The following is a 66,155-nucleotide window of genomic DNA, read 5'->3' on the forward strand; positions in this document are numbered from 1 at the left end:
CGTGAACGTTCACCATGGCGTCATTCATAAGGACCACAAGATAGAAGCAAACCCAAATGTCTATCAGCTGATGAATGGATCAGCAACATGTGAAACAGCCAAACAATGGCATAACACAGTAACACCATGCAAAGCAATGAAGTCGTGATACCCGCGACACCATGCGTTACTGCCGGAACCTTGCAAACGCTGTGCTCGGTGAAAGAAGCCAGACACAAAAGGCCACATAGTGTGCGTGCGACTCCCATTTATATGAGATGCCTAAAATACGTAAATCCACAGAGACGAAGAGTAGGGTGGTGGTGGCCAGGGGCTGGAGGGGGCAGGGCTGAGAGGGACGGGTTTTCTTTTGGGCAGATGAAAGTGTTTTGGGACTGCATACAGGTGACGAGTGCACAGCATCATGAACGTACTCAATGTCGCTGAATTATACACTTTAAAACGGTTCATTTTATGGTATGTGAATTTCACCTCAATAAAAAAAGATAAAGAGTGAGCTACCTCGGGGCGCCTGGGTGGCTCAGTCGGTTAAGCGGCTGCCTTCGGCTCAGGTCATGATCCCAGGGTCCTGGGATTGAGTCCCACATCGGGCTCCCTGCTCGGCGGGAAGCCTGCTTCTCCCTCTCCCACTCCCCCTACTTGTGTTCCCTCTCTCCTGTCTCTCTCTCTGTCAGATAAATAAATAAAATCTTAAAAAAAAAAAAAAAAAAGAGTGAGCTACCTCTGGGGCGCCTGCGTGGCTCAGTCAGTTGAGTGTCCGGCTCTTGGTTTTGGCTTAGATCGTGATCTCAGGGTCATGATCTCAGGGTCGTGGGGGGCTCTGCGCTCAGCGGGGAGTCTGCTTGAGATTCTCTCCCTCTGCCCCTCCCCCCACTCCCTCGTGCTCTCCCTCTCTCTTTCTAAAATAAATAAATAAATCATGGGGCGCCTGGGTGGCTCAGTCGTTGGGTGTCTGCCTTCGGCTCAGGTCATGATCCCGGGGTCCTGGGATCGGGCCCCACATCGGGCTCCCTGCTCAGCCGGGGGCCTGCTTCTCCCTCTCCCGCTCCCCCTGCTTGTGTTCCCGCTCTAGCTGTCTCTCTCTCTGTGTCAAATAAATAAAATCTTTAAAAAATAAATAAATAGGGCGCCTGGGTGGCTCAGTTGGTTGGGCGACTGCCTTCGGCTCAGGTCACGATCCTGGAGTCCCTGGATCGAGTCCCACATCGGGCTCCCTGCTTGGCAGGGAGTCTGCTTCTGCCTCTGACCCTCCCGACCCTCCCCCCTCTCATGTGCTCTCTCTCTCAAATAAATAAATAAAATCTTAAAATAAATAAATAAATAAATAAATCTTAAAAAAAAGAAAAGAAAAGAAGGAGCTACCCCAGAAACTAAAAATAAAAAATTCAGTTCCTCGGTCACACTGCGTACATTTCAAGGGCTCAGTAGTCACACGGGGCCAGTGGCTACCATACTGGATGGCACAGACAGAGAACATTTCCATCATCGTGGGAAGTTCTACTGGACAGTGCTGGTCTAGGGTTTCCCGCACTCTCCATCTGGCTGATTGTTTTTTCACAGTGTTGTTTAATGTGTTCTTCTGTCCACTGTCTTTCCTATGAATGGATAATTATATCCGGAAGCTTGATCTGATTCAGGTTCAGTTACTTTGGCGGAAGTATTTCATGGGCGCTGCTGTGTCCTCCCAGCAGGAGGCACATCACGTTTGGTGGAGTCTTTGGTGTGTGTGTAAGGACAGCAGCATCCTTCCCATCTCGTTGGCCAAGCGATGGATGTCACATGACCACATGGGCCAGGGAATGTATGTGATTTACTCAGGAGGGCCTCCATGGGCGCATAGTGAAATCATGGATGTGCGGTTCTATAACAAGGAGGAAATGGAGATCGGGAGACAATAATCCACTCTACCCCGGGTGACAGTGTGGTTTTTATCAAATGCATTTTTCGGAAATGACTCTCTGAGTCGCAGAGAAGTTAAGTAACTTGCCCAAGGTCACACAGCTGGCAAGCGAGGGATCCAAGATTTGAACCCAGGCAGGCAGGCACCAGCGCCCTGGATGGTAATGCTACAGGGGAAATACCTGGTGGGGTTGTCGTGATGTTCTAGTAAGAGCAGGAATGCGAAGGGCTTAGTACGGCACTTGGCACAGGAGCGGTGCGTGATACTTCTGACCCGTGCTGTTTATTTCCATCATCTAATTCCAGGTTAGTCTTGGCTCGAGGTTGGAGGGATTTTCTGCCCCTGGCAGCATTCCAGGAATGCCAGCTGGCCTTTATAAACCCATATGATTAGGAGTCAGAGTCCGGGGAAGGGAGAGTGGAGAGAGAATCAGACCACAAGAGGTAGCCGTAAAGAGGTTAGGAGCAGGGGCGCCTGGGTGGCTCAGTCGGTTGAGCATCTGCCTTCGGCTCGGGTCATGATCTCGGGGTTCTGGGATCAAGCCCCGCATCGGGCTCCCTGCTTAGCGGGGAGCCTGCTTCTCCCTCTCCCTCTGCTGCTCCCCCCTACGTACACGCTTGCTCGCTCTCTCTGTGTCAAATAAATAAAATCTTAAAAAAAAAAAAAGAGGTTAGAAGCAACTCCCGCCTGTCTCCAGCAGCAGGGAGGGTGAACATAGGGAGGTGAACACCAGGGGTAAAATGTCTGAGCAGATGTACAGGAGAGAGTGGCCAGGGATCCTGACTTATCAGATTTGGGTGTGTGCACAGTTCTGGGGACCCTATCCCCCTGTTCCTTCTCTGGTATCTCAAAGCTCAAGACTCCACCCTCCCCCCCACCCCGGGGCTGCTTCTAGGCAGAGCTCCAAGATGGTCTTATGAGGAGTGTGGCTGATATTCCCCTCGCCAAATGGCCACAGGAATATTTTGAGTCCCACGCGCTCTTCCTTGTGCAAGCTTGCCCCTATCCATCAGGAAGTGGAGTCTCTTGCCTCCCCTGGAGGCTGGGCAGGACCTCGTGACTGACTTGAGAAAGGGGCATGGAGGTGACACTGCATGGCTTCCAGGTGTAGGTCATAAAGGAGACACGGCTCCTGCCTGTTCCCTCGATCGATCTTCCTCCCTCCCTCCCCCCCGGGGCCCCAGCTGCCATGATGTGGGAAAGCCCAAGCGACCACGTGGAAAGGTCGTGTGTGGAGGTTCCAGCCACAGCCCACAGGTGAGGTCCCAGCTGAGAGCAGCAACAACAAGCAGGTGAGTGGGGGAGCTGCAGATCATGCCAGCCCACTGCCTTTGAGCAGCCCCTGCTGATGCCAGTTGGGTGGAGGTGAGCTGTCTGCGCAGAGCCCTGCCCAAATGGCAATTCATGAGCAAAATAAATCTCTCCATGGGATGGTTTGTTTTGTAAACGAGAGAGCTTCCAATTCTTTCCCACCTGAAGGGAACGAGGACTTCATTCAAACCTAACCCAGATGTCACGTCCCTGTTCAAAAGCCTCCCATGCTCCCATCACCCTCCGAGTGAAAGCCAAGGTCCACACGTAACCTAAAAATCCATCCTACGTGATCTTCCCATACTGCTGTCCACCTCATACCCCACACCACCTTTTCTGACCTCATCTCCCACTCTCCCCATCCATCCCTCTGCTCTAGCCACACTGGTCTCCTTGCTGATCCCTGAACTTACGGGCCAGTCCAACCTCAGGACCTTTGCACTTGCTGTTTCTTCGTTTAGCACACTCTTCTCCCAGAAATCCATGGGGTTTCCCCCGTCCTCATCTTCAAGTCTTTGCTCAGATGTCACCTTCTCATTAAGCTCTTCCACAACCAAACCATTTAAAATTATAGCTCCCACTGCCAAAAATCACTACGCCCTCCATTCTCTGGGTTACATCTTTCTATAGTACTTGTTATAATGTGCTGTATATTTCACTTACGTTTCTGTGTATAGTCATTTTGCCCAAATAGAGTGTAAGTTCCATGAAGGCAGGTCAGGGATCTTAACCTGTCTTGTTCACCACCATATCCCCAGTGCCTACAACAGCTCCTCCTGTATATTTAGCACTCTGTCCCCTGAGTCCTTCGGCCTATCTATCAATATTTGTTTGCTCTTCAGATTTTTCTCTTTTGAGATAAAACTTACATATAACAAGATGCACAAATCTTAAGAGTACGATTTGCTGAGTTTTGACAAATGCATATACCTTTGTAACCCAAAATCTGTCAAGATAAGGAACCACTGTCCTGATTTTTTTTTCCCACCTGCGATCAGCCTGGCCCATTCTGGAACTTCATGTAATTGAAATCACATAGCATACTTCGTTTTGTGTCTGGCTTCTTTCATTCAGCGTAATGATCTTGAGATTCATCCATGTCGGATGTGTATCAATAGTTCATCCTTGGGGCGCCTGGGTGGCTCAGTCGTTAGGCGTCTGCCTTCGGCTCAGGTCATGGTCCCGGGGTCCTGGGATCGAGTCCCATATCGGGCTCCCTGCTCCACGGGAAGCCTGCTTCTCCCTCTCCCACTCCCCCTGCTTCTGTTCCTGCTCTCGCTATCTCTCTCTCTGTCAAATAAATAAATAAATAAAATCTTTAAAAAAAAATTATAAAAAAAAAATAGTTCATCCTTTTTCTTGCCGTACAGTGTTCACCATATGGGTATACCACAGTTTGTTATTCATATTGATATATTGATGTGTTGGTATGTGAACCTCAATATCTCTTCAATCCATCTCCTCTCCTTCACCCCCCATGGCTCCTGCCCTGGCCCCGGTCTTCTTTATACCCAGCCTCCTTCCTGTTCTCTGACCTCCTGTCTCACCCCACCATCCGCTCTCCACAGAGCAACCAGAGGAATCTTTATAAGGCACACATTGTGTTCCTGTCCTGCTCAAAACTCTGCCATGGCTCCCTAGTGCCCTCAGGAGATCGCCCAGTCTTCTTCAATGCCTTTCAGACCTGCTTCGATCTCACCTGCATGCACCACTCCAGCATCACCTCCCACCTCTTCTCTTTACGCTCCAGGTTGCAGGCAGTCTCCTTCTCAGGTCCCTCATGGTACCAAGCTCTCTTGCCTCCGCACCATTATATTCTCTTCCCTCTGTCCAGAGTACTTTTCCCTAGCCCTCTCTTTACCTTCCTAACTGCTATTCATCCTATTCATTCAGATGTCTCCTCCTTAGGAAACCTTCTTGAGAGGCTGGGTGAGACACCTCCACAGAGCTCCCATGGTCCCTGGTGGCTCAGATCACTACATTTTAATAACAAAAAGGTCTCTGCTAAACTTCCGTTCCAGGAACAAACCTTGTTTCTCAAGACAAACAAGAACACATCCATTCAGCAAAAATGGGAAACCATTTCAATGAACACATTTCCCCTATTGCCTTAGCTGCCAGGAAGCACCGAGTGAAGCTTCATGCTAACCTAGATCATAGATGCCTGGTGCATCCATACGTATTTGTAAATTCTGTTTTGATGTGTGTTTAACAAGTGCCAGTTTTCCTTGGGTCCTGTAGATCCTCACATTGGCTCTCTGCTGTGTCTTGCATAGCCCCTACTTCTTCGTGTAGGATACTGCTTCCCCTGCAGCCCTTTCTAATTTAGGCCTCTTGTTTTCTCATACTCCACATGCCTCCACACTGGAACGTGGGAGATATTTTCTCTGTTTATCAAGATTCTTTCTTTTTGGGTGAAAGCAGCTAAAATCAATTCACACAAAGTAAATGAATAAAGTAATATTTAACAACAACAGCAACAGCCAAAAAATCCCATAATGGTTCTGAGATTAAAGTGGAGTTCATGTACGGCTGGATCCAGGTACCCAAGTGCTGATGTCAGAACTGTCTTTCACAAATTTTCATTTCTGCTTTCTTCTGTATAAACTTTCATCTCATAAAGCCTCTTCTTTCCTGGTGACCGGCTCACCTCCCACCAGCTGGGCAACTCCAGTAGAAATAAAGAACCTTTTTCTTTAGTTGCAGCAAATGTCTCAGGGTTGGTTCTCACTGGCCAGGTTAGGTCACATGTCTTCCCTGAACCAATTACTGTGACCAAGGAAACAGAATAAACTGATTGGCTAGGTTTGGATCCTATGTCTCTGGAGCTGGTGAGGGGAGGGTTATGGCCAGCCCTATTCAAATTTAATAGAGTGAGAGCAGAAAGAAGTGGTTCCCCACAAGAAAGCTGAGTGAGGGCAAAGCTGGGGAGGGCAAATCCTACAAACTTTGGCTATAGTATCCTTTTCCGTGTCCAAAGCTTCATCCAGAATACCGGTCCCCTGTGGATTAGTAAACCGTCCCCTACACACACACACACACACATACACACACACACACACAATACCGGTCCCCTGTGGATTAGTAAACCGTCCCCTACACACACACACACACACACACACGTGTACACACACTTCCCTAGCCAATCCTAATGCTTTAGCCACTCCTTGGTGACCTTGTACCTCTCTCTTCTTACTTCACTAGTAGAAAGATACCATTTCTCTGCTCTTTTAAAAAGTGGGTGTGTTTGGGTTTTACATATTTACTTGACATAAACGTAATCATTCAACAGTGGGAACTTGAAAAGGGAGTGAGGGAGGCAAGGAGGTGGGGCTGGGGTACAAAGGGCGGCAGACTGGAGGAGCGGGGTGAGGTGGGGGTATGGCTGCAGGGATGGGGCAGAGGGGCTGCGGACAGAGAGGGAATGGTGGAGTACAAAGGGGGAGGGATTGTAGAGCTGCGGTGGGGGTGGCGAGAAGCGGGGGTTCTCAGTGGATAAGGAGGAGGAGATGGAAGAAGCAGAGCTGGGCGACTTGCAGGGGGTGGGACTGGTGGTCTGAGGGGCCCAACCGGGGGTGGGGGAAATGGAGGGGTGGGCCGGGGCCGAGGGTTAGAGGGTGCGGTGTCAGGTCAGAGTGAACTGGGTGGTTCGGGAGAGGGCTGGTGTCGGAACTTAGCGAGAGAGGCTGGGCCAGGAGGCGCGTCCCGCGGACCTTGCGGGTGACACTGCCGAGGAAGCCCGCGGCTAGGGGTGTGGCTAGGGGGCGGTGTACGCCGCGGTATCCCCCCACTCCGGGAGTTCCAGGTCTTCGCCTCTGGTCCCGCCTCTTTCTCGGAAGTGGCACACCCGTCGTCCAACCGGAGCCGCGGGCCGGGCGCGGCGCAGCCAACGGCGCGGCGGGGGGCGGAGCTGGGGAGGGGGTTCGCTGAGCCAGGGGAGGGGGCTAGGGGCCTCGAAGGGCTCCGGAGCGGCGACGGCGAGCCATGGCGCTGGGGCTACAGCGCGCAAGGTACTGGGGTTCGGGGCAGGAATGATGGGAAGCGGGGGGCTCTCCTTCCAGCGACCCCCCCGAGCCGGGTGGGGGATGCGCGGGTGCAAGCCGAGGACGCCCCGGGACGCGCGGTTGGAGGCACATCCCCGGCGCACCCTCCACCCTACGGGATTGCAGGCGAGGGGGATTTCCCCAAGTCCCCGGCTGCCCCGCCCCGCCCCTTTAGCCTGGAGTGACTTCAGGGTGGTGATCCCCAATTTCCTGCTGCTCCGGGTTCGCTTTCCCTCCTGGTTAGGGTCCGTACGGAATTGGGGGTGCTTGTGTTTGAGTAGTTCCCGGGCTTCTGCGGAAGGCGTTCTCCTTCCACGTATTGAACCTACTGGCCTCCGAATTCCCAGAATTGAGGTTGTTTCTTGCCACGGGACCCAGGGGATCCTAGGGTATATTGGATATCCCAAAACTAAGCCTTCCCAGATTCAGGGGGTCCCTTGAAATGGGAAGTCAGATTCTGAGTTCAAGAGCAGAGAGATCCCTTATAATTGGATGCTCCCTGACAGTCTCTCAAACCTTGGGTTCCTTAGAAATAAGCGGGGGGGGTCCCCTTTCAGCAACTACCTGGGACCATTCCCAGAGACCTTTTTGTATCCTTTTGAAAGGTAGAGTCACCCCTTTTAATAACAGAGAAACAGCCTGACCTACTTCCCAAAGTCTAGCCCCTTATCTCCCTCTCCACCCCCACTCAGTGCCTGTGACTGTGGACAGGGGCACACCATCCAAGCCTTATTTGGGGAGTCCCCCATGGAGGGTGCTGTGCCTGATTCAGTGCAAGCCTTGATGGGAGCACCCCCTGCCGAAGTGTTCAGCTGGGTCCTGCTGGCCAGAGAGTAGGTTTCTGTGATCACCTCCATCTGCTGAGTGCTCTGGGTCCAACGCCAGGGGGTCTACCTGGCGATGTTTTCTTGGGACCCTGGAAAATCTTGCAGGCCCTTGGTTTCCCTTGTCCAATCTGAGGCATCCACGAAGCCTCACCCCCTTCCCTCCTCCCTGGCTTCCCAGGTTTGATTGGATCTGTCCACACCCCCATGTTTTTTAGTCCCCCCTCCCCTGCTGTTCCCCCCTTCAGTTCTATTCCAGTCTCTGGCTCTGGGCCTGACAGGGAACTCCATCCCACCCCTTCTGGGCCAGTCTCAGCCCAGCCCCTCCCAGCGCCCCCTCCTGGCTAGGTGGGGGCCCCTCTTGGCTGAGCTGGGGCGCTCCCCCCTCCCCACCAAGGCCAGCCCTTTCCTGTGGTGTCATCCCAGTGCTGTGCACCACCCACTCATAACTCGCACCCAGATCCTGGCCACGCTCCATCCCCTCCTGCACCCCTAGGATGGCCCTTGGGGGCCTGGGTGATGGTGAGTGGGCCCCCATACCTCCTCACCCCCTTCCCTTCTTCCAGCTCAGGCTTACTGCCATCCTACCCCAGGCAGGGATGTTCTTGGGAAGTCCCTGATGGGTATAAGCGCCCGGGTGCCCCCCAGATCTGAGGGTTCCCAGAGAAGATGGACTTTGGGTACAGGTACCCCACTGGATTACCATGTCCTTGGGAATGAGCAGAGGCAGAGGCAGAGAGACTCCTCCTGACTGACCCCACCCCAAGTCCTTTCTCAAACCCAAACCCTGCTTCTGGACAACCTAAGGCCCCATAGATCCTCTATACTTTCTTCAAGAACCCCACTACCCTCTCAGTGTCAGAAGAGAGAGGGCCAAGAGCAGCCCTGAATGTGGCTCAGGGTCTTCCGACTTTCTCCTTGCCTTTGCTCTCTGGTGGCAGTTTCTTCAGAGGTGGGCTTCTCCCTCTCATGGTTGGGCGGGGCGGGGGTACTGGGCCCCAGCCCCCATTCCCAGGCCTCACTCTGGGGCCTCCAGACCCTGGCCCCGCCTTCTGTTCTCTGCTGGAACACAGAGGAAGGGTGGCAGGGTTCCAGCTGCACGTCCCAAGCTGGGCAGAGTGCCAGGGGGCTGGACCAGGGCTGGGCATGGGGCCAGCTGGGGAGGCTGGCCAGCTGGGGAAATCCGGAGGCAGCAGAGGTGGGACAAGGGGAAGGCACTGAGGCCACCGGGCAAAGGAGGGACAGGGCGGGGGCCCCTGGGTGGACGTGCCCACCCAGGCATGCATTTAAGAGCAGAGGCCCTAAAGTTAGGTTCAGATCCCCGCTCATCACCTTCTTGGGTGTGTGGCCTTGGGCCAGTGACTGCCTCTCTGAGCCTCAGTGACATATCCTGGAAAATGGGGGGTCATACCTCCCCTCTCCTGCACCACATCAAAATAAGGAGCAGTGAGGGAACCGATCTTTAGGGGCAGGATACCCTACGGGTTGCAATAAACTGTGTTCAAGTCAGACAGTGTTCTGGGTAGAAGTAGATACACCGTGGGACTCACTGAGATGGGTGGAACATAGTTGCCCTGGGGAGGGGGGGGCCCTGATTACCAGCTGGGTTACTTGGGCCAGTGATGCCATTGCTCAGAGCCTCGGGTTCAGGCCCTGTGAAAGGGAGACCACTTTTCCTGCTGCATCCGGCTGTTGAGAGGATTTAAGGGTGTCTCTAGCTCCTTGAGCGCTCAGTACAGCAAAGCGATCATGATGATTACTCTCATGATGCTTTGGTCTACTTCCAAGGCGCCTGTGTGAAGGTCGTGTACGCACACCACACCACGGGGTTACCACCAAAGCCCACGGGTCTCTCCAGTGCACAGGAGACTCCGGAGCCTTCCATCCCTGATGTGGACAAAGAGGGAATAATAAAAAGTTTAGCCTTCTCATGGCACTTATCAATTGCCAGGCCTGTTCCAAGTCCTTGACGTATATGAATTCATGTAATCTTTTAAAACAACCCTGTGGGGTCGTGTCGTTATGCTCAGGGAAGGCCTGCAATTTGTCCCAAAGTAACACAGCTCTTAAGCTGTGGAGTCGACACTGGAACCCTGCACCGGGTGAACTCATCCCTACTCAGTTTAACGAAAGAAAGGCCGGAGACCCAGGCTTCTCTGAAGCCAGGACTTCCTATCAGAAGAACATCCAGAGGTCAGACTGGGAGCTGGAAGGAGAGTCCCGTGCAGCCACCAGCTGGCTCCTTCTATGGAGGGAGAAGTCAGCCACAGAGAGGATTGCTGAGCCCAGCTGCCCAGGAGGTGGGGGCCGGCCCCACCCCATTCCCCGCTCCCACTCCCTCTTCCCTCTGTCTGGGCCCCCGGCTCGGTGAGGCCCGCCCACCCCCACCCTCTGGGCAGGAAGACAAACAGGGCTGGAACAGAACAGGACAGGACGGAATGTCCTCTGGGCAGAGTAGGACCGGAGGGAGGCCCCTGCCTCCCACCAGCCAGGAGGGAGGGGATGGGGGTGACTGCTGGCTCCCTCCACCCCTCCAACCCAGCCTGCCCCCTTCTGTGCCTCCCACGGGTTGCATGGAGTTTTTTCCGTCTGCAGCCTGACAGGACAGTCCCCTCCCCTCTCCCCATCAGGCCTGTGGGTGGGGCTGCAGGTCTCCTGCTTGGCGGCGAGGTTGATGCCATCCCCAGGAGTGGCCTCTGGTTTTTGGAAGGGACAGCCTCCCTTCCTAGAGTTCTGCTTCCCTGGGGTGGGTCACAAGGAAGGAATCAGAGAGAAGAAGGAAGGCTTTGGAACCGCACTGCCTGAGTTCAAATTCCGGCTCTGCCAGTTACTAGCTTTGTGACTTTTTGGGGAAAGGACTTTACCTTTCAGAGCCCCGGTGTCCCCTTTGTGAAGTAGAAATTTAAGGTGCGTCCTGGGATTGAATGAGTGCACATAGGCAGAGTACTTAGAACAGTGCCAGACCCATGCATGCTCAGCAAATCGTAACTGCTTATTAACGGTTTTATCAATATTATAAATATACAGAAGATTATGCATACCGTACTATATGTAATATACTCCAGTTGTTTTTTTTTTTTTTCAAAACCTATGTTGTTTGGATTCAGACATTTAAGACAGTGAGAAGCACTAACCTGGAGATAAACCCAGGGCCAAAGAACAGAGAAAACTGAAGAGTTCAGGCAGACGACTGTTCAAACCTGCCTTCACTCCTTAGGAGCAAGCACTACAACCTCTCTGTGCCTTGGTTTCCTCATCTGTTCAATGGGGATAACGTTATTACCTTCTTTCTGGGGTTGTCTGAGCTCTTAGTGGGTTAATGTAAGTTACCCACTTGGCCCAGGGCACTGACGGAAAAAAGCCGGATAAGTGGCAGGTATTTCTGACAAAACAGTCCTCATCCTTCTACCCGCCCCCCATCCCACATTTGAAGTGGATTAAAGGGTAGGGGTGAGTGGTTAGCTGTTGGCTCCAGAGAACACTAGGGTTGGTTTGCTGTATGACATCGGCAGGGCCCCTGTTGGTGGGTGGTTGGACTTTGAGATCTGTGTTCTAAGATTCTGAGGATTCAGCTCAGCTGAGGAGGGAAAGGGCAGGAGAGGGGGTTCAGGGAGGCTGGAGGGCAGGGGGCCAGGAGGCTGCTGACATCTTCATGTTCCCTCCCTTCCCTGGCTTGGGGCCAGCTCGGCCAGCCCCCTCCCAGCAGGAGGCCTCCCTGTCCCCCAGGCGTCCCAAGCCCGGGGAACAAACAGCAGATAAGTCAGGGAGGGGACAGCGGGCCCCCGGCACGCCTCAGAGAGCGAGGCGCTGGGGGCAGCCTGGGCTGGCGCAGGGACAGATAAAATCTGCGGCTAGGAGCTGCCCCGCAGTATAACCCTCGCAGGCCCAGAGAGCTCCGGGAACTCGCCCGGGCCACACAGCGAGCCCTGCACGGTCGCGGCCCTACCCTCTGTGAGCCCGGGCCCCATGTGGCAGCGCCCCACGTGCATGTCCCATCCAACTCCCTCCCTTCCGGGGGCGCCGCCAGTGAACGCTGCCGATGCCCGCAGGTCGAGCACGGAGCTGCGCAAGGAGAAGTCCCGGGATGCGGCCCGCAGCCGGCGCAGCCAGGAGACCGAGGTGCTGTACCAGCTGGCGCACACGCTGCCCTTCGCTCGCGGGGTCAGCGCCCACCTGGACAAGGCCTCCATCATGCGCCTCACCATCAGCTACCTGCGCATGCACCGCCTCTGCGCCGCAGGTGAGCCCCGCCCCCGGGAAGTCCCACCTCGACAAGGCCCCGCCCCCTAACGTATTCCCGCCCCTTGGGAAGCCCCACCTCCTTCGAGTTGGAATTCTAAGGGAGGCCAGCTAACTCCCTTGGGTGCTTCAACCCTTAGGATTTGGTCCCCAGGGAGACCTTCTTGCAATAAATATCCCTGCGAGGCTTAGCTGCCCAATTTTTAATGACCACTTGAGAGAGTCCCCTCCCTAGCTCCCTAGGTCTGTCTCCCCTCCCCTCAGTGCCATCCTCTTGAATTCCCAGCCAGTTAGAATTCTACCCTGCAGGGGGCTTTCATACACACACACCCCTTGGAATCCCCGAGACCCTGAAAAGATTTTATTTACGAGGTCACCTGGGAGTCCCTGCTTCTTTAGAATTCTGCCCATCCCCCCTCTACAAGGTCCTGCCCCAAGAATTCTGAAATTCTGAACTCCTGGGAGGCTTGCCCCCCGCTTAGAATTCTGACTCCCTCTAGCTCCTGGCCCCTTAAATTTTGACCCCTGGGAATCCCATCCTTTTAGAAGTCTGTCCCCCTAGGAGGCCCACCCCCTTAGAATTTGATTCTCGTGGGAGACCCCCACCTCCTTAGAATTCTGTGCCCTTGGGAAGCCCTGCCCCCTGAGGATTATAATCATTGGTGGCCCTGCCCCCTTCCTTGGGACTCCCAAACCACTGGCATATGTTCTTGCTCACCTGGGGGCACCTGTAAGTTCTTCTGAGTGAGGGAAGGCAGAGGGAGGCTAGCCAGGGTGGCTCCGTGGCTGACTAGAGACACTCCATCCACCCTGATGCGGACACCAGGGGAGTGGAACCAGGTGGGAGCAGGGGGCGAAGCTCTGGATGCCTGCTACCTGAAGGCCCTGGAGGGCTTCGTCATGGTGCTCACTGCCGAGGGAGACATGGCTTACCTGTCGGAGAATGTCAGCAAACACCTGGGCCTCAGTCAGGTGAGAGGGGCTGTCTGCTTTGTGCCTGGCCCTGTGCAGGTGATGCCAGGATACAGAGGTGACTGAGACTGCCCTAGCCCTGCCTTTACAGGGCTCACGGCACAGAGGGGAGACAGATGTGTCACCAGCCAGGAAGATGCAGAAGGGTCAGGGCTGGGATGGGGCAGCCTAGGGGGCCCTGTGAGCCAGGGGAAGGGGGTTACCTGAGCCAGCCTCAGGGGGAGTCGAGGGCTTCCTGGAAAAGAAGACATCTGAGCCAAAACCTGAAGGACTTAGCCCGTCAGAAGTTATGGGGAACGGATGGGAACAGCGAAGACTGGGAATGTGCATGGCTGAGGGAGCAGAATATGCAAAGACCCAGAGGTGAGAGAAAACAGAGCATTGGCAGGGAATAAAGATGTTTATCCTGGCTAAGTGCAGAGTGCAGTGGGAAAGGTGAGAGAAAAAAATCTAGAGAGGTCAACAGAGCTAGATAATTTAGGGCCAAATTAGGTTTATTGCCAGGGCACTGGGGAACCGTGGATGGATTTTCATCAGGGGAGAGGCTGTGAGAGAGGCAGAATCAGATTTACCATTTGAAAAGCTCCCTCTTGGTGCCCACAGAGGTAGAGTTGGAGGGATAGGACTAGAGGCTGAGGGTCCATCCACAGGGAGGGGTACAGGGCCCTGGGTGGGAGAAGAGGAGTATGAGCAGCGGTCTGGCGACGGGAAGGCAGGAGACACAGGGGAGAACTGATTTCAGCGAATCCATACAGCATGCCCCACAGGAGAGTTATTGTTCTTTTTCCTATTTCACACAAATGGGCTCCATAGTTGGCATCTATTCCGTTCTCCTTCCTTGTTATCCCACTCCTGGTACCAGTTTCTCTGTTAGCTTGAGCTCTTCTTGGGTTCAGACAGGTGAATGTCCCAAGGCCCCAAAGCTAGGAAGTGGCAGAGCCAGGATTTGAATCCAGCTATAGGAGGTGCTGTCAGAGGGGAGAGATCCCTCTCCACTGGACTGTGAGCTGTAAGGGTCCCCTCCTGCCAGCACCATGCCCATTTCCTGAATTGAAACAACCTGCCGAATCTTTGGCTTGGCGAAGATTGGGATCTGAATGGGGTCTCACCTCAGGGCCTTTGCACTTGCTGTTCCCTCTTTCCAGAACACTCCAGAGAGCCACATGACCACCTCCCTGGCTTGGTTCAGCAATTTGTTTAAATATCACCTCAAGACACAGACTCTGACTACGGCCTCTAAGATAGCATGCCATCATTTCATGGCCTTATGCTAGTTTTCTTCCTAATACTTACCATTTTGTTTTATATCTGTGTTGTTTTGTTTTATTTGCTTCCTTATTGACCATCTGCCCTGCAAGCCAGTAAGCTCTGAGAGGCAGGGATTTTGTCTGTGTGGTCACAGCTCTGCCTACCCATCTGGAAGGGGGCCTGGCTATAGCAGGTGCTAAAGCGATGGTTGCTCAGTGAGCGTGTGAGTGAGTGAATGAATGAATGAATGAATGAACAAATGAATGAATGGACTAGTGAAGTACTCCAGGCTCGTGAATCAGGGCAGGGATGGTGAGGATGGGAAGGAGGACGCTGGTAAAAGTGCTCTTCCTCCCAGACACCCCCTGCTTCCCTCCCTGGCAGCTTGAGCTCATCGGACACAGTATCTTTGATTTCATCCATCCCTGTGACCAAGAGGAGCTCCAGGATGCCCTGACCCCCCAGCAGAGTGAGTTCCTCAGAGGCCTCTGACCCTGGTTATAGAAGCCGAGGCTCCACCCTCCTCTCAGCATATCCCCTCCTCCTCTGGACGACTGGACTGAGGAAGATGGAAGAGGGGACATGGCCCTGCCCTGGGGTATCTGAAGGAGCATTCCCTCCCCGTGGGGGCCCCTCCCCGGTTCCAGGTCTCAACCCTGGGGAATGAGGCTGGCGGGGCACTGGAGGGAACTGGGCCCTGTCCAGAGCCTCCTGGTGACCTGCTCACCCCCCTCCCCGTGGCCCTCCCCAGGCCTGTCCAAAAAGAAGCCGGAGGCCCCCACCGAGCGGTGCTTCTCCTTGCGCATGAAGAGCACCCTCACCAGCCGCGGGCGCACCCTCAACCTCAAGGCGGCCACCTGGAAGGTGGGCAGGGCCTGGCCTGGAGGAGGGTAGAGGTTTCTCCTTCTCAGCTCCCAGTGGGGCCCCCAGAGACATACCTCCCAGCCCCATGGGAGCCCCAGGCCCACGTGCATCCCCGCCTTGCCCCCCTCACCCCAACCAGGTGCTGCACTGCTCTGGACACATGAGGGCCTACAAGCCCCCTACACAGACTTCCCCAGCAGGGAGCCCCAACTCGGAGCCCCCCCTGCAATGCCTGGTGCTCATCTGTGAAGCCATCCCCCACCCGGGCAGCCTGGAGCCCCCACTAGGCCGGGGGGCCTTCCTCAGCCGCCACAGCCTGGACATGAAGTTCACCTACTGTGATGAGAGGTGGGCAGGAGCCCCGCTGCCCCCCCCACCCCTCCACTGACCCAGCTCCTCTTCCTTTCTGCCCAGGGTCCCTCACTGGTTCTTCTCCCACCCCCCGGTTCTCCCTCTGGTCCAGCTCCGTCTCTCTCTGATGCCATCTATCTCTGTCTCTGTGGCTGTCCATCTTGGCATTCTCTGTGGGTCTTTTTACCTTGGGTTCTCTCCCTGTCCCCTTTGAGTCTTCATTACTCCCTCCCTGTCCTTCTGTTGCTTTCCTTAAATGAGTCGGTGCGCCTCAAGCAGTTAGCGCAGTGCCCAACACGGAAGGCAGCACTCAGCACACTGTCCTTACTCATCGCTCCCCATCCTTCCCTTTCTCTCTCCTTCTCTTCCTCCCTCTCCCCCTCTCTCCCTTCAGCCCGTCGTGTTCCTGCATCTTCCCTCCTTCCCTCGGCCTGGAGTCATGCTTGGGAATGGCAAGCCTGGGCTCCGTCAGCTCGGGTTTAAAGCCTGGCTGTGTACCCTTGGCCAGACGTGGGCACCTCTCTGCACCGTGCTCTCCTGGTCTGTCCTGTGGAGTGAAACCAGAACCTCCTTAGAGCAGTTGTTCTGAGCACCCAGCGTGTTGCCTGGTGCAGAACACTACAGAGGTGTGTTTTGGAAAAAAAAATTTTTTTTTTATTCAGTGGGGTTCGAACTCATGACCCCGAGATCAAGAGTCACATGCTCCACCGACTGAGCCAGCCAGGTGCCCCCCAGAAGTGTATATTTTTTTCTTTTTTTAATGTTTTATTTATTTATTCATGAAAGTCAGAGAGAGAGAGAGAGAGAGGCAGAGGCAGAGGGAGAAGCAGGCTCCCTGTCTATCAGGGAGCCCGATGTGGGACTCGATCCCAGGACCCTGGGATCATGACCTGAGCTGAAGGCAGACGCTTAACCATCTGAGCCACCCAGGCGCCCTAGAAGTGTATATTTTTAATCATTATCATCATTATTACGTCTTATTTTATTCATTGCTTCCTGTCTTTCTTTTTCTGGTTTTCTTTCTTCCTTTCTCTTCCCTGCTCCTTTCCGCTCTTTCTTTTCTTTACTCTCCCCATCCCCGTCACCCCTGTCCCTTTCTTGCTGTGGCGGTAACAATCACCACAAGCCAAGGGGCTCAGCACAACACACGTTCACCATCTCACAGCTCTGGAGGCTCCTTGCCTTAAACACTTCTGGAATCTTCCTACATTCCTTGGTTTGGAGCCCCTTCCTCCATCTTCAAAGCCCATGGCCCTGCCATCTGCCTCCAACAGAACAGAACAGAACCTGTGGTGTTCTCCGAATCCCTCTGTAAGGGCCCCTGTCGCCACATGGGGCCCATCTGGCTTGTCCAGGTGAAGCTCCACATCTCAAGACCCTTCCCTTCATCAGCCCCGCAGAGTGCCCTTTGCCCTGTGAGGTCACGGTAGTCACAGGTCCCCAGGATTAGGAGGCGGACCTCTCCGAGGGCCATTGTTCAGCCTATCACAGTCCCTTTTCTCTTTCTGACTCTCCCTTTCTCTCTGTTACAACCCTGTCCATCTCTGCCTTGCTGGCTTCATCCCCGTGTCCCCCAGCCCCACCCTCCACCTTAGCCAGTTGAACTGACCAGGCCCCACTGCACCCACCCCAGGATCGCGGAGGTCGCTGGCTACAGCCCCGATGACCTGATCGGCTGCTCTGCCTACGAGTACATTCACGCTCTGGACTCGGACGCTGTTGGCCAGAGCATCCACACCCGTACGTGAGACCTTCTGGCACTCTGAAAGCAGCTCCCCAGCCCCCCATGCTCCAGGGAGCCTCCCTCCACACCCCGACACCAGCTCCCTGCTCCCCACGCCCCAAGGAACCTTCTCTTCCCTGGTCCCTCGTACCCAAGCCCCTGCCCCCAGCGCCTTCTCTCCCCATCTGCCCCTTCTATGGCCCTGACCCCTCCCCGTCCCCCTCCCCAGTGCTGAGCAAGGGCCAGGCAGTAACGGGGCAGTATCGCTTCCTGGCCCGGAGTGGTGGCTATCTGTGGACCCAGACTCAGGCCACAGTGGTGTCAGGGGGCCGGGGTCCCCAGTCTGAGAGTATCGTCTGCGTCCACTTCCTGATCAGGTAAGTGGGAGGGGGTGTGCGTGGGTCTGGTCTGCATGAGTGTGGTTAGGTGTGTGTGTGCGCACATGACTGTGAGAGGGAGTGCTCACATGTCTGTGTATGCAGACCATGTGTGATTGGATGCACACGGGTGTGTCTGCATGTACACACATGTGCGTGGGTGTGTGCACACCCACGCATGTGTGCGTACTGTTCACTGAAATTGAAAAGTACTCTATATCCAAATTAAAGTAAGAAATCTAGCAGAATCATGGGGGCTTTTTTGCTTTTTAAAAATTGAAGTGTAATTTACATAAAATAAATTCACTTCTTGCTCTACGGTACTATGAGTTTTGACAAAGGCGTGGGATTGTGTAATCACTTCCACAATCAAGCTATAGAGAATCATCCAAAAATATTTTGTCATAGTGAATCCCACCTCCCCTAACCACCCCCAACCCCACCCCGAGTCCCTGGCAACCACCGAGCTGTTCTCTGACCCCTAGCATTTTGCCTTTTCCAGAATGTCATGTTCATAGAATCCTGCAGGATGGAGCATTTTGAGTCTGGCTTCTTTCCCTTAGCATAATATATTTAAAATGGATCTCTGCTGTGTGTATCAGTCGCACCTTTTTAATGTTGAGTGGTGTTCTATGGTATGAATATGAACAGACCAGAGTTTGTTTATCCATTCGCCAGTTGGAGGACATTTGGGCTGGTTTCTATTTCGGGTGATTACGAAAAAAGCTACTGTAAACATTCTCATAGAAGATTTTGTGAGGTCATGTTTTTGTTTCCCTTGGGTAAACACCTAGGCATGGTCAGTGTATATTTAACTTCATAAGAAACTACCAGGTCATTTTCCCAAAAGGCTGCACCATTTTGCCTTCCCACCAGCAATGTGAGGGTTCCCGTTCTCCTGCATGGCTGCCAGCATTTTGTGTTGTCTGTTTTTGTCTTCTTTGCTTTTAATTTTAACCATTCTAATGGATGTGCAGTGGTAAATCACAGGCTGTCCTCCACTGCATTCAGCATATTAGAAGTTTTTCACCACGACAACATTGTGACAAGGGGCAGCAAATTAGCACAGAAAACAGAGAATTACAGCTTTTCTTTGAAAATTATCTTCCAGGACATGGTATCAATTTCTAAAGCCTTAGGTGTTTCCCTACGTCTTTTTGATCAAGGACAGGTTCTATTCGAAAACGGAAGTGGGGAGGGGAGCCTGGGTGGCTCCAGTCAGTTAAGCATCTGGCTCTTCATCTCAGCTCAGGTCTCGAGATCTCACAGTCGTCAGCGTTGGGCTCCATGCTGGGTGTGGAACCTACTTAAAAAAAAAAAAAAAAAAAAGCGGGTAGCAGGAATATCCATAGTCTTTGTATTGCACAAGAAAACAAGACTGATCATCTGTGGAATGTTCTCATTTTAACACTCTTCCAAATCAGGGTCTGAATAACTTGTCCACGTAGCAAGAGGGGCCTCGCCATTGTCACTGTGAAGGAGAGGGGACCTGCCCCCGCATCTTCTGGAAACTCCTTTTATTAATTGTGAAGATTTGCCTTTCTATGGCCAGGCCCTGTGGTTTCAGTCTTCTGTACTCTAAGCAAAGAGCAGGCCGGAGAGTTCATTTTTATTGGCAGACATGGGTGAAGAAGGAATAGCTTACTTAATTACAGTGAAATAAGGAGCATATGGTATTAATTGTCCTTGTTCTGTGTACGTTGTGTGGTGTGCAGTTGTGTGGCTATTTGTGTGTGCTCGGGTGCTTATACTTTGTAGTATAAAAACTCCTCCCCTTCCAGACCTGAGCCTCCCTCCATTGCAGTGAGCAATCGCTTTATAAGAATAAAACTCGGGGCGCCTGGGTGGCTCAGTCGTTGGGCGTCTGCCTTCGGCTTAGGTCATGATCCCAGGGTCCTGGGATCGAGCCCCGTGTCGGGCTCCCTGCTCCGCGGGAAGCCTGCTTCTCCCTCTCCCACTGCCCCTGCTTGTGTTCCTGCTCTCGCTGTCTCTCTCTCTGTCAAATAAATAAAAAAATCTTAAAAAAAAAAAAAGCATAAAACTCATTTACACAGGGCACTGCTGAATCTTCAGCACCTAGAACAGCGCCTGGCACCTAGTAGTTATTCAATAAACAAAAATCACAAATACTTACATAGAGCTCACCATTTGCCAGGCACAGTTCTATGCGTTTTATGTGTTTTAGCCCACTTAGGCCTCCTAATAACCTGGGGAGGAGGTTTTTTTTTTTTTTTAGATTTTATTTACTTATTTATTTGAGAGAGAGAGCATGATCAGGGAGGAGGATTAGAGGGGGAGTAGTAGACTCTCTGATGAGCAGGGAGCCCGATGCAGGACTCGATCCCAGGACCCTGGGATCATGACCTGAGCTGAGGGCAGACGCTTAAACAACTGAGCCACCCAGGCGCCTGGGAGGAGGTATTATTTTATTCCTCCTCTTTACAGAGGAGGAAGCTGGGGCGCAGAAAGGTTCAGCCACAGGCTCGAGGTCACACAGCTTCTAAGTGGCACGACTGGGATTTGACCCCAGGCTGATGGCTGAAGGTCCATTGCTCTTAGCCACCAGACAGTACTAGTTGTCTAGGACATGTTTATGGAATGAACGAATGAATGAACGAATGAGTGAACTTCATGTGCCGAATATGTGTGAGTGTGGGAATAGGGATTATGAGTGCACGTCTGTCTGTGTATACACTTGGATGTATATGAGTGCTCCTGTTTGTGCTCGCATGAACCGTGCGTATACATGTGGGCCAGGTGCGTGCTTGCGTTTTTCAAAGGGAAAGGTGTGGCTTTGGTCCAGCCTAAACTGGGAGGTGTCCAGCCCAGAAGGGGTTTGGTGAGGGTGGGGAAGGGGCATAGCTTCTCAAAGAGCCAGTGGGAGGACCACCCAGGTGCCAGCCTGGGTATGGTTATGCAAATGAGATGCAAACGAGGGCCTGGTTTTCAGCCCCCTGGCCAATTCTCCAAAAGCTGATTGGGCTCAGAACATTTGGGTTGTCTCAGCAGCTAGAGACTGGGGAGAAGGTAGGCGCGGGGGCATAAGAAGGATATATTTATAAATCCATTCCCTTGAATATGAAAAATGTCTATGAATAGAAACTTCATAAATAAAATCTTATTCATTAAAATATATCCCTCTGAATTCTTCATATTTGGTAATGTAAGAATGTTAAATATATATACTTCATCAATCATTTATAAGAGTATGTTTATAAGTAAATATAAAGAGAATATTTCGTTCTTACGCCTTTTGACTCTCCCCTTCTCTGTGCCCCATTCCCCCCACCCGTCTCCCCTCTCTATCCAAGCTGTGTTAAATGCCAACTTTTTTTTTTTTCTCCCCGTCTCCTTCCACAGAGAGAGCTTGGGAAGACACACATAACTTTATTTTAAATGCTATTATAATAAAAAGCATCCAACCAAAATTAAATCCGTAAAAGAAACAAGTAAATGTGGCAAATTATTTCCTGCACAATGCCCTCCTGCCCCTGAACAAGATCACCTCCTGTGATGGGACATCATCTAAGGGGGCTGCCTGGGCCGGGGCCCGAGGACGCTCCCTGACTTCCGCTCCCCTTTTTGCCCTATACCCCAGCCGGGTGGAAGAGACCGGAGTGGTGCTGTCCCTGGAGCAAACGGAGAGACACTCTCGCAGACCCATTCAGAGGGGCACCCCCTCCCAGAAGGATGCCCCTAATTCCAGGGACAGCTTTGGTATGGGGCAGGGCTGGGACTGGGAGGGGTTGTGGCCCCAGGACGCTTGAGGGAAAGCCCAGACACCTTAAGAATGGGGCTCACCAGGCCCTGTGTGACCTGACTCCCGCCTTCCTCCCCTTCTCACTCACTCTCTGAGCTCCCAGCTTCCTTAGTGCTGTCAGAATGCTAGTCTCTCATGCCTCCAGGCCTATGCACTGCCAGCTTCCTCTGCCCAGAATGCTCTTCTCTCTTCTGTCCTTCCACTTATCCTCTGTCCCTGGGATGATTGCTTCAGTCTTGTTGCTCCTCTGCTCGGAATCCTGCTATGGCTCCTCATTGCCCCCACCCTTCAGCTGGTTCCCTGCTCCCACCTCACTGCTCACTGGCATCCAATAATCCTGATCCTCCTGAGTCTGGCTCCTTTCTCCCTCTTCCTTCTCTCCCACCTGACCCCCCCCCCCAATCCCGGAGGAGTTTCTCTTCCAGTTGGTTCTTCAAGGCCATCACCTTCTTCGAGCTGTTGCTGGCAGCCCATGCTCCTGGGTGTGGTGTGGGGTCACTGATATCCTTTCCTTTTCTGGCTCAAAACTCACCTCCAGGGACCTTAGAACCTCCTTGAGGGCCTGGGGCCAGTCTTTTCTCCTAATATGCAAGCCCCCCAGAGCGGAGTGGCTGATTGCTGCTCTGTGCCATTGGAGAATTGGGTCAGTCGTGTGCCTTGGTCTGGCCATGCTGATTTTAAATACTAAAACGTTTCCCCATCATTGGGCAGTTGCTACTCTCCCCAGCCTACTGTGTGCCCCCGACCCCACACTGGCCCCTCTAGGACCCTCCAGGGTCTCACCACAGTCTGGCAACTGGAGGGATAGAACCTGGTCCCACAAGGGTTGTCCAGAACTCAGCTCCCCAGCACTGTGAACAGCCTCCACCCTGACTGGTTATAGAAAATGTCAACGAGGCTCCCTGGGGTTGGTGGGGAGGGCTCTGCCTCTCAGCCCTGGATGACCATCCTGTGTCCTCCCCATCTGTGTGTCCCGTAGATGCCTCTGGTCCCCGGATCCTGGCCTTCCTGCACCCCCCCGCCCTGAGCGAGGCCACCCTGGCCGCTGACCCTCGCCGCTTCTGCAGCCCTGACCTGCGTCGCCTCCTGGCACCTATCCTGGATGGGACTTCAGGAGCTGCCACCCCCAACGCACCCCCAGCCACACGGCGCTCCCAAAGTCCTCGTCCAGTAAGCCGTCCCTCCCAAGTAAACCCTCAGCATCCAGGCTGCTTTGGCCTTCGGCTTGAATCTTGCTATTCTCCGGGCCTCAGTTTCTCCCTCTGTGCAGTGGGAAGGTTGGGGTGAGATGGGGTTCCTTTAAGACCTAGATCCCAGATTCTTCAACTGTTATCTGGACCAAAACCTAGGTTATTTGGGACTGGCATGGGTGACCCCTCCCTCCTCCTCGCTTGTGACCCATCATCCAGGCTCTCAAAGAGTCAAGAATGTCTAATATTAGTCTTAAATGACACAGACCAGGATTCAAATCCTGAATCTGCCACTTACCAGCTGTGTTACCCTGGACACATGGGCCCTCAGTGTCTTCATCTGTAAAATTAGGATCATAGCAAGTAGCCATCTCATTGGTGTAAGTGAGGGTTCATTGTGATCATTCATGGGAAACACTTAGTAGACACCTGATACCTAGTAGGTGCTCAATATACCATAGCAGTTACTTTTTTTTTCACTTGAGTTCAGATAGTGTGACTTGACTTGGGGGCCCATATTATCTGGTATTGACTCTCCTCATCCTTCTCCAGCCCCCCACACACCTCCAAGATCTTCTCTCCACCAGAGAAATAAGACTGTGGCCTTTGACCTCACCTGTACACCTGGGAGAGTGGACTCTGCATCATTTTACCCAGACTCCAGACACCAAGAGGGCCTGAATATCTTGGCCTCAGGCTTTGGTCTTTGAATCTTCGAGTTTTCCCTGTCAATCTATCCCTGGCCACTTCCACCTTCTGAATACCCAGGTCCAGAATTCACTGGCTTTTGCTGTTTGACCCCCTTGGTGTCCCAGCTATCTGACATTTAACCCTCATTTCTGCCCCTGAGCTCAGATGTCCACACTATCTTACTGTTAACATTTCCTAGACTCCAGATTTCCTTAAGTGTCTACTCTCTCCCCACAGGCCGATCTCCCAGATGAACCACTCGTGAACGTGGAGAATACACACAAACTCTTGGCCTCGGGGAAAGACCTTGAGGCTGTGGAGACGGATCTAGATATAGCTCAGGTAAGGGCTGGCCTGGAAGGAACAGTCTTTATGTCTGTGCTCTGGGGGCTGACATATCTGAGCTTTAGAGAGGGTGGTAGCATGGTTGAGGGGACGAGTGGATGGATGGATAGAAAGGCCATGGTATTCTTTAGGTGGATGATGGTGGATAGATGGATGGGTGATAGTTAGACAGATAGATGGAGGGATGGATGGATGGACAACTGTATTCATTAGGTGATGATGGGGGATAGATGGATGGGTGATGGTTAGATATATGGATGGACGGGTGGCTTGATGGACCACTATATTCATTAGGTGGAGGGTGGGGGATAGATGGATGGGTGACGGTTAGACGGATGGATGGATGGATGAATAATGGATGTTTGGATGGGTAGTTAGACAGGCCACTGGTTCATTGGATAGATGATAGATGGATGGATAATGTTTGGATGATTGAGCGGCTAGATGAATGACAGTAACGTGATGTAGTAGTTATCTATTGCTCCATAACAAATCACCCCCAAACCAAGCACCTTGAAACAACTAACATTTATCATGTCACACCATTTCTGAGATTCAGGAATCTGGGAGCAGTTCAGCTGGATGGTTTTTGCTGAGTCTCTTGTGAGGCTGAAGTCAAGCTCTCCATCAGGGGTACAGTCATGTGGGGCTAGAGGATCCATGTCCAAGCTCACATACATGGTTGTTGGCAGGCATCAGTCCCTCATTGGCTCTGGCTGGAGGCCTCAGTTCCTTACCACGTAGGCTCTCTGGCTTCCCTGAAGGCAAGGAACCCAAGAGATAATGAGAGTGAGCCCAGGACAGAAAATGCAGTCTTGTACAACCTAATCTCAGAAGCAACATACCATCACTTCACTGTATTGTATTGGTCATAGAGACCAACCCTGGTACAATGCAGAAGGCATCTGCATACACCAGAAGGCAAGGGTCATTGGGGCCCCCAATAATTCATGTCTCTGCCTCATGCAAAACACACTCACCCCCTCCCAAGTGCCCCCAAATTCTCTTCCCATGACAGTATCAGCCTAATGTCTGGAACCTCATCACCTACATCGGGTCTGGGCGTGAAGCGCTCACTCTGTTGGCCTGTGAAACTAAAGAGACAAGTGATGTGCCACCAGCCACATGCCCCGCATACAGTGGTGGGACAGGCACAGAGTAAGGCCATGCATTCCCCTACTCAACTAGAGGGAGAGGACTGGCATGCCTACAGGTGTCACTGGTCCACAGCAGTTTTGAAATCCGGTTGGGCAACCATGGGAAGTTCCTTGATCAGAACTCATTCCTACTACTTCCTGGGGCCTCTCTCCATGGTTCTTGTCTCCACTGTCGAGACGCTGGGCTCCTCACTTGGAGTCCTCCTTGCTTTTTCATAAAGGGTAACGTGTATTTGCAGCTGAGAGGGTTTTCATGACCACCTTTCTCGTTAGGGAACTTTGGTGGCCCAAAGGTCTCTTTTCATTTAGTACCATCTCTGTCCCTTCCAGTCCAAGCTGACAACATTTCTGTTTATATAATAATCTTAAAAAAAAAAAAAGTGTGGGTCTTATGTGAATCCCTTCGGAGGTTACTCCTTTAGATAAAAGTCATGCCCACGATCTCTTTGAGATAAGCCCTTCTCTACTTTGGGCTTTTACTGAGATGCTGAGTGACAGTCCTCAGAAATTTAACAGAAGCCCCATTGTCTGATTGAGAGGATGTGTGAGGCACATCCTTAAACTCCAAAGTGCCGTTGTCTGACTGAGGGATATTCTAGGCAACATCTTTGTTCTTCCTTAACAAAGAATTTTATAGTCATACCCTGGGCTTCATCTTTAGACCATGCCCTCCCAAGAGTGCTCTTCTCTGCTCAGTTTTCGCATCCTTTGGCACCTGGGGAGTTCCCAGGGTCAGCCAAACCCAAGGTGAGGGCCGCAGTCCTCCTGTCTGCCAAGTCTGTCCAGGACTTCTAACATCAGCTGCAAGCTCGGGGTGAGAGGGGGGTGCCCAGGGCCACCCTCACTATAGACCAGCTGCCTACAAATTCAGAGATCCCCACTGACTCCCCCAGTCTCAATAATTTGCTAGAAGTAGCTCTAGAACTTAGAACAGCACTGGACTTATGATGATAGTTTTATTACTTCAAAAGAATATTATAGCCAAACGAAGAGATGTATAGGATGGAATCTGGGACTGGGAGGGTCCCAAATGCAAAACTTTCATGACCCTGGGGACATGTCATGCTCCCAGCAGCACACATGGCGTATTGCCACACCAGGAAGCTCACCCAAGTTGTGGTGTCCAGAGTTTTTTTTTTTTAAGATGTATTATTTATTTGAGAGAGAGAGAGAACATGAGCAGGGGGAGAGGCAGAGGGAGAGAATATCCAGGCAGACTCCTGCTGAACTCAGAGCCTGAAGTGGAGCTCAATCCCTGAGATCATAACCTGAGCCGAAACCAAGAGGCAGACACAACCCACTGAGCCAACCAGATGCCCCAGGTGTCCAGAGTTTTCACTGAAGGGTCATTATGTAGGCATGGCTGAATTATTGCCCATGCAGTTGGCCTTGATCTTCATCTCTACCTCCTCAACACACACGCTTCCCCTGGAGGTCAGGCTGATCTCACATGGCCCCAATCCTCTCGTCACATGGTTGGCTCTTAGGGCACGGCCAGCCCCCAGCCTGAGTCATCTTGTTGGCATACACTGTCAGATGTGGCCCCAGAGGCTCACCATGAGGAGCAAAGACACGCCTGTCACTCAGGAAGTCCCAAGGAGCCGGGGCAAAGGCCGTACCTCGTTTTGGGTAAAGTTAATTCTTCATTTGAATGGCGAGGTTGAGAATCTTCCAGACCTTCAAGTCCCCAGCTCCTTCGTGTTCCACATTTCTCCTTCAGCTCCTCTCTCCACTTGCCTTTACTCCAAGTGGCAAGAAGAAATCAGGCAGCCGTTCAGCACTCGGGCTGGGAATCTCGTAGCTGGATTGCCCGGCTCACTAGTTACCTGTTCCGAGTTCCACAAAACTGCATGCGACACTAAAACTTTAGCCACCACACAACAAAAACGACCTTTCCTCAGACTTCTGGTCACGTGTTCCTCACCTCCCTTTATGCCCTCACGGGCCGGCTCCTCATGCTGCACGTTCCACTAATAGTTTGTTCAAGGCAGTCTAGGCTCCGACAGGCTCTCCAGAGCCCTTCTGGCCCCCACCCCCTGCCCAGTGCCAAAGCCCAGTGCCAAAGCCCAGTGCCAAAGCCCAGTGCCAAAGAGTGCAGCACCCCACCCTTGGGATCAAAATCCTACCTGTCATTTGTTTGTGGGTAACAAATTCCCGTAAAACTGAAAATAACAAGCATGTACAACCTCACATAATTTCTGGGGATCAGGGGCCTGGGAGCCACTTAGCGGGGTGGCATTTGCTCTGGGTCTCTCTCTCGAGGTTGCAATCAAGATGTCATCACCCAGGGCTGCCATCACTTGAAGGCTTGCAAGGGGCTAGAGGATGCGCTTCTAAGATCACTCGCTCGTCCGTTGGCAGGACGTCTCAGTTTCTTGCCATTTGAGCCTGTCTGTAGGGCTTCCCCCAGAGCACGTGACCCGAGAGAGTTTGCAGCAAAAACAGAAGCCATGGTATCTTTATAACCTAATGTTGGGAGTCCCACACTATCATCCCCTCAATATCCTATTGTTCCCAGCTCAACCCCAGTCACTGTAGTGGGGGATTACACTAGGGCTCAAACACCAAGAGATGAGGATCCTTGGGGGCCATCTTGGTGACTGGCTACCACAGAGTCCTTCCACCCATTTTACAGATGAGGAAAGTGAAGCTCAGACTCTTGACCTCGGGCACACAACTCAGAAGTGGTGGAGCTGGGAGTCCAGCTCAGGCCCACCTGAGGCTGAGGCCCTTGCTCTTAACCTCCTCCTGCCTCCCGCAGGACGTCGATGCTCTGGATCTGGAGATGCTGGCCCCCTACATCTCCATGGATGATGACTTCCAGCTCAACTCCAGCGAGCAGCTACCCAGGGCCTTCCACAGACCTCCAGGCGCTGTCCCCCGGCCCCGTGCTCGGAGCTTCCATGGCCTGTCGCCCCCAACCCCTGAGCCCTCCCTGCTGCCCCGCTGGGGGAGTGACCCCCGGCTGAGCTGCTCCAGCCCTTCCAGAGGGGACCCCTTGGCACCCTCCCCCATGGCTGGGGCTCGGAAGAGGTGAGCCACAGTAGAGGGAGGATATAAAGGGAGTGACCCCCCGTCTTGCTCTTGCCTCCTGCTCTAGCCCCATCCCTCATCATTCCTCCTGCTGACCTGCTGATCTCTGTTCCAGCCAGGCCACGTCCCCAGCCCATGCCATGTTTGTTCCAGCCTCCGGCTCTGCCTTGGCTGTGCCCCCTGGAGTGCCCTCCACTCTTCTCCTCGTTTATCCAAATCCCACCAGTCCACTAGGGCCCTCTCCTTTACGACATATTTATATCTGGCCTCGTCAGGATTTTTGTCACAGTTAAGAGAACATTGCAACAGTGTCAAAGAAACTGTCTAGAACCAAGTTTCCTAACACCTTTGAGAATCTGTTGAAAGCTATGGACTCTTTCCCAAGAACATTTACACATACATACACATGCACAATTTTGCATATAATTTCAGAGGGTCCACGTCCTCCTTCCAGAGACATTAAATTACTAATACTCAAGCTTTTGCTCTCCATGTTGCAGGCATGGGCCCATTTAGTGTCCAGAACGGTTCCTTTACTATCCGTATGAGGTTTTATAGATACATCTCATTATTTCCCAAAGCTCTCAGCTTTGTGCTGGATATACAGTGGGTGCCTAATAAAGACTTACTGAATGAGGGAGGGAGGGAATTAATGAATATAGTAGGTGGATGGATGGATGGTGAGTGGGTGGGTGGTAGATGGATCACTGGATAGATGAATGGGAAGAAGGATTGGTGGGTGGATGGAAGGATGGATGGATGGGTAGATGGGTAGATGGACGGATGGGTGGGTGGATGGGTGGATAGATGGATGGATGGACAGATGGGTGGGTGGATGGACGGATGGATGGATGGATGGATGGATGGATGGACGGGTGGACGGGTGGATGGACGATTGGTAGCTGGCTGGATGGGTGGGTGGATAGATGGGTGGATGAATGGAGGATGGATAGAAGGATGGGTAGATGTATGAGTAAAGGAATAAATAGGCACTTGGGAGAGTGAATGAGTGCTCATCACCTGCTCAGGTTTGTTGTGTTCTGAGATTCTGACCTGTTTCCCTCCAGGACCCTGGCTCAGAGCTCAGAGGACGAAGCCGAGGGGGTGGAGCTGCTGGGAGTGAGACCCCCAAAACGGTCCCCCAGCCCAGAGCCCGAAAACTTCCTGCTGCCTCCCCTCAGCCTGGTATGTTGGGGGATTTGTGGGATTCTCTGGCCCTCAGAACCTAGTGGGCTTAAACCTACTGTTTTACGGGTGGGAAAATCAGAGGGGCAGGGGCTGGCTGAAGGTCAAATGGAAGGTCAGTCATCCAGGTGAGGCTATGACTCTGATTTGCTAGTTCAGGTCATGGGTATGAAAAGGCTCTGCAAATTTATGTAAGTTGGTGGTAAGTTCTAAGAAGAAAAATTAAGCAGGGTAAAGGGGGGAAATGACAAAGGTTAGTATGTATAGGAACTTCTCCTGTGGGCCTCCCTCCCAAACCTAGAACAGTTCTTGGCCTTGGATTATTAGTGTAGCATTAAGAGTATAGACACTGAAGTCAGACTGACCTGGGTTCAAGTCCCAGGTCTGCCACCTAGTAACTGCGAGACCTTGGGCAGGTGATGGGACCACCATGAACCTCAGTTTCCTCATCTGGGAAGTGGGATGGTTACATCTCACAGGACTCATGAGAAGCAAATGAAAATAGGCCGATCCTTAGTGGCTATCGATAAATAGTATAAAAACAACCAAGCAAAGGCAACATCCCCCGTCCCCCTCCTTGCCCCACCTCCCTGCTTCCATCTTGCCCCTGCTGTCCTTTCAGCACAATGGCAACCAGGACGCCCTTTCCAAAACCTGGCCTAGGCTGCGCCCCTGCCACCAGGCCTCCCTCCAGGACCTTCCATGGCTCTCTGGCTCCTCACTCGGAGCAGGGCTGTTTGAACGCGAGAGGTGTGTGACGGTATCCACAGCTGATGGTTACTGAGTGCCTACCTTGCGGCAGACGCTGCACGAAATGCCTTGTGTGATTAAACTGTTTCATCCCCACGACCACTCTTCAGATACTGTCGCCGTGATCGTTATTCTTCGCGGTCACATTTGCACACGAGAGGACAAGCAACTGCATGGGTTAGAGTCTGGGCAGGAAACAGCACGCTCACATGGGGGCATTGAGGAGCATTTAAAGGCAGGACCACTGGGGTGCCTGGGTGGCTCGGTCGTTAAGGTCGTGATCCCAGGGTCCCGGGATCGAGCCCCGCGTCGGGCTCCCTGCTCGGCGGGAAGCCCGCTTCTCCCTCTCCCACTCCCCCTGCTTGTGTTCCCTCTCTCGCTGTCTCTCTCTCTGTCAAATAAATTTAAAAAATCTTTAAAAATAAATAAATAAAAGCAGGACTGGCAAAGGTATGGGCAGCACACTGGGAATCAGCAAGAGGTGGCTCATCGCAGAGAAGCAGCTGGATCCAATAGCCCCGCTTCCTCCTCCCTCCTGCTGGCATCTCCTGTTTGGTGGACCCAGCAGGAGCACATGCAGCAAGGACTCCGTGATTCTGGAGCCCACATGCACGGTCCACCTGCTGGGGCACAGACGAAGGGCAGGACGAGGCTCCGGCGGGGACACACGGAGGAGATCTAGGACGCTCGCTTCACCCACAGTCAGATAGCCCGTAAGCGGCCGCTGGGCCCCGCCGGGCTCTGAACCACAACCGCCCCATTGTACCTCCTGGGAGACTGACAGTGACGATGGTTGTGGTGGCAGCTTTGTCTTTCTCCTGCAGAGCTTCCTTCTGACAGGAGGGCCAGCCCCAGGGAGCCAGCAGAATGCCAGCACCCACCTCCTGGAACTGAATGAGCCCCTGCGTGAGTAGCACGGCCCTGCGTCCCTCTCTCCCCGAGCAGGTGCCCCAGATGGCTGAGAGAGGGGAGGGGTGGGGCAATCCAGAAGGTGGGAGGGGGCGCTGTCAGTGGCCGGACGTGACCTTGGTAAAGACAGACAGCCCTACCCTGCTCTCAGCGGCACTGAGGGGGGAGAGAGAGGCCCCCCAGGGAGGCAGGGGCTTGCCAAAGCTGCCCCTTGGGGTGGAAGCTGAGTCCAGGCCCAGGCTAGGCCTCCGGAAGCCCGTGTCTGATTACCATTTGGGCTTGCCCTTCCTTGGTCGTTCCCAGCTGTGTGGCTTTGGGAAAGACTCAGGACCTGTTACAGTAGTTCTAACCTTAAGGAGATGTTTTCAGGATCTGTGGAGGGGCAGCACAGGAAAAGCTTATTAGCACAAGACCTGATTGGTAGTAAACGCTCGAGAAACGTCTGCCCTCACGCGACGTTGGTGCTGCAGACCCTCCACGGAGCGAGACAACTGCTAGGCTTCTTTAGGTTACCGATCTCCTCTTCCAGCACAATTGTCGGTCACCAGAGCTCCACCCCAAACCTCCACGCATCAGCTAGGGGATCTTCCCAAAGCACAAATCTGACCCTGGCCTCCCTCTGCTCCCAACTCATCCATGGCTCCCTAGTGCCCTTCTGAGAAAGAGCAACCTCCTCACCTTGTGCTCCAGTCTCTGCGGGGTCTGACCGCTGCCTCATCTCAGACCACACTTGGCTTCACATCCTCTGTTCCAGCCACGGTTACGGTCTTTTGGTTCATTCTGTCCTTTATACACGTAACAAAGATTTACTGAACGCAGAGTCAATACCGGGCACTGTCCTAGGAGCTGGAGACACAACTGTGAACGAAAACAGAAATCCCTGCTGTCACAGTGCTGATGTTCTAGCGGGGGACACGGTCCAGAATAAAGACACAAATACAAGAAGGGGCACTAGAGAGGAAGATAAGTGCTTCTGGGAAAAAATAATGCATGCAAAGGGAAAGGGAACTCGGGGGTGGGGGGATTTCAGTTTTAAGTAGTACGATTAATAAGAGTGGTCTTATTGAGAAGGTGACATTTGAGCAAAGACCTGAAGGAAGTGAGGGAGTGAGCCGTGACAATTTCTGGGGGAGGAGCATTCCAGGCAGAGGGGACAACAAATGCAAAGGTCCTGAGGTGGGAGTATATCTTAGTTGAGGAAAACAAGGCCAGGATAGCTGTAGCAGAGAGAAGGGGAGAAGGGTGGGGGGGCTAATTGCGTGGGGACTCTGTAGGGCATTGTGCTGACCTTGAAGTAATCTCACTTGAGGAGACAGCCTCAGGACCTTTGCATATGCTGATCCTTCTGCCTGAATGCTTTTCCTTCTATTCTTCGCCTAATTACTGCATCCTTTAGATCTCACATCAAAAATTACACCTTCCATGAAGCCCTCCCTAACTTCCTAAGCTCATGGCTCATAACATCGTAGACCATATTTATGTGGGTGTTTATGTCATTATTTGATTTTTGGCTGTCCTTTCCCTGTGGGTGTGAGCCGTGTGAGGGCAGGGGCCAGGCTTGTCTTGTCACGGCCCTACTCTACTGTCTGTGAGGCAGGGCAGTGGCTGGACACAGAGCAGGGCCTCCGTACATATTTGTAAAGGAAGAGCTAATATTTATCTAGCACTCACTCTGTGCCAAGTTTTGTGCAAAACCTATCGTGTACATGACCGACGGACACCCCTCCCTGGCACTCAGGGCAGGGAGTTTCGTCTGTCCTGTTAACTGCTGGGTCCCGGGTGCCTGGCACAGAGCAGGTGCTCAGTAAATATTTTCTGACTGGGTAAATTCTCACGAGTGGGGTAGGTCTAAGTCTCCCTGTTTCCTGGGTAATAGCAGGAGCTCACTTACTGAGCGCTCACCAGTACTAATTATTGTTCAAAGCACTTTACATGGATTCACTCATTTCCTTCCCACACACAGTAGCCCTGGAAAGGAAGCACTGTTGGCTCGTTTTACATATCAGGTAGCCCAGGCACAGACAGGTGAAGTCACCTGCCTCAGGTCACACAGCAAGTAAAGAGCAGAGCCGGGGATTCAAACTCAGGCCGCATGTGGCTCCAGCCTTCTTAACTACTGCCTTACACATCCTGAGCACCTTGAGGTTCAGAGAATAGAACTTGCCCAAGATTTTACCACGATTTGAATCCAGGCACGCCTGCCTCACCACCCACGCTTTTAACTGTCAAGAGGCGAAGACGGGTTTGGGGAGTAATCCCCCACCTTCCATCTTCCCCCCACAGGCCTGGGCCCCTCGCTGCTCTCTCTCTACCCGGATGAGGACACCGCTGAGCCCAGGAGCCACTTCCAGCCAGCAGCAGGCTTGGCCCAGGCCAACTGAGCCAGCCCCCCTTCCCTTCTACTCCCCAGAAAGGACCTCAACCACACTCCACGCCGGCAGCCAACGCACAGGATGGGGGTACCAGGAGAGGGGTTCCCTCTCTCCTCTCAGCGGCGCCCCCCCCGCCCACGTTGGGCCTACCTCAGCCCTCACCCCTCTGCCCCCCACGTCTGGGGGCTCTTTGGGGTGGTCTCAGCTCAGTGACCTCTGGGAGGGGGCCCCTGGAGCCCTCTTCCTCCTCCTCTCAGGACTTCCCTTGGGGTTCTCAATACTGGTGACCTCATCCCTCTCTCCAACTCTCCTGGCTTGATTTTGGGTGACCAGGGGTGGGGAAGGTTGGGGTTCAGATCTGTGTTTCTGGGCTCTGGGGAGTATCGATAACCATAATCACATTTCTTTTCCATCCATCTTTTATTATTATTTCTTTTTGTCATTTTCGTGATAGGTTTTGAATTGCTATGAATGGCCTGGGGTCCATAGGAATGCAGGACTCTGATCCCCCCTCCTCCCTCAGGTGTTAATGGGGGGGGGGTCTCGGGCAGACCTCACCCCTAGCAACTTGATTAGCCCCTTAGCCTTCCAAGTGGCCACCCCGCTCTGCCTGCCCCTCCACTGGGGACTTCCACTGCCCCCAGCCTCGCCTGGACACTGGTTTCATTTCCAGGGGTAGCCTCCAGCTTCCTCTGCTCCCAGACCAGGCAACCTCCGGCTCTCTATGGTTCTAGACCACACAACTTCTGACCTGCTCTTCTAGACTGCCCCGCCCCCAACACATCCTCTAAACCCCTCTGACTCCAGACCTCGCAAAGTCCAGCTTTCTCGTTCTGGACCTCCCCGGCTCCAGCACTGTCTCTTTTCATACCTCCACGGCCTCCCAAGTTATCTGGTTCTAGGTCTCCACGGCCTCCAAGTCCCTCAAGCTCCAGAGCCTACACCCACCAGAGTCCTCTTGTTCTAGAACTCACTCTGACGTCCTCTGGTTCTAGACCTTTCCTTGTAAATAAGTCTCCCTTGTAACAGATGTCACATGCTCCGATTCCTGCTGATTCCAGCTCTTACAACCAACAGCTGCCTCCGATTCTGGACCCCATGACCCAAGCTTCGTATTGGTTCTAGTCTTCCTGATCTGGAATACACCTGGCTCCAAATCCAGACTTCCTAATTTCTGAATCATTTTGGTGGTACGCTTCATGATGCCCAGCTCCTTCCTTTTCAACTTTCTACCCTCAAGACTTACTTTTCCCATCAAAAAGAAGTAAAATGAGTTTTAAGTCGATCTTATAACCATTATAGTACTTCCGGGGCAGATTCCATGCTCTAGGTCTCTCCTGCTCTAGACCTTGTGACCTCCACCATCCACTGGTTCGAGACCACCCAACCTTTAGAACTTGCAGTTCCCAGGAGCCTTTGATTCCGTATCTGCTGATCTCACTTTTCTCTGATTCTTGAATTTGGCTTCAAAGGTCTTCGGGTTCCAGACCGCACCCTATCGATTCCCTTGGTTCTAGGCCTCACAATCTCCAGTTTGCTCTCCAGATCTTATGACCCCAAATTACTCTAGATCTAGAACTTAGCCTTCAGACTTCTGATTATAGACCTTGCCTTTACCAGTTTTTCTGGTTCTCGACCCTACAATGCCCAGCTCCTGATTTTAGATCTTATGACTCCAAAATCCCTCTGGTTCTAGAACTCAGACCTCAAGAGTTTTTTGAATTCTATTCTTACTCTATAGATTCCTCTGGTTCTAGGCCTCACAGCCTCCAACTGTCTCTGATATCAGATCCAAATTCTTTTGGTTCAAGAACTCAGCCTCCAGGTGCTTCTGATTCTAGAATCTGGACGTCACCCTGTGGATTCCTCTGGTTCAGAATCTTAAGACCTCTGACTCTCTGATTCCAGACCCCACCCTCCTAATTCTATTCTGGGCTTCCTGCCCTACTCAGCTTGCCCCAATTCCTGCTCTGTCTGAAGTCTTCCCATTCCAGGTCCCTCCACTAGTGGACCTCATGCTCAAGCCTCGCCATCCTTGAGCTCATATCCCTACAGTTTCCCTGTCGTGGAACCCTCAGCTCTCCAGGGATGCACTTACCTTTACTTTACCCCAGGTACCTGGGGGGCCTGGGGCTCCCTTACAATCCAGGAGACTTCCCCAGCCGTGCAGACACACGCACAGCCCTATCTGCGTATCACGGGGTGGGGAGAGAGGCCAGGACTCCTTAATACTCCTGCCATCACCTGTGTGTCGCTCTTACCCTCCAACCCTGTTTCTACGATGGTGCTACTTTTGGGTCTCCCACACGAAAAGGTCCCCCCTCTCTCAGCCCAATTCACCCCCTTTTTGGAAGGCACTTCTCACTCTTGTTTTGTCATGGGATGGCCTGTCCAGATTGGTGCTATGGGGAAGAAGGGTCGGGTCCCTCCTTCCCTCAGGGGGTAACCTGGGCCCTCAATGGAGGGAACTGGGCTGGGTTGGGGAAGGGAAGGGACTGGCCCAGACACTCTGGCTCTGAAACCCACTAATCTCTACGCCACCATAAAGACCTCGCCTTGGTAGGCACCAGAGCTCTGTGTGTTGACTCATCTTTGGGGTCGCCTCAGGGTGTGTGGGTACACTGGTTGTCCCCGTGTGGCTGTGATTCTGTGTGTACGTGTGACTCTGTGTTCCCGCATGGGTCTATGTAACATTGTGGGTCTGCTGATGTTGTAATTCTACATATGTGTCTTTGTGACGTAATTCTGTGACTCTGTGGGGGTGGGGAGTTGTAATTCCATCTACCTGTGCGTTAGTATTCGAGTGCAATGATCCTGCTTTATGTGTGTTTCTGGTGACTCCGGGTTTCTGTGTTCCTGAGTGTGGGAGGTTTTGTGGTGTTGAAATTGTGCTTACGGGCGCCTGGGTGGCTCAGATGGTTAAGCGTCTGCCTTCGGCTCAGGTCATGATCTCAGGGTCCTGGGATCGAGTCCCACATCGGGCTCCCTGCTCCTTGGGAGCCTGCTTCTCCCTCTGCCTCTCTCTCTCTCTGTCTCTCATGAATAAATAAATAAAATCTTTAAAAAAAAAATTGTGCTTACACATATAGGAGTGTTTGACACCATCATTCTGTATACTGATATCTATGTGACATGGTTTTCTGTACTTGAGTGTATGTGTGAGAGAGATTGTGTGTCTACAGATTCATGGGCAGATGGGTGTGCCTGTTGTGTCCCATCTCTGTATATCATTCTTGTAACCCCTCTCCTATGTTCCATGTAGGGATCTTTTTTTTTGGTCATGTTTTCTTTTTTTTTAAAGATTTTTATTTTATTTATTTATTTGACAGAAAGAGACACAGTGAGAGAGGGAACACAAGCAGGGGGAGTGGGAGAGGGAGAAGCAGGCTCCCGCAGAGCAGGGAGCCCGATGCGGGGCTCGATCCCAGGACCCTGGGATCATGACCTGAGCCGAAGGCAGACGCTTAACGACTGAGCCACCCAGGCGCCCCTCTTTTTTTTTTTTTTTTTTTAAGATTTTATTTACAGAGAGAGAGACAGCGAGAGAGGGAACACAAGCAGGGGGAGAAGGAGAGGGAGAAGCAGGCTTCCCGCCGAGCAGGGAGCCCGATGTGGGACTCGATCCCAGGACCCTGGGATCATGACCTGAGCTGAAGGCAGACGCTTAACGACTGAGCCACCTAGGCGCCCATGTTTTCTTATTTTTAAGTAATCTCTATGCCCAACGGGGGCTTGAACTCATGACCCCAAGGTCAAGAGCCACATGCTCTACAGGGCCAGCCATGTGCCCCATCATGTAGGAATCTTTTCAAAGAAAGACAACACTTTCAAGCCTTGACACTTGTTGCCCCCTTGCCTTAAATGCCTTTCTCCCTTCCTCCTTCTCACTTGGTTATCTCCTACTCACACTTCAGATCTTGGTTCAGATACCCCCTCCTCCAGGAAGTCTTCCCTGCCCGCCCAGCAAGATGAGGTCCTCCTAAGACCTCCTGAGAGCCCCTCCCCTCACAGCTCTAGGTACTCAGTCCCACTCTGGATATTTATAATGGAGTAGATCCTAAAAAGTACTTACTCTGTGTTAGGCCCTCTGCCAAACACTTTATTCCTATGATCTTATCAAACTTTCCTCTAATCATCTATAATAGGCACAGTTATCATCCCCATTTCACAGAGGACGAAACTGAGATTCAGAGAGGATGATCACTTGCTAAGGTCACACAGCAGGGAAGGACTGAGCTGGATTCGAATCTGGGATTCAAATCCATTACAGCAGCTTTCCCATACACACTCCTAAAAATCTCAAAAATCTAACCCACAAGGTGGGCTATGGAGCATAGAGACAGTAGAGTAGGACCGAAGAGCACAGAATCAGGTGGGACAAGGTGAAGTCCTGGCTCTGCCGCTCTCATTGTATGACCTTGGGCAAGCTTGTTGACCTCTACATATCTCAGTGCCCTCAGTGGTAAAATGGAGCTGACACTAGTATCTACCTTCTAGGCTGATGGTTGGCTGTGACAGGAGGTGGTGGGATCAGGCTGCCAGGACGAGGAGACGGGGTAATGGGATAGCTCATGCTTCCAAGAGGGGAAGCCACAGCAGGGCCTTAAAGGATTTAGTGCTATAGTTCCACAGGAGTCCCAGCTGAGGGCTTGGGAAGGACGGCCTGCAAGGGTGTACAGTGGGGGGGTGGGGGGGGGTGGCATCTGGAGCTACCGCCTGAGGGTGTACTATTCAGGGTTTCCTAGGTCATTAGAAAGAGTTTAGGGGTTTTCTTTTTTTCTAAGGGCACTGAGGCACCTTGGCAGGCTGGGGACTGGGGGATGAGGATGAAGAAAGGAGATGGTGTAACAAACTTCTGAGCCTTGCTCAGGACTAGGGGATCCAGGGCGCCTATAGTTAACAGCTAGAACCACTGACCTCAAGATTGGAACTTGATTCTCTTGGTTTGAGAAACCACGCATTTTTCAGAGGGGGGGGGAACTGCCCCTAATTGCTCAAGGTCACACAAATAATTGCCAGGAGGTCTAGTCTCCCGGCTCTGGTTCTGCGCTGGGCCCGGGGCTGCCCTGCAACCACACCCACCCACCCGAAAAGCCGGGGCGGGGAAATCCCACCGTGGAAGCCCTTCTCCCCCTGCCCCCCCCCCCAACTTCTGCGGCCTTGGCACACGGTAACTTTGGGAGCGGGGGCCAGGCCAGACCTTCCTCCCCCTAGCCCCGCGCGCCCCCTTTCGCCCTCCCCATTGGCTCGTTCTAAGAAGGGCGCTGTCTAGGAGCCCTCTGGTCACCTTGTCCTCCGCGCGCTCTATGGCGAAAGGGCCCTGCGCACGCGCGCGAAGGGCGCCTTCGGGGCCCGCGCTTTACGACACTTGTGCAGCAGCGGCAGCAGCAACTCGGCACTCCTTCGCGACGATTCGGCCGGGTGCCCCTGGCGGCCGTTGCCAGGGTGGGGGTCGCTTTGCGGCATGGCGATGGCGGAGGGCGAGCGGACTGAGTGTGCTGAGCCCCCCCGGGACGAGCCCCCGGCTGATGGCGCTCTGAATCGGGCAGAGGAGCTCAAGACGCAGGCCAACGACTACTTCAAAGGTGAGCCCACCCCGGAGGGGACCAAGGGAGGGTGGAGAGCGGCCCAGGGCAAGGGGTGCCCGGCCCGCGCGGAACCATGGCAACGCGGAGCGGCAGCCTGGGCGCGGGGCAGACACTACCAAGTGACCCGGCGTGGGGAGGCCCAGGATGGCGCTACGAGGGGGCGACAGAAGGGGCTTCTGACGGAAGGGGTAATACCTAGTAGTGGCATTCGGAGCGGGTGCTACTGAGTGGGGAGACTGGAGAGGGCGCTACCAAGTGTGCGGCGGGAGGGGGACGGGAACGAGGGCATATCCATACGTGAGATCCTTGAGAGGTGCTAGTTATGGTGAGACCTGAAGAGGGCGCTGTCAAGTAGTGACGGGGCTGGGGAGTGATGGTGCTACCATATGGGGAGATCTGGGGTGGTGGCACCAGGTGGGGCGTGGGGGGCACTGTCCCAATAGAGTAGGGAATTGTAAGGGTGGGGAATAGATCATTAGGTGGGAGGGCAAGGAGATAGGAGATTTGGGGTTGCAGGAGGAAAAGGGATGCGTGGGAGGCCCTGGGAGTAAAGGTGGGAAATCCCAAGAATAGTATGACATAAGATCTTGGGAAAGAGTAAGATGATGGGGCACTCATTCATTCACTAATTCAACATGTTTATTGAGCACCTGCTTTGTGCTAAGGCCTGTGCTAGACTCTGGGGATTTAGCAGTGAATGAGGCAGATGTGGCCCTGCCCTTTTATAGCATGTAATTTAGCAGGAAATCAGACGTTGGGTAAAAACACAAGAAATAATAAAATACTTAGAAGTTGTGAGGAATGCTTTGAAAACAACCCCCACAGGGTGTGAAGTAGAGAACAAGGGCTGGAGGCTACTTTAGAAAGCATGGCCAGGGAAGGCCTTACTGAGGAGAAGGCATTTATGTTGAAAAGAATCTCAAAGGAGTGTTCCAGGTGGGTGCAGCCACATGTACAAAGGCCCCGAGGTAGGAAATGAAAGGCTGGCGTGGCTGAAACTTTAGCAAGTTAGCGGGGAGACTGATACAAGATGAGTTTAGAACAGGGGCCAGACCAGATAGGGTTTTACAAGTCACTGCAAAGCTAGTTTGGATTTTACTCCAAGAGGAGACATTGAGTAGATAGATGGGCCAGTCTGGAGCTCCAGGGAGAATTTGGGCATGGTCAGCCTATGAATGGAATAGAACACCTGGGAATGGATGAGGTCATATAGGGAGAGAAGGGGCCAGAACCTTGAGGAATTTTAATGTTTAGAAAAGAAGAAGAGGCTGAGGAGGAGTAGTCAGTGAAGTGGAAAGATGTCAGGAAAGGTGTCAGGAAAGATGAGAGAAGAGAGTGCTTCTAGAAGGAGAGGGCTGTGCCTTGGGTTGGGTGCTGCCAGGGTGAGCACTGAGCCTTGACTGTTGGATTTGACTCCACAAATGTTGGTGGTAGCCTTAACAAGAGCAGTTTCTGGGGAATAATGAAGGTGGTAGTCAGCTAGGTAGTCACTAACCCAAAAGTGAACAGGAAGTGAGGAAGTAGAGACAGCAGATGTTGACAAAGTGGTTCGAGTATTTTGGTCCTAAAAGGGAGTGGAGAAACAGGGAGGGGGAGCTGCCTTTTTTTTTTTTTTTTTAAAGGGTGGATGAGTCCAAGAGTCTGGTCTGATAGCCAGAATTGATCCTGCAGAAGAGAAGGGAGACTTACAGCAGCAAAGCCAGGAGAAGGGAGCAGGGGAGAGCCTTTAGCGGCCTTCAGTTGGCCTTTAGTGGGAGCACAAGGGGATTCAGAGTGGGAGCATTTGGTCGGGCTGCAGCCACAAGGAGGTAGGACCTGTGAGGGATGAGGCTGGAGGTGGAGCGTTGGAGGCCTGGTCAGGGAGTGTGGATGTCATCCTCAGGGTGGTGGGGAGGCATGGTAAGATCCCCCAGCTTCCTGGCTGGGATTGGATGCAAAGGCAGAGCTGGAGCCAGGAAGACTAGGATGGTGGACAGGTGAGGGATGGTGGCGTTGCTGACCAACTTAAGAAATGTTTCAGAGAGGAAGTGAGGGCTGGAGAGAGGGAGGAGGGAATGCCAGGCAGAAAGAACAGGATGGCAAAGGCGTATCCTGGCAAAGAGGAGCAGAGCCTGGCACCGAGGAAGTGAGTGGGGCTGGAATGTAAGAGGCAAGGGAGGAGCCTGAGCTTTCTGCTGGGGACCCTGGGGAGCCATGGATAGTTCTGAGAAAGGGAAGGACAGCGTCAGGTTTGTGCTTTAGCCAGACCCCTGCAGAGGAGCAGGACTGGAGGCTGGGAGAGCAGGGAGGAGGCTGGGGCAGGAACCTGGGCCGAACAGGATGAAGGCCAGACTGGGGCAGGGCGGGGCTGTAGGAATTGAAGTGGATGCATAAATCTGAGATGTTGGGGAGGCTGACTGGACAGAACATGGCCACTGCCTGGCGTTGGGGGGTTGAAGGGTCAGGAGAAGTGTCCAGGACAAGGCATGGTCTCCAGCTGGGGGATGGCAAGGAAGGTGGGGCTGTCCCTGAAATGGGGCTAGGAAAGAGCAGCAAGTACGAGGGTTGATGCTGAGGCGAGGTAAGAATTCTGGGAAACAGTAAGCCATGGGGAGGGGCTCCCTGCTCCCCAGGACCTGGGCGCTCAGAAGCCCTGAGGCTGGGCAGGCAGCCAGAGGTGCTCGCGTCGTCGAGCTGGCACAGAGGAGAAAGCTCCTCCTGGTCCAGACCCCTCGCTGTCTGGCAGGCAGCGGCAGGCACAGAGCCCCAGCCTCGGGGGCTGTGGGAATAACAATAAAAAGAATAATTACAGCTCTCCTTAATTGAGCCCCTGTGGTGGCCAGGTACACCACTTTGCTCAATCTTCCCCCGCGGCACTGGGAGGTAGGTGGGCGCAGCCCTGTTTGTTTTATAGAGGAAGCTGAGGCTCAGAGAAGTGAAACCACTTGCCCAAGGTCAGAGTGTGAGCAGCAGAGCCCGGATATCCCCCTTCCTCGCCACGTGCTTGGCTCCCATGTTCAGAGTCCTTACCTGGAGCCTGCAGGGGGAAGAGGATAGCCCCCCTGCCAACACGGCTGGATCCCCTCTGTGAGCTCAGAGCACAGAGCCGATGTTGCTCTGCTCTCTTCCCCTCTCTCTGGTCCTCATCGTCCCCGCTTCTGTAAAATGGGAGGGGTTGTATTTAACCCCCAAAGAGTCCTCTGGGTCTAAGACTTTGTAGACATGGTTAAGATCTCAGGCTGCCTGGATCCAAATCTTGTTTCTTTCTCCTACATGCTGTGTGACCTCCGGGCAAATGACTTAACCTCTCTGTGCCTTTGTGTCCTCATCTCTAAAGTGGGGACTGTCTCGAGGGTTAGATGCACCCAATTTGTAAAGCAGATAGAACAGGGCCGGGATACGGTGTCGCTGGGTAGATGCGTGAAGTGCAGTCTGCTCGCATTTCCTCTGATTCTCCTCTCCTCTTCAGTTAGTCATGTATTCACTTCTCTTGCAAGTATCTGCTGATGGTTTTCTCTGCTGTGGCCACATTCCATAAGAAAGTTTATTTAGCCCTCACAGCTCGGCGAGGCAGGGCACGGCCAATCGTGATTCCTGCATTTTCAGATGAGCCAGCGGAGATGCAGGGAGGGAAGGCTGTTTGCCTGAGGCCTCGTGGTCAGCATTCGTAGATAGAGCCAGGTGTCAGGCTCGGAGACACCTGGCTCCAAACCCCAGGCCAAACGGCCACTTGAGTAGCACCTCAGCCGTCGAGAGAGCTGGCCAGCTGGCCTCTGGAACGTGGCCAGGAGGCTGGAGGTAGTCCTCGAAGGCACTGGCATTCCAGGGAGGGTCCGTCAGACTTAGGCTGTCTGATTCTGCCCTTGCTTGTTTCTGGGAAGTCCTGGGCCTGCCCTCTGGGGCTCCCAGTCCTGAAGAGACACACTCATCACCTAACGGCGACAAAACCGGAACGGGCAGGGCTGGGATAGGTGAGCCCAGAGGCTGGGGCAGCCCGAAGGAGTGCCTGACCCAGCCTGGGGGTCAAGGAGGGCTTCCTGAAAGAGGGGACATCGGAGCCATTTGAAAGATTGCCAGATATTAGGCTGCAGGAGGAATTGTTCTATTGTTCCTGGCCATCTCCCCAGGACCTGACTTCTGCTTTTCCTAGTGTCAGTCTGTCTGCCTCTGTCTTCCTTCCTTCCTTTATTCATTGAAGAACTATTCATGAAGCCTGGAACCCTATTCTTCCATTTTCTTCACCTGACTCACTCTTGCTCAATCTTTCTCATCCTCCAGGTCTCCCACTGTGGCATCCTCTTGGTCTGTCCCTGTGCTGAACACTCTGGGTCATCAGTGTCTGGAGATGTGTGTGTGTGTGTGTGTGTGTGTGTGTGTATGTCCGTGTGTCCTACTGGACCGTGAGCCCCAGAAGGGCAGAACAGAGGGGGTGCTGTGTCTTCAGACAGGGCAGGGCTCAGAGAAGTAAGACAAACAGGGCCCCAGCCCTCACAGGGCTTAGGTTCAAACTGTGGAAATGGATTATAAGCAAACAAAACAAAGGTTTATCATGGTTTATACAATGGCACTGGAGAAAAGAGGTGGGAATTAGGGCAAGCATTCCCATTTTAGGCCAAGTGCTAGGAGAAGGACTCTCAAACTCAAGTCCAGAGTGGGTACGTAAGTTGCTGAAAGACACCTGGCAAATAAGAGATGGAGCCAGGGATTGGGCCCAGGCCACCAGCCCTCATGCTAGGCTCCCTCTCAGGGGCCACCTGGCACAGAGAGTAAGAATGGGAGTGTTTGGGTGTCAGCTTGTCCCCCAATTCCTGCCTACCACTTGCCTTGTGACCTCAAGCATGGGCTTTCCCTCGCTGAGTGTCAGGACCCTCATCTGGAAAATGGGGCTAATGCAGCTGTCCTCAGGGGTATCGTGAGGGTTCAGGGAAAGGACTCATGTACCAAGAGCCCCACGTGGGACTTGGCACATCATGGTCCGCCAAATCAGGCAAGCCTCTGCGCCTTAGCCTCCTGCCTGTCAAATGGGCACGCGGGAAGGGTCCAAGCCTGGCTCTGCAGATGCAGACCAGGTGTCTGACCTTGAACAAGACCTCCGTGGCTCATCTGTAAAGTGAGCACCAGACGGTGCCTATGCCATGGAGATGTGAGGAGCCGTGGGTCAAGATATAAAGTGCAGGGCACAGCCATAGCTCATTTCGGATGAAATGAACCTTTTCCCCGTGGCCAGACGGCACATCCTGCCGCTCTGCACCTAGAACCTCAGCATCCGCACCCCACTGTGGCTGTGGCCTTTGGGGTCTGTCTTGCCGGCCCCCCCGCCCTCCTCCCCGTCCATCTTCCCGCTCGCTCCACCCCAGCCACGCCAGCCTCTCACTGGTCCTGGAACACGGGCTTGTGCTAGCAGCACACCCCTCCCCTCCCCGCCCCAGGGCCTGTGCACCTCCTGCTCCTTCTGTTGGAAATGCTTTTCCTCTTGTCCAGTTTGTTGCTTCTTTTGGGTCTCTGCTGCTGTGTTCCCTTTTCCTTGAGGCCTAAGTAGATTCCTTCTCCTTTCCCACATCCTCTTCTCCTACTGGGCCCCCTCTTTGGGCTTGTGTCCTTGCCTTTGGGGGCTGGACAACCAAGGGGCTCAGGACAAACTCACATTTGCTGATTCACAACATCTCAGCTCTGGTACTCGAATATATCTTCTCCGGGCCATGGGACTGCAAGAAGACCCTCCTGAGGTTCTGGAAGAAGTATCGCCCAGGTTGGGGCCTTAAGGGGTGATGGCTGGGTGGGTGTGTGGAAGTGACTTTGAGTCCTGGAGATTTGAACCTGAGCGGACAGTTGGGACAGGGAAGAGGGGACAGGCTGAGTAGACATTTCTGAGCTCAGCTGCGGACCTCGGTTTCCCCGTCAGTGCATGGGGACACTGGGCCAGTACCCAGCCTAGGGCCCGTTCTTACTGGGTGGCAGCAGCCCTGCCTCATGCCGCCGCCTCCTCTGTCTCCACAGCCAAGGACTACGAGAACGCGATCAAGTTCTACAGCCAGGCCATCGAGCTGAACTCCAGCAATGCCATCTACTATGGCAACCGCAGCCTGGCCTACCTGCGCACCGAGTGCTACGGCTACGCGCTGGCCGACGCCACACGGGCCGTCGAGATCGACAAGAAGTACATTAAGGGCTACTACCGCCGGGCTGCCAGCAACATGGCCCTGGGCAAGTTCCGGGCCGCCCTGCGTGACTACGAGACGGTGAGCCGGGCCTCGGGGAGTGGGCCGCCTCCGGCACCTGAGCCCGGGGGACGCCACCTCTGGCCAGATGGGGCGGTGGGGGCGGGGGCACGGCCTCAGGGTGCGTGGCTGGCGGGGGAGGGAGGGTGTGAAGAGGCGTCTGCCTGTTCATCCACCCCTCACCCATCCGACAGATAAATGACAGATAAATGCCCGAGAGGCCCCTTGGCCTGGAGCACACTTTGTGGGTTCACATCCCAGCTCTGCCCTCACTCGCTTGGTGAGCCGGGATGAGTGCCCTGGCCTCTCTTTGCTGCCTGTTCCACGGCATGAAATGGGGAGAACGCCAAGACCTGCCTCTAAGGGTTGCCATGAAGAATCAATGAGTTTCTGTTTTTCAAGCGTTCAGACCAGTGCCTGGCCCGTAACCCGTGCCCTGTTACAACGCACCGTTGGGGTTTTTGTCGCTGTGGGTGACCAAGAGCCACGCAACCCGTCTTCCAGCAGAGCCCTAATTTGGGGGAAGGCAAAACCCAAACCCGTGACCTAGAGTAGGCAAACAGAGTCATGGCGGACGAGGAACTGTGCCTGGGAGAAGGCAGAACAGGGCCATATGCTGTAGAGGGCAGCACATGGGGCACGTGTCGTGATGAGACGAGGGAGGGGACCTAGAGTGTGGCAGGTCACCAGGTCACCCGCTCATCGGCCACTCCCATCCCTATGATTTCCTCTCATGGTCATGATAGGCGTGAGGATGTCAGGGCGCGTGCGTTCCTGCCTCGCATGTCCCGTGCCCTCTGTGCGGACGGGCGGAACGAATCGTTGTGGCAGCCCTGTGGGAGGGGGACTGGTGATTAACCCCACTGTGCAGACGGGGCGGCTGAGGCCCAGGGAATCGGGTCACCTGTCTGCCAACACGCGACCGGCAGGTGGCAGACCCGGGGTTTGAAGCCCCGGCACCTGTGTCTCCTGCTTCGGAGAGCCTGACAGGAGGGGTTTTGCTTGTTCTGTTCATTGGGTCGTTGCTTGGCACCAACAGGGGCTCAGTCAGAATGTGTTGCGTTATTCTGCACCCCCCCCCATACACACCCCCATACTCCCTCCTTTTGTTTCATTCACCACCGGGCGCTGGGCAGCTTCTGTTGTGTGGGGAGGGGCGCCTAGGGGCTTGAGAGCCACAGGCTGCAGTTGGAGGGAGCGGGGCTGGCTGCTGGCCTGGGGTGGAGGGTGGATTTCAGGCAAGTGAAGGCTTGAGGCAAGCCCTGGGCCAGGGGACACCTGTATCAGGGTGGGGGCAGGGGCATGGAAGAGGCAGTAATGTAGAGCCTGGGGGACAAAATGGAGGAGGGAGTAGGGTGACACCCAGGAGGATGGGGGAAGGAACAGTGGGACAGAGTCCTTAGGAGCTTCAGGTCCCAGGCCATTCCCCAGCCTAACCTGCACCTTGTTGTCCCCTGGTGTCCTCATCTAGAGAATAGCAACAAGATGAGTGGCCACCTTCTGGGTGGCCGTGGCGTGAGTAGAGGTTATTGGGGCGAAGGGTCCATTAATGAGTAACCCAGGAGGGCCCTCGGGGTTGGACAGGGGCAGGGTTTTTCTGCAGGGCTCCCGGTGCGGGGAAAGGCCTGGAGGAGACAGGGCAGGGCAGAGGACCGACGAGCCTGAGCACAGGTCTGTGGCAGGGTCTTCACCATGCGTGGAGTTGTAGGAAAGTCTTCCCTGGGGTATAATCCCCTTCTCCTCATGGCTCTGGCCCCTGGTCAAGCAAGGGCCTAATCCCACATACTCCATGAGACTGAGATGGTTGGTTCTAGCCATCGTGTGCACATAATCACATCTGAACATCTTCCCAGGCCTTTTGGATGCCATGGAAGGCTGGTGGCGGGGGTCCACAGCTTTTTGGGAACCAACCTGAGGTAGGGCCACACTCAGCATTTAAATTGTCTCAGCCTATTTCCCTGTGGAGGCTTCGCCAGGAGCAGTGGCGAGTCCCCACACGAGCCCGGGATCCTTGCCCGTGTGGGTCCTCCCCAAGCCTTCAGGCTGTCCGCTTCTCCACTCTGACACATTTCATCAGGCTCTGTGAGCGCCAGGCAGCTCCCCGTCCAGAGGTCTCTGCCTCCTGCCCCCCTGCCTTCCAGAGGTGCCTTGCGACATGCTAGAGCTTCAGGCCCCCGCTTAGATCGCGGCTTCCGTGGAGGCAGAGCCAAGATGTGGCCTTGGATGAACACAGGCCTGAGGCTTTCTTTCTCTTTCCTTTCTCAGCCTCAGTGTCCTCGTGTGCACGCTCACCATGGGCCTTGCTCTGTTGTGAGCTCTTTACGTGCCTGGGCTCAGTCCATTGTGCAGGCAGGAAGCAGAGGTCCGGAGGGGAAGCCCCTCCTCCAAGGCCTTGGGGAAGAGTTGGGACTGGAACCCGGAGTCCCGTCTTGTGACTGTTAGTGGGCCATGAAGTCAGTCCAGTGGTTTGGACACCAGCACCTGTGTCTTCCTCAAATAGAACAGAGTAGAAAAAACAGTTCCTTTGGAGGAAGTGTGTATATATATTCGTGAAAAGATGTTTCTCGCGTATGTGCATATGGGTGTGTGGTGTAAAATGTATCTTTCCTTGCCGTGAGTCATGATCCAAAGCCTCAAGGCTACTACTAATGGAGGAGCTGACACAGGCAGCAGCCCGGCGCCCAGCCACGGGCTGGCTCTGAGCGCTTTGGCTCTCTGCCCTCGGTGTCCTCATCTGGAGAAGGGGGAGAACACTAGGGCTCGCCTCAGAGGGTTCCTGTGAGGAATAAACGAGATTAGTACGTGGAGAGTGGGGCCTGCCCCCACTTAGTGCTCACTGCCCTTCCTTCTGGGGTCGTGTGGGGGGAGAGCCCCTGGCCCGTAGGAAGGCTGTGTGCCCCTCCAGGGGCCTCAGCAGGAACGGGTCTCCCTTTTCCGTGGGTCCATGCTGAACCCCGCCCCCCATCCCTCGCACCTCCAAGTTAATCCTTCCAGGGGGACCCTTGCTCCAGGATTCCTTGTCCCTTTTCTGGGTCCTCTTCTCGGAAGACCGCTCCGCCCCTGCCGTGTTCTTTCCTGTTTGTGGTTGGAATGCAGCTGGTCATCTGGGCTCAAGCCGGATCCAGGGGACTCCTTCTACGCTCCCCACCTCGGATTTTGGAGGTTTGGTTTATAATAGGGTTTGCATTTGGGTTTCTTCTTCCAGCATCGTCCAGCCTTGCAAGCCCGTACGGCGTGCGTACACCTAAGGGATGGCGACCCCGTAGTTCCAGGAGCCGCCGTAGCTGATGTCCCGTACAGCCCGCACCGTGGGCCGGGCCACGGTGACCTTCATGCCCTAGGAACGGGCAGTCTTCACACCAGCCCTGCGCCGTGGGGTCTGTCCTGCTCCCTGATTTATAGATGAGGAAACGGAAGCCCAGAGTGTGGGCCTCTCCCTCGAGGTCCCACAGCCAGGAAGTGACAGGCTGGTACCCGAGTCAGGTGCGTGACCACCGGCCGTACGCAGCGGGCAGAGCGCCTCGGCACAGCGCTCTCCCATCGCTCAGCCCGACTCCGACCGTCTCTCCTCTTCTGTTGCGTTTTATAGAAGGAACGTTGAGTATGACTCGCTAAATCAAGTCACTAGAGGGTCTTGCCCTGGAGGATGACAGCCTTGGTGTCGTGCTTGAGACCGTCCCTGTGCATTGCCTGCCCGGGACCCGGCCCCGCTTCCGCTGCCCGTGTGCCTCGGACGGGCCCCTCCGGGCCGCATCTCAGCACATTTAGAGTCAAGTTCGGGCAAACTGTTTGGTGGCCAGATCTGACCCGAACTTACGAGCGGGACACTCACTGCTACCAGTGCTGCTCGGACCTGCCGGGGGCGTTACGGTCCCCACGGCATTGCCCGGCTGCCACCCGAAGGCGGCCCCCACGGTGTCATGTAGGGATCGCGAACCCGGCTTACCGTGCGGTCAGGTCGAACACCGTGGTTCTTGCCTGTGAGCGCTCCTGGCTGAATGGCGCTTGTCAAAACAGCTTCTCGAGGGCATCGTGGCTTCACACGCGGTTGTGAGAAGTGAAGTGAGACCGTGCTCCTGGTTTCCCCCGTAACCACGTAGACACCACGGTCAGAATCTGGACCGTGGTACAACCCACATACCACTTTCTAAAGACAAGCCCAGCGTTGAGTTCTGACTCGCCAGGCCCCTCCAGTCTGGAGGGAATGACCTTCCCCGGGAGCAGGGGCGCCCGGCAGGGCCACTTCCCCTTTCCCAGCCCGTAGTGAGTCGAGGCGGCAGCCACCGGGCCTGGAGTGAGTACTCGCTGGCTGTCGGCCCCTGTGATGGGCCCTCCGCAGGAGTGCTGGCACCCTGCCCTCTTCCTAGGAGCTGAGGGGGGCTCAGGCCGGGGACAGGTGGCAGTGGGCAGGGAGGGGGTGCAGCCCAGCGTGCACGGTGGAAGGCAGGATCCTAGGCAGGGACAAAACAGAATCCTGGCTTCTTGGGCCTCGGTTTCTCTGCCTCATGTCTCTGGGCCTCAGTTTTTTCATCCATCAAATGGGGGATTGTGTTAACACCCGCTAGAGCTGCTTGGAGGATAAAGTGAGCCAGTTCAGTGCAGACGACAACATCAGGTATGTAGTAAGGGCTCCGAAATTTAGCCGTGTATTGTTACTGCTACTGATCCTCTTTTCCCGGCCTTGTTAGTATTCGTCCCCATTCTCCACCTACCCTGCGAGTTCTCTGAGACCTGGGACCGGCCGGAGGAAATGCTTAGTGGTTCATCCTTCCCCTAGGACGCGTCCATTCCCTCCTGGGGCGCAGCCGCAGCCTCACCCTTGTGGGGCCACCTTCCAGTGGGGAGACACCCACCTCCAGCCGTGTTTAGGGCTGGGCCTGGTGAGCCCCAGGGCTTGTGGGAGCACAGAGGGGTGCTTGACCCCGCCCTGGGGGGTGGGGGTGCTCCTGGAGGAGGAGGAGCTAGGAAGGAGCTGGAGGTGGAAGGGAGGTGTCCTGGGCCGGGGGCAGCCTTTGCAAGGTGACGGGAGCTAGCACATGGCACTCGTGGGTTTGCTCTGGCTGGGTTGTGCTGGTCGGACAGAAAGTAGAGGGGTGGGCAGGCCTGCGTGGGCCTGGCCGAGTGGCAGTTTGGACTTGATCCCAGGGTGTGGACTCATACCCTCTCCCTGTTGGGAAGGACTCCCGGGGATGTCTGGTGCCGCCTCCCGAGCCTCGCACCACACCCACAGCCCAGGTGGAGCCGCCTGGCAGGCTGCCCTAGCCTGAGCCTGCCCAGACAGGGAAGAAGCCATCGCCTGCCACCACCCAGCTCCTTGCTATCCGCTGGGTCTGCGCACCCGTCCCCAGGGTGGATGAGCCCCCGTGATCCTCGGGGGTTAGCAAGTGCCTCCGCACAGGCTCCTGACTCCCCCGGGGTGGGGGGGTGGCATCCCCGCACTTGAGGGCCAGCTCTGGCATCTCTCTCCGGGCCCCCGGCCCAGGAGCTGTGGACCTACTCCTCGGGCCACCGCGACGTGGGCACGTCCGGCAGGGTCCACTCATAGCAATTACAGTTACAGATAAGGAAACTGAGGGGGGTGGCGGGTGACGTCCTTGCTGAAGGTGACACAATAAGGAAATGGCAGAGCCCTGTCTGCTTCCGAATTGGGAGGATCAGAGTTTGTAGAAAGCGGGAGAGAAGGTGGGGGTGGTGGGACGGGCTCCTTTTATACAGAACTTACCGTACCTCCAAGCCCCGGGCCTGGTGCTTGTTTGCGTGTGACCCCATCTCAAGCACAGCGGCCCATGAAAGGGGCCATGAGGTGCGGCCACCGCTTGTGTGGACTTTACTCTTGCCAGCCCGGCGGCGCACACACGCTGTGTGCAAGTTCGCGCCTGTGATCCTCACGGCCGCCCTTGGAGGCGGAGACCGTTACCTCTTCCCTCCCGCGGAGAGGCTGCCCGGCTGCTCCGCGTGACTCGGCTGAGGATCGGTGGAGCTGGGCTTTGAACCCCGGGCGGCCTGCCTCTGCCCACAGTCTCTGCTGCCCTTCAGAAGCGGAGACTGAGGGGACAGCACTCGGTGCCAGGGGGGGCCCTGGATTCCTTACCTGTGCTTCCCCACGGCCCTGCCAGGTGGAGCCTGCCGTTGTGTCCCCCCGCCCGTTTTATAGACGAGAAAATGGAGGCCCAGGGGGTCCAGGTTATCCAGCAGGTCGTTGGTTCTGTTGCGTCTGGGCTGCTCCTTATGGCTGTGGACCCGGCCCACCCTCTCCTCTTCCTCCCACTCCCCTCGGTGTTGACGGTCATGTCAGTAAAGTGAGCCTCAGCCTGCTGGGGTCCCCACGAGGAGCTCCAAGCTGAGCACGTGCTCCAAAGCTGGGACACTTATTTTAACGACACAGCTAAGATTTTTGTAAGAAATCCCAGCTGCTTGGGTTAACAGTGTTTACCAAACCTCAGGACAGCCCTGGGTGGGCAGCTCTCCTTGCCCAGTTGCGGGAGGCACAGGCTGCGGCCTGGAGGTTGATCACGGTCAGGGTCGCACCGCTAGCGCATGGAGGCCGGTGGTCTGGCTCCAGGTTCGTGGCGCCCAGGGCCAGGCCGAGCGAGCACAGCCACGGCGTCCCCTCTTCTGCCTGCTCCTCTGCCCCAGACCAGCTATGCCGGCGCGTTGATGCCTCTTTTCTTCCTTCCTCTGCCCGCCCAGGTGGTGAAGGTGAAGCCCCACGACAAGGATGCCAAAATGAAGTACCAGGAGTGCAACAAGATTGTGAAGCAGAAAGCCTTTGAGCGGGCCATTGCAGGAGATGAGCACAAGCGCTCCGTGGTGGACTCGCTGGACATCGAGAGCATGAGTGAGTCGGGCCTGGGTGCCCCGCCACACCCAGCCCCGAACATTCCACATCCTTGCACGGGCCCTCTCCATTCCCCACGCACACTGGGGAGTGGTGGCGCGGGTGGCCTCTGGCCCCGGTCTGCTGTCTTTTGCTCCTCTTCCTGCGTTCCTGGGAACTCCACAGTCCCACGCTGGGGCTTGCGTTCCCCAGGTCAGGCCAGGCGGGTGAGCCCCTCCTACCCTCCGCCGGGGTCTAACTCCCTGCCCGCCTCTGTACCGCCCAGCCCACCCTTCCCGGGCCTCCCTGTGGGACTTGTCTAGGTCCTGCAGGCCCTCCGACGATTCAGTTATTCGTTCCACAGCTAATTACCGAGCACCTACTACGTGCCAAACCCTGTTCTAGGCACTGGGGATACAGCTGTGAATAAAACAATCCCTGCCCTCACCAAGCTGATGCCCTGGTAGGGAAAGAGATGATTAACAAGTCAACAAATGAGTTAACTGTGTTAGGTGCTGTAAAACCAAGTAGGCAGTGGGGAGAGAGGGTACTGGAAGAGGGGGGCCCACTGGACAGAGAGGAAAGCAGAGCCGGCCCGAACAGAAGGAGCGGGCAGGGAAAGGACCTGGCTGGGGAGCGGGACCTTCTCCCTCCATCTTCCTCTCGCCCTGTGCCCGGGAGGCCCCCCCCCCACCATGATGGCTGTGGTCACTGACTCGCTCCTGCTCCCCGTTCACACACCAGCCATTGAGGATGAGTACAGCGGTCCCAAGCTCGAGGATGGCAAAGTGACAATCACCTTCATGAAGGAGCTCATGCAGTGGTACAAGGACCAGAAGAAACTGCACCGGAAATGCGCCTACCAGGTAACGCACCTGCCAGGTGCTGCGCACACCTGGGACCTCCGCCACAAAGGGCAGGTCGAGGGGCAGGGCGGCCACGGCGGCCAACACTGCGGAGCCGGGAGCGTGCTGAGCGCAGTGCAGAGGAAGCCTTTATTTCTGATACTGCGTTTTCGTTTCTGGCATTTCCATCTAGTCATTTTTATTAATAGTTTTCATCTCCCTGCCCCATATGTTCATGCCTGTTGTCTTTTCCACTAGATCTCTTACACATTTATCATAGATATTTTTAAAGTCTCTGGTAATTCCACCATCTGGGTCATCTCTGGGTCTGCTTCTGTTGTCTGTTCTTCGGGTGTCTCATCGTTTTTTATTGTCTGCCGGACATTTTGGGTAAAAGAACAGCAGGGACTGAGCTAAGTAAGAATTGTGCACAGACGATGGCAGCCCTGCCTTCCGTCAGGCCGCTGGTGTGAGGGGCCCTATCCGAGCGATCTGCAGTTGCACGCAGCTCTTGCTGGAGTTCACTCCTGGCTCGCACTGTTTTCAGGCTGGAATCAGGACTCTCCCGTCAGCCCTGGCAGGATCCCAGGGATGTCTTTATGTTGCAAAGTCTCCAGCTCCTGGAACTGTGGGAGCACTCTCTGATTTTCAGCCCCGCGGCCAGAGTTTTGGGCTGCTGGGGGAGCTCTGTGCTCTCCAGCGTTGCCCCCACTCTTGTGCCTCAGGAGGCTCCCCCCTCACACGCACACCATGCTGCCTCACACCTCCCTTTCTGTGACGGCGGCGTGAGCAGGTTGGCAGGTGAGAGCAGAAGCGTTCGGTGGCGGGGGCTGCTCCGGGCTCTGCGCGTCAGCAGCCCGCACACGGCCCGAGCGCTCTGCTGGCTACCCTCACTCTGGGCCTCGCGGAGCCTCTCGGCCTCCTGCCCTCCTGCCACGCTGCTGGGAGGTGCCAAGGAAGGGCTTGTTGCTGTTACAGTTGATGCATTTAGGTTTCTTTGTGAACACCCTCGGCTCTCAGATGGTTTTCATGGGATTGGTTGGATTTTGTGGGTTTGGGGTTTGTTGTCATTAGGGCAAGAGTGACAGTCTTTTGTAACCTTCTCCATTCTGACCAGAGGTGGACATCTACGTTTTTTTATACTTTGGGTCCCCCCCCCCAACTTTTTATTTTGAAAATTGTCAAACAGAAACATGGAAAGAACAGTACTGTTCTGATATCCAAGGGCTGATATCCATGCCCCCTTCACCCAGATGCGCCCGTTGTTAACATTTTGACACATTTACCTTAGCTTTCTACACACGTGTGTGCATGCACACTCAACTGCGGTCTTTCTTTCCTCGTTTCTTGTCCTGAACCGGAAAGGAAGTTGCATCATAACCTGTATCTCCTAAAAGCAGGACGTTGTCCTGCGACCACAGTTCAGGTGTCTCCCCTTAGAAATTAATACTGCCTGGGGTGCCTGGGTGGCTCAGTAGTTAAGCGTCTGCCTTCGGCTCAGGTCATGGTCCCGGGGTCCTGGGATCGAGCCCCACGTCGGCTCAGGTCATGATCCCGGGGTCCTGGGATCAAGCCCCACGTCGGCTCAGGTCATGATCCCAGGGTCCTGGGATCGAGCCCCACGTCGGCTCAGGTCATGATCCCGGGGTCCTGGGATCGAGCCCCGCATCGGGCTCCCTGCTCAGCAGGGAACCTGCTTCTCCCTCTCCGACTCCCGCTGCTTGTGTTCCCTCTCTCGCTGTGTCTCTCTCTGTCAAATAAATAAAATCTTTAAAAAAAAAAAAAATTAATACTGCCTAATGCAAACAGTCCGCAGTCCATCCACAAAATCTGGAAACACTGTCAAATATACATGACAACGTCAAAGTCATTTTTAGTCTTTCCTTAGCAAAAACTAGTATTGTCTGCATTTCCAGACAAATACTTTAATTTCCCTCAGTTCTCCCAAAAATGTCCTTTTTAGCTATTTCGTTGGTTTTGTTTTTTACGGGTGTGTGTTTGTTTTTAATCCAGAATCCATTGAAAGAGCAAATGTTGCATTTTTATCTTCTTTCATAGAACAGTCTCGTGCCCTTTTGGGGAGACACTTTCATGACACATGTAGATGTGTCCCGGCCAGTTGGTTAGAAAATGTTCCACATCTGGATTCGTCCATGTTTCTTCATGTTGCTGATTATATTAAGGGGAACCCAGAATCTCCATTTTCATGTGAAATATCCTGATGTTGAAATGCCACAGAGGCTGCTGGGGCCACAGCTTGAAGGCCGCCTGTGGCTCCTGCCAGCGCTCACTTGTCCAGCCTCCCCTGCCCATTCCTCTCCCCTCCCGGCCTCTCCCTCGCCCTCCACGCAGCAGTATCTCCCGGTTAGCCCAGGCTCCCCAGGGCCCGGGATGGGCGGCAGGCCCTCCTTCCGGCCACACTCACAGCCTGCCCTGCCTTCCAGATCCTGGTACAGGTCAAAGAGGCCCTCTCCAAGCTGAGCACGCTCGTGGAGACCACGCTCAAAGAGGTGCGCGCCGTGGGGCAGTGTGCGGACGGGCCAGGGGTGGGGGGCTCCCCGGCTGGGGAGGGGCTGTGGAGCTCAGAAACTCACAGACCCCCCTGGCTTGGTCTGCCTTTCCTCCCCCCGCCCCCCGCCACTCCGAACCTCTCCCCCGATGTCCCTCCCCTCTCCTGGCCTCCTGATCTCTGTCCCACCCTCTTCATTTCTGTGTCCCCTGCCTGTGTCTTTTGCATGCTTCTTCTCGGTCTGCCGTGACCTCTTGCCCCTCCCCTCACCTCTGCCCCCTCCCCACGTCTCTCTCTGGGCCCCTCCCTCTCCGGTGGCCTCTTTTCTTCCAGACAGAGAAGATTACAGTGTGTGGGGACACCCATGGCCAGTTCTATGACCTTCTCAACATATTTGAGCTCAATGGTTTACCCTCAGAGACCAACCCCTATGTATCCTTCCGCAGAAGAGCACACCCTACCTATTCCGGTACCCTACCGGGCTTTGAGAGATGAGCCTCCGCCGGCTGGCAGGGCATGCACCCGCAAAGGGAGAAGCCGGAGTGGTGGCTCGGGCACGGGGGTGTGGGTGGAGTGGCCGGCCGGCACCAGGTGGGCCAGGGCCCGTCCCCACATGCCGTGTGACCTGGGCAGGTGGCCTGGTCCCTCTGGGCCCCAGCCCCTCTTTATCTTCAGAGGAAGCTGCTACAAGAGCGCACGTGTAACAGCACCAGGCACGGCCACTTCGAGCTGTGGGACCATGGCACGACCTCTTCTCTCGGGCCTCAGGTTCCTCGTTTGCAAAATGGGCGTTGTAGGGTCTGCTTCATGGGATTGTTGAGAGGGTTGTGAAGAGCCGAGCGGCCCACAGTCAGAGCTGTATAAGTATTTGCTGAGGTTACGACCGTTGCTTGGTAAATGGCCACCGTGTGGGGCCACCAGGCCTGTGCAGTATTGGGGGGGAGGGTCTGTGTTCTGTTTCCCCTGTGGCTTTAGGGCTTGTATTTGGCGGGGGGAGCAAAGCAAGCTGACCATCCCACGTCCCCCTCCACCACCCGTTTCCCTGAGAAACAGGTGAGGTTGAGGACGTCAGTACTGTCCTGCTGAGCCTCGGAGAGGCCCAGCTGCCTGGCCAGAGCCAAACAGCAAGGAGAGACAGCAGCACAGACCTCCAGCCCTGCTGGCACCCCCACTTCTAGGGAGGGAATGGCAGGAGCTGTGGGACATGGAGAGGCTGAGGAAGAAGGCAGTGCCCGCCCCCCTCGTTTTCCTTAGCAGAGCAGATATTTAATGGCGACTTCGTGGACCGTGGCTCCTTCTCAGTAGAAGTGATCCTCACCCTGTTCGGCTTTAAGCTCCTGTACCCAGATCATTTTCACCTACTTCGAGGTAAGCTGGGCAGCAGCAGGCTCTGGGGTCAGTGTGGTCTTGTGCAGGATGAACTCGCCAGGGAACGAGGGCCCCCTCCAGGGGGGGAGGAGACCTGTCCATGGAGAGATGAGCAGGAGGGAGTGAGGGCAGTGGGCTGGGTTGGGGGTTCCGGGGGGCCTGAGTGCCAGGTTCGTGGCCAGGTTCAGGGGGTTCATGCAGCAGCGCTCGGCACATGGTAGGTGTTTGGGAACCACCTGTTGTGGGCTTCCCTGTAGGAGGTGGTGAAGAGCTGGCTGCAGCAGACATGGGGGCCTAGACAGCTTCCTTGTACCCCCCCCCCAAGCCCCAGGAGCCCTGGGAGGGAAGAATGAGGTTGCGTGGGGGACGCTGGAGGCACAGCCTGGGGCCGGCCCACGTTAGGTGTTCTGTAGTAGGCCCGTTGTTTTGTTAAGACTTGCCCCCTCCTTGGTCCTTCTAGCCTGGAATGCATGTACCTTCTCCAAACAGGAGCCCAAGGCCCACAGGGGCAAAGGACACAGCCGTGGTCACTCGGGGCTGGACCAGGCCTGCGCCTTGTGGCCTCACACCCAACGTGTGCCCCTCAGACTGTTTTTCCCTCCAGAAAAGGGACTGAGAACAGTGTCTGCACCTCCTTGGGTTTCGCTGAGGGGCCACCCAGCTGATGTGTGAATGTTGTTGGCTTGGGGCCGCCGGGCAGTGCTTCCCAGGCCCCTGGACGTGGGCCCCAGGGGGCGCCCAGGCAGGGGGTGCTGAGGCTTCTCTTCATCCTGCTGCTGGCCAGGCAACCACGAGACGGACAACATGAACCAGATCTATGGCTTCGAGGGCGAGGTGAAGGCCAAATACACAGCCCAGATGTACGAGCTCTTCAGCGAGGTGTTCGAGTGGCTCCCGCTGGCCCAGTGTATCAACGGCAAAGTGCTGGTGAGGGCGGAGGCAGGACCGCGGGCCCCTCTGCACCCCCGGGGGGCCGCATGCGGGCACACGTGCTGGGGAAGCAAGTCGGAGGGTTGGGGTGTGGCCGGTGCCTCCACCCACACCGCTGTTTCCCCTCTCCCCCCACCCCCCGCACCCCAGATCATGCACGGGGGCTTGTTCAGTGAGGACGGCGTCACCCTGGACGATATCAGGAAGATCGAACGGAACCGGCAGCCCCCAGATTCAGGTGACCAGGGCAGGCCGGGCGGCAGCCCCTTCCCTCGCGGGGCTGCAGCATCTCCAGCAGAGAGGGGTGGCCCTGCGCCGGGTGGGCTTCGCGCCCTTGGCAAAGACGGCAAGGCTGAGCCTCCGCGTCCTCACCTGTAACTCGGGTTGGCGCACCCCCCTCCCGGGGCCGTGCTGGCGAGGGAGGGTTCGTGTTCACCACGGGGAGCACGCATTGATCACTTATTTGTGAGTTTGGCCGCTGAGCCCGGAGAGTGACGTATCAGGGCTCCCCTGGAGCCGTGAGCGCAGACGGAGAGCGCGCACACGTGTGCACACGCACGCACAGCTGTGGGAAGTGTGGCATGGGGCCCGGATCTGGTGGGTGGGTGCCCTCTCTGGGGACACCGCATTAGAACTGATGGGGAAGCAGGCACCTGCCACCCAGAAGAACGTCCTTGGCCAGCAAGCACAAGGGGGTCCCACGTCGGGTGAGCTTCACCGGTGGGAGGAACAGCTAGCAGGCCAGTGGTTTGGGGGTGAGCAGGGAAGGGGTGGGTGGGGCCAGACCCTGCAGAGCCTCACACACCTGGGTGAAGAGCATGGGCTTGGTTTCCTAGGGCAGTGGGAGCCACAGCAGGCTTTGAGCAGCAGAGGGGTGTGATCTGAACTGCACTGTTAAAAGCTCCTCCCATTGTGGGGCCAGAATATGTTGAACGGGTCTAGGGGGGAGGTCACGGAGCTCAGAACCCCACTTCACGGGCCCCTGCTCAGGGATGCCCTGCCCAGCCCCCACCCCAGCTGTGCTCTGGGGTGGGCCAGTCCCTGACGTCCCCTCTCCTCCCCCCCTCCCCAGGTCCCATGTGCGACCTGCTCTGGTCAGACCCACAGCCGCAGGTCAGTGTGCCCAGGGCTGTGGCCGGCAGGTGTGGGCTGCGGGTAGAGAGGGGTGGGGCGGTCAGCACCCTGAGCTCCCTGTCTCCCCAGAACGGACGCTCGGTCAGCAAGCGGGGTGTGAGCTGCCAATTTGGCCCTGATGTCACCAAGGCCTTCCTGGAGGAGAACCACCTGGACTACATCATCCGCAGCCACGAAGTCAAGGCTGAGGGCTACGAGGTGGCACACGGCGGCCGCTGTGTCACTGTTTTCTCCGCCCCCAACTACTGGTGGGTGCCGCCTCCCCCACTGGTCTGGGCTTCTCTTTCCCACCCACTGTACTTTGTGCTGTGGATTTTTTTTTTTTTTTTAACTTTATGATCAGAAAATGTCAAAGACAGGCAGGCGTGGGTAAAATAGTATAAGGAACGCCCACGTGGCCATCACTCAGGTTCAGCAGTTCCCAACTCCCCAGGCTCTTTTAAACCCCAGTCCTCCCCTCTTTCATGCGCTGACATCCCCGTACGTGTCTGGAAGAAAGAACTCTGCTTTTCTCTACGCAAGCAGAACACCACTGTCACGCTGTCAGGTGTCAGAAGAGGTCACCTGAACCCAGCGCCCTCTTTCCTCATGTCTCTCACAAATGTCTTTTCAGTTTGATGTCTTCCAAGTAGGACCCGAACAAGGGCCACACTCTCAGTCTCCTTGTCTTCCATTTCCCTATCCCTCCTCCCCTGCCGCTTGCGGGGTTTTGGTTGAAGAAACCAGGCCGCTCATCCTGCAGTTGCCTGTGCTCTGGATCAGACCGCCCATATCCTCCAGGTGCTGGGCACCACGTTCCTCTGTCCCCCATGTTTCCGGGTGCTGAGGGGCAGGGTGTGCTCAGGTCAGAGTTCAGCTTTTGGCAAGAGCCCTGCCTCCATGGGGCTGTGTGTGCCCCCGGCCTGTCGGGTCAGGAAGGCCCTCTGCTGGCCCCGCCTGCATGACCTCTGCCCCCGTCCTACCTTCACCCTCCTCCCCCACCCTCCCACCCGAGCCTCCGGGGCGGGGGGGACCCTCCTTCCCCCTGGAGTCCTGCCTTTCCTGGTCAGCCTCTTTCTCACTTCTGTGTCTCTCTGTCCACCTGTGTCTGTGACTTTCTCCCTCTTCCGGCTCTCAGCTTCTCCGTCCCTCTGTTTCTGTCAGAGTCTCTGATGGGTTCTGTCCGTCTGTCTCTCCCTCTTCTCTCGGACTTTCTGCCATCCAGCCTCCTTGGACCTTCCTCTCTACACCGCCCCCCCCAGCCCCTCCTTGTGTTTCCCCCTGCCCCACCCATGACCGGCTCCTCTGCCCCTGTCCCCACAGTGACCAGATGGGGAATAAAGCCTCCTACATCCACCTCCGGGGCTCCGACCTGCGGCCCCAGTTCCACCAGTTCACAGCAGTGGTGAGTCACCTGCGCAGCCCCCTGCTCTCCCTGGCCTGGGCCTGGGGAGGACCAGGCTGAGCGGCCTAGTCAAGGGCAGGGCACAGTGCCCAACAGCTCTTGCGGGGAGGGCTGCTCTCTGCATCTGGTGCTGTGAAGCTGCCCCATTTCTGTCTCCCCTGTGCTCTCGTTCCCCAGCCTCATCCCGACGTCAAGCCCATGGCCTACGCCAGCACGCTGCTGCAGTTAGGGATGATGTGAGGCCCGCGCGTCCCAGGGCCTGCTCCCCATGTGACCCCAGGCCCGGCCCAGGGCAACGTTGGACCCCCTTTTACTTTGTAAAGTTTGTATTTATTCCCCTTTAGGTTTGCAGAGGGGGTGGGGAGCCGACCAGAGGGTCCGCTCCCTGGAGAAAGAGAAAGGAGGAGGTAGAGAGGCTGGGGTTGGGGCACACCCGGGCATTGCGGAGGGAGGCCGCAGGGGGTGGGGTGGGCGGGGCCCAGAGGCGTCCCCGCCTCCCTCATTTGCATGGCCCCATCCCCCTGAAGCAATAGGGCCCCGCCATAGGAAGACCCCGGAAGGAGGGTCATCAGGGAGGCCTCACCTGCATCCCCCGCCTCCTTGCGGCCCCGAGACGGGGCGAGGCTGGGGCTTACCCCCTTCCCCAGCTGTTTTATGTCTGTAATTAAATATGTTAAAATAAAGTCGTTATTGTAAGTCAGCTGGTCTCAGATGGTGGAGCTGCTGGGATTGGGATGACTACAGCGTCCGGAGGGTAGGGGGGTCCACAAAGCCCCACACCCCTCCTCTTCCATCTCACGGGGGCTGGACTGGCTTTACCGCCGGGCTCGGAGCTCTGGAGGGAGAAGCCCCAGCAGCCCCAGGGCGCACACCGGGAAACAAGGTGCAGGCTGGGCCGGGGCGGCCGGGCCAGAGCGGAAGCTGGAAAGACTCGTCCTTACCTCTCACTCAGTGCGTGGCAGCAGGCACTCACCGAGGCTGCCGCGTACCCTCAGTTGCTCACGGTGTCCGCCGGACCGACCCCACACTGGCTCTCGCGGCACCCAACGAAGCAGACATTTCCCCCGCCAAGGAAGACCAGAGGCATTTTCTACCGCTCGCCTTTCATTCTCCATCAGAGATTAATATCGAATCCTGTCTAGGCTGCTTTGCCTGCCCGTGGCCCTGCGGAGACATTCCTGTTTTCAGGTTTGAGCTTCTCCAGACCTACCTTTTTCCGGAGAGATGTTGTCTACGGGCAGGTGACAGCAGTAGGATGGGGGGAGTCCTGTGAGCACTTTGAGCCCATGGGTTGCCTCCCCGGGACAGAAATGAGATGGCGGCCCTCGTTCTGCTGTGGCATCCCGAGAGGCTCTGCAGTAGGGTCCTTTCTCAAGCCGGTGAGCAGCGTGGTGTGTGAATCTCCGTCCTGGGGGACGTGGCCTGGGGGTTAGAGTATCCTGAGGAGGACAGGCACGGATCCCAATGTGCCGAGTCCATTTCCTTCCCGTGGGAAGGACGTGTCCTGAGGAGGCCTTCAGCCCTGCAAGTGCACCTGGCCTGGTGAGAGGCCGCCGTCTCCGTAGGCACACTGGGGATTGTGGCTCTGAGAGCTGCGCTCAGGAGTCCCCAGGCCACCCCTCCTGTTCAATCACTTGCTAGAAGGACTCACAGGACTCAGCAAAGCTGTGATGGTTCCAGCTTATTACAGCAGAAAGAGATGAAAGTAAGCAGAGACAAGGGGCACGTAGCAAGGAGTTCAGGGCAGGCTGGAGCTCCCAGGTGTCCCCTACACGGTGGAGTCACACGCACTGATTTCTCCCAGCACACACCGAAGAAGCGCACTCAAGCCTTGGTGTCCAGGGTCTTTACTGGGCTTGGTCACTTTGCCTTGACCACACACTGACCTTAGTCTCCAGAGACACAAGCTGATGTCATATGACCCAGGATAAACCACCTTGAGTGACACAGGGCGCTAGGTAAACAAAGACCCTCTCAGGGAGGACATTCCCAAGGCTTCGAGGTCCCCTCCCAGGGGCTGGGCAAGGGCCAGAGTCCTTTACTTAACTGCACAGCTGCACAGCAAACTGCTTACTGGCTTCAGGTGCCTACGTATCTGTCTCAGTTCTGTGTGTTGACTTGGCTTGGCCGTGCGGTTCCCATTTGAGGTCTTTGGCATTTGCGGTCAGGTGACATCTGGGGCCGGAGTCATTTGGACACTAGAAGACTAGCCTAGCTGGACATCCACGTGGCTCATTCCGACGCCTGGCAGTTGGTGCAGGCCGCTGGCTGGGAATGGTGCCTGGAGCATCCACACAGGGCCTCCTGTGGCTTGGGCTTCTTCCTGGCGGGGTAGCCAGGTTCCCCGGGGCGGGGGGGGGGGGCGCCACTTGCACACCCAGGTGGGAGCCCACAAGTCTCCATGACCTGATCTTGGAAGTCCCACTGTATCACTGCCACCACATTGTGCCTGTCGAGCAAGTCAGTAAGACCACCCCAGATTCAGTGGGGCAGGGAAATAGAAATAAATACAGTTATTTGTACAAATTTCTGACTCAAAGTAGAGTTTTGGGTTGAGCTCACAATGCCAGAATTAACTTTAAGCCCAGAGAGGCAGTTTTTCCTATAGAAACTAGAGGCCCAGAGCTAGCATTTAATTGGTCAGCTGCTGGGCTTTATGTGTTAAGGATGACTTGATTCCAGATTGTATATTACTGGCATTCTTCATAAAATCCTGATTGGTTTGTTTTTTGACTTTTTATTTGGGAACAATCTTTAACTGCACAAAAAGCTGCAAGAGAAATGCAAAGAACACTCATATACCCTTTACCTAGCTTCACCTATTATGAACAAACCGTTTTGTTCCGTTTGCTTGACACTGTGTGTGTGTGTGTGTGTGTGTGTGTGTGCACGCGCGCGCACAAGTGTTTCCTGAGCCACTTGGGAGACCGTTGCCTAGCATGGGTCATGGCCCTTTACCCCTGTGTCCTTCAGTGTGTTTTTCCTACGAGTCAGGGTCCTCTGACATAACCACACTCCACCCACCCGCTAGGAAAGCCTCACGGTGCTAGCATGTCTGTATTTACGTATCCATCTGTGTCAGTGGACCCAGGCGTGCCCTGTGTCACACTTAGTCATCCGCCTTGTTCTGCTTCGGTCTGGAACGTTTCCTCAGCCTCTGTCTTTTATGACATTGACATTTTTGACGAATACGATCCTTCCCCCTTTATTTTTTTTATTATTATTTTTTTAAAGATTTTATTTATTTGACAGAGCGAGAGAGCACAAGCAGGGGGAACAGTAGAGGGAGACGGAGAAGCAGGCTCCCTGCCAAGCAGGGAGCCCGATGCGGGGCTCGATCCCAGGACCCTGGGATCATGACCTGAGCTGAAGGCAGACGCCCAACCATCTGAACCACCCAGGCGCCCCTCCTTCCCCCTTTAAAGAACTGTTTACTTGGGGTTGGTCTGGTGTCTCTTCATGAGATTCGGGTTGGGGACCTCTAGCTGGAACAGCACGTAAGGGATGTACTGGAAGACCCTGTGTTTGGGAAATAAGCAGCAAAGAATTTCCTCCCAGGCTTTCTCTCCCCGCCCCCCTTTTTTTTAATTGTGGTAAAAATGTACTTATGTTCTGTGTAAGTCTTAACCATATTTCAGTTTATGTGCCAGTCCTTTCTCCTTAGACTTGGCTTGGGCTGCATTGGCCAGGCAAAAGTTTATTTTGATGAGGTCAAATGTATTGGTTTTTCTTTCGCGGTCTCTGCATTGTGAGTCTGGGTCAGAACTTTCTCTACACCCAGGTTTCACAGGAATCCCGACAGGTATTCTAACATTTGTACAATTTCGTGCTTTACATCTGGATCTCGGGTCTGTTCGGAGTTTATTCTGGTACGTTGGGGTGTTCTCTTTCTCTTTCCCTGAGTGGCTACTAGAGGAATTTTTTAAATGAAAAGACAACCCACTTCAGGAGATGCTGTGAGGGATGTGGGAAGGTCTGGTGATCAACATCCTGGTAACATTTACTGTCTTAACAAAAAAAGGAAAGAAAATCAGGAGTTATACCCACAAGCACTAAAACCGTGAACATCAGCGTGACAAGGGTGGGGGATGGAGCAGGAGGGACCGAGGAGGAGAGGGACTCGTTAGGGGAAGGTCTCAATCTGTCCATAAGTTTTAAAGGAATCAGTAGGAACAGATCTATATGAGCATAGGTCTGAATGAGGTTCAAGGCAGTTAGTTGAACAACCACAGAAACAACCAATGTCTAAATTCTAGAAGGGAGTTTGGCCAAGAGATGTCCGTGAAAACAGGAAATTAAGAAGCAGGGCTGCAGATGCTGGGATGGGGGACCCCACCCTGGTTAGAGTTTAGGTCAGGGTCACCAAGCTGGGGACGTGGGAGGTGCACAGGGGTGGCGGAGCAGGGAGACGCTGAGGTCAGGTGTAGACACCGTGATGCGTGGTCAGGTCAGAGGCCACTGGAAGGTCTTGGGGTCTGAGCAGGAGCAAATACGGGGGTCCCCGGAGTCTGTGCATGAATGAGGGGCCCCTAAGATACCTCCCTACGTGAGAAGGGCCTGCTGGAGCTGGGGTTGGCTGCAGTGGGGAAGCTAGAGAACCAGGAGGGGTCTCAGGAGTCTCCCACCCCCGCCGGCTGCGATGGACCCAGGCAGCTGCCCCACTGGACAGAGCCGAGACTTGGGAGGGAGCCGGACCTGGGGGTCTCTGGGGTCACAACATGTTGCCGCATCTTACAAATGAGGAGACGGGCACAGAGGCAGTCAGCCACCTGCCTGGGAACACGGCGAGGAGGTGGGTCCTCACCCGGGAAATGAAAACCTTTGATGCAAACGCTAAAAGCAGAACATCTGAGGGGAAAGCTTTTGACCCTTTCAGCAAACAAAAGAGACAGACGTAATTTACAGTGAAGTTCCTCGGTAAAAGGGGTGATTTTTTCCCGATGCACCTGATTTGCCCTAATCCTCATGATCTGTACAGGATACATGTATTTCTAACTGCTGTAATTTGGTTCCAACTACCAGTTTTAACAAAGCCTGGATCAATGTATTCGGGGCTTACACTTCTCTATTTCCCCTTCTTTCTGGGCCTCAGTCTTCCTGTCAGGAAGGCATGGGTGTTTAAAGGAGTTTTGTGGGGGAGGGCTCTTTCTCACAGGTCCCCCATGTGAGGCAGTTTCTCTCTGGAGCCTGAAGCTGGATCCCCAGATGGCAGGGTGCACGCTCCCCTCCTTTCCTTCCTTACTGGCCCTGCCCTCCCTCCCTCAGCCCTTTCTAGCTCCCTCCTCGTTCCCAGGCTCCAAAACCCTGATTCTAAAATAGTTACCGGCATGTGAAGAGGAGGGAGGTGGGCACTGGACCGCTGTAACGCGCAAAGGCAAACAGGATTTAAACAAGAAAGGAAAAAGCGAGAACCCTGCAGACAGTCTGGGAGCAGGATTTGTTTCTACATTTTGGGGCACAAAATGGTAATTATCCAGAAGCCGGGAACGAGCAGTCTTGCTGGGGGCATTGAAGCGATTACAGGACGTTTGGGATTTTCCAGAAAACCTTGAGAGTTCAGCTGCGGAGCGTTTTTGGGGGGAGACTGTGCCTGTGACTTCGGCGGCGGCGCCCCACACTCAGCCCGGGCTGGCTCTGGTATTTCATCGGGGCTTCCTCAACACCTGGATTTTGTCTGTCTGTCTGTCTGTGCCAGACATCTGCCTCCCCTGACAGCTACATGGGTGCGTATCCACAGCCACCGCCGCGTCTCATCTGGATCTGGATCCGCAGTGATCCCCCTGCCACCTTCCAGACCCATCTGTGTTCCTCTCCTAGGGCTGCCCTAACGGATCCGCACAAGCTGGGTGGCATAAAGCAACAGAAATTTTTTTTTTTTCCTTTGCTCCCAATGCTGGAGGCCAGAGGTTCGAAATAAAAATGTTAGCAGGGCCACGCTCCATCCCAGGGCTCTAGGGGACCATCTTGCTTGCCTCTCCCAGTTCCCGGGGGCTCCTGGCATTTCGTGGCTCCCACCTCCGCCTCTGTCTTTGCTCCCTCTTCTCTCTCTCATGATGGCGCTTGTCATTAGATTTAGCCCCCACTCGGATAATCCAGGATGATCTCATCTCGAGACCTTTATCACATTTGCAAAGACCTTT

General features: G+C 54.8%; 2 protein-coding genes and 1 long non-coding RNA gene across 10 annotated transcripts; 2 read left to right on the forward strand and 1 right to left on the reverse strand.

The window, feature by feature from the left end:
* The first annotated feature begins 7,130 nt into the window (after window positions 1–7,130).
* On the forward strand, window positions 7,131–35,814 carry HIF3A (hypoxia inducible factor 3 subunit alpha). 8 transcript variants are annotated; one of them, XM_006744957.3, is made up of 15 exons: window positions 7,131–7,221; window positions 12,128–12,318; window positions 13,144–13,289; window positions 14,922–15,006; window positions 15,289–15,401; window positions 15,541–15,749; window positions 17,386–17,492; window positions 17,705–17,852; window positions 21,451–21,569; window positions 22,592–22,782; window positions 23,730–23,834; window positions 27,756–28,027; window positions 29,095–29,212; window positions 30,787–30,868; window positions 33,155–35,814. In XM_006744957.3, the coding sequence occupies exons 1-15, from the start codon at window positions 7,196–7,198 to the stop codon at window positions 33,250–33,252; spliced, it is 2,010 nt and encodes a 669-aa protein (XP_006745020.2). In that variant the 5' UTR covers window positions 7,131–7,195; the 3' UTR covers window positions 33,253–35,814. The 8 variants fall into 8 exon arrangements, with proteins under 8 accessions (XP_006745020.2, XP_081663268.1, XP_081663271.1 ...); XM_081807142.1 differs by lacking the exon at window positions 13,144–13,289; XM_081807141.1 differs by lacking the exon at window positions 7,131–7,221 and having other exon boundaries at window positions 10,656–12,318.
* On the reverse strand, window positions 24,351–38,617 carry LOC145717618 (uncharacterized). Its single transcript, XR_014140959.1, has 3 exons — window positions 38,531–38,617; window positions 31,550–31,729; window positions 24,351–24,595 (listed from the first exon to the last, which is right to left on the reverse strand). It is a non-coding gene; the product is annotated as an uncharacterized LOC145717618 (long non-coding RNA).
* PPP5C (protein phosphatase 5 catalytic subunit) lies at window positions 38,618–60,715 on the forward strand. The gene is made up of 13 exons (XM_081807146.1): window positions 38,618–38,828; window positions 44,808–45,049; window positions 51,719–51,866; window positions 52,590–52,711; window positions 55,135–55,200; window positions 55,533–55,631; window positions 56,462–56,567; window positions 57,352–57,494; window positions 57,648–57,735; window positions 58,570–58,610; window positions 58,701–58,879; window positions 59,934–60,015; window positions 60,193–60,715. Exons 1-13 carry the CDS (start codon window positions 38,708–38,710, stop codon window positions 60,253–60,255), a joined length of 1,500 nt encoding a protein of 499 aa, XP_081663272.1. The 5' UTR covers window positions 38,618–38,707; the 3' UTR covers window positions 60,256–60,715.
* The last annotated feature ends 5,440 nt before the right edge of the window (window positions 60,716–66,155 follow it).

The sequence above is a fragment of the Leptonychotes weddellii genome, chromosome 16 (genome assembly GCF_054177405.1).
Source record: "Leptonychotes weddellii isolate Sample4059 chromosome 16, ASM5417740v2, whole genome shotgun sequence".
NCBI classification, from domain to species: Eukaryota; Metazoa; Chordata; class Mammalia; order Carnivora; family Phocidae; genus Leptonychotes; species Leptonychotes weddellii.

Coding starts and splice junctions, on each gene's coding strand:
- HIF3A (XM_081807141.1), top strand. CDS start 12,045: ATGTGGCAGCGCCCCACGTGCATGTCCCATCCAACTCCCTCCCTTCCG. Junction 13,290..14,921: donor AACACCTGGGCCTCAGTCAG/GTGAGAGGGGCT, acceptor CCTCCCTGGCAG/CTTGAGCTCATCGGACACAG. Junction 29,213..30,786: donor TGCTGCCTCCCCTCAGCCTG/GTATGTTGGGGG, acceptor TTTCTCCTGCAG/AGCTTCCTTCTGACAGGAGG.
- PPP5C (XM_081807146.1), top strand. CDS start 38,708: ATGGCGATGGCGGAGGGCGAGCGGACTGAGTGTGCTGAGCCCCCCCGG. Junction 51,867..52,589: donor GCTGGACATCGAGAGCATGA/GTGAGTCGGGCC, acceptor TTCACACACCAG/CCATTGAGGATGAGTACAGC. Junction 58,880..59,933: donor TTCTCCGCCCCCAACTACTG/GTGGGTGCCGCC, acceptor CTGTCCCCACAG/TGACCAGATGGGGAATAAAG.